General features: G+C 40.3%; 1 long non-coding RNA gene across 1 annotated transcript; it reads left to right on the top strand.

Annotated features, from left to right (window-relative positions):
- Positions 1-14,717: 14,717 nt before the first annotated feature.
- LOC122639580 lies at positions 14,718-37,304 on the top strand. The gene is made up of 3 exons (XR_006329539.1): positions 14,718-14,943; positions 28,631-28,635; positions 37,234-37,304. It is a non-coding gene; the product is annotated as an uncharacterized LOC122639580 (long non-coding RNA).
- The last annotated feature ends 34,785 nt before the right edge of the window (positions 37,305-72,089 follow it).

Here is a 72,089-nt window from a genome sequence, read left to right as displayed (position 1 = left end):
CACGAAAGTCTCTTCTACCGCACACGAAATGACCTGTGTGTCCCCTGGAAAGGCAGAAAGGACCAGGGGTGCATTGGTCATTTTGCGCATGATTTTGTCTAGGTGTAGGTACACGCCACGCCCAATGACCAGTTAGTGTTCCTTTTCCCTAATATTTATGTCAAGTTGCAAATAATGTTATAACCCCAAGGAAATGGATGATGCGGTTCCCTTTATTGATTATTATTTTATGGTCAAATGTTCTCTGTGCCTGGGGCCCAAGCTGTGCCCAGACACATGATCGAGGGTGGGTGAAATGATAACCCTGTCCCCTGAAATGCAAAAATACCCACTCCATGAGTCTGAGCACAGCCTACGTTACGGCATAAAAAACATCAACCCTTTTATTTTTATTATCTACCATCTACATGTTGATTGTTGGCAATGGCAATGTCTTATTTATTAGTATTAATTTCAATTTTGGGGTAGGAATTTGGAGGGACGTGGTAAGGGGCAAAAGTGTTTGTGAAGCAGCAGCATACCCTATGCCCCCTTCATATGGAGACTTTTATTGAATTTTTTTCTCTCCAAAAAGATGAATAAAAATTCAATATGAGGGCCGTAAATCTTTACCTATTGTATAAATTATTATTAAAGCCACGAAACTTCAAAATTATGCATTCATTTCTGAATTTGGCTTGGGTACATTAGTTGTAATCTTCATTAAAATTTTGGAATTAAGAATTGTCAGTGCTGATTCTCGAAACTACTAGGTTTGAATGTGAATCTAAACACTTGGGTTGATTGTGAACTTGATAAAACAATTACGAAAATAAATGATATTGAAAAAATGATTGACAGAGGAAAGTGGAAGACTCATATCTCTTGGTAAGCAAGGTTGCCGAATCACTCTAAATTTATTGTGTTACTCAAGTGTCTCTTTATTTCCTTGAAACTTGTACTTCACACACTTATTTACAACCATTTGAATGCATAAAGTTTAATTTTTAATTGGTCATTATTCTCCCTACCCAATTCACCTCATCTTAGGTTGCCAACTATATAGCAATTGGAATTAGAGCAAGATTCTTTCTTATTGAACCTTATTGTTCAAAGGATGACAGTCAAGCTACTACCAAGCCAAAGATCTCTTTATCACTTGTCCATCAAATTTTAATTTGACGAATTACAATTATTGGATGACAAGGATGCACAGTTTCCTCTAAAATCTTGACTATGAGATTTGGAAGATGCTAGAGGACGGATGAACATTATTTCGTTATCCCTCATTCTTGGATTTCCTGCCATATAACAATTGGTATTAGAACAAGGTTCCTTCTTATAGAACCTTATAGTCCGAAGGATGACAATGTCAAGCTAAGATAAAACCTAAGATATGGGTGTCTGAGTGCTCCAGACCAACCTGGATGGCCTGGCCCAGCCCAATTCTAATTGGAACTAGCCTAATTCAAAAGTTACCAAAACGGCTAAATGTTGACACTCGATATACTACAATTGATCTATGTTTAGAAAGCCCGAGTCGCCATCGATAGATAATCAATTAAAAGGACTTGACCCCGATGGATTAGGGGTGTCAAAAACCCAACCAACCCGAATCCACCCTAACCCACTCTAAGCCCGAACAGGGCCGGGCCGGGCTGGTCTGGGTTTAGTTTTTATTGGCCCTGGCAGGGCAGGGTCGGGTCTGGTTTGAGGCCTCAACCCTGGCAGTGCCAGCCCGACCCTGTATTATATATATATATATATATATATATAAAATATGCAAAGAAAGGGTCTTGGTGTAATGGTTAAAATTCTTCTACCATGACCAATTGGTCAAAGGTTTGAGTCTAGAAACAACTTGTTTCTGAAAATTTATGTTTTTTTATAGCCTGGGCACTTTGTTAAGTAGGTAGACTGAGTGGGCTTTGTTATTTCTACAAGCTCATGGGCAAAGATGTTAGATATTCAGGGCCAACAGGGCCGGGCTGGGCTTGGGAAAACCCTACCAGGGTCGAGCTGGGCTTGGGAAAACCCTCCTAGGGTCGGGCTGTGTTGAGGGTATGATTGGCCCTGGCAGGGCCGGGCTGGGTTGGGTTTAGGTTAAGGCTCCTAAAATTGGATTAGGGTTTAGTGCCAGCCCAGCTCAGCCCGGCCCGTTGATACCCCTTCGACGAACCTCTCCAAAACATCGAGTAGAATCTGATCGATAATTCAAGGCCTCAACTCGATTCTAAAGACTATTCTTCGATGGCCTATCGTTGTCGAGCCGACCACTTTTTTATGTCTTTTTTTTTGTAGAACACTTTTTGATGTTGAATTCTGTAAATTTTATTCTACCAAAAAAAAAATCTGTAAATTTTAGAATATTATGGTTTCCCACTTTCTCCTACTCCATATATGTCCAATCCTTTACCCAATGAATGAATTGGATGGGGGCTTCTAATCCTAAAACGTGTAAGGAGCGTGTGCTCTTCCTATAAGTCTACAAGTATGAAGCCTCTCACGTTGGGATTGAGCTTCTATCCAGGGAGCCCAGCACACCCAGGGGGTATCCAGCCATTGGACTGTGCCGCACACATCCCTAGGTGTGCATCAAGATGTGTGCGGCACAGCCCAACCCATGGATGCCCCTTGGGCACTCCCTGGGCACTGAGCTCCCTGGAGAGGAGCCTGATCCCACACGTTGAGGGGAGGGTTTTTGAATTTTTCTTTAAATTATTGTAAGTGATGAAACCAAAGTTAAGTTCAGAGAGAGAAAGTGTTAAAAAAAAACCCCTAATTGGTGGGTGCATTGAATCTGAGTTTTGGCTTCTATCCTGAGTTAAGACCGGCCTCTAACCATTCTTTTTCAAGCTTTCTTTTGAGCCCGAAAGCATATAGTTCCAATGTTGTTCGTTTGCATCTCCTTCTTTAATTATTTTATGTGAATAATATATATTTGTGCATGAAATGTTAAAACCCTAAACCTACGTTAAAATCTCTCTCTCTCTCTCTCTCTCTCTCTCTCTCTCTCTCTCTCAGGCAGCAGCGGAGCAGGTTGGGGTGTCCATGGTGGACTGCAGCAGTGGCAGGGTATGGTTTTGGTTAGGGGTGTTGTGATGGGTGTGGGTGGGGGTGGGGACGCATGGTGGTGGCATTGATGGTATTTATTGTATTATAAATAGTTTTATAAATGAAAATGTGGTCTATGGCCTTAGTTTAGAAAGTTGCCGCGAAAAAAGAATAAAAAACTCATAAAAGGGAAAAGGTAAATAGCAAATATTTAAATTAAAATATACCTTACACACTATGGCCGCAAATTTAAAAAATGCCACAAAAAATGGTTACACTGTCAAATTATTAAACTACAATTGTATATCAATTTGTATTGCGTCATTGTATCCACGGCAGATTGCCGGTACTTTTTAAAACCATCATAGTAAGTCCAGAGAAATGGTTTTTAGGTCTATGACATCGCTTTAAAACCATTGCTAAAAGTTAATTTCCTTGTAGTGCAAACAAAGCTCCTACTTCCCATTTAGAGTAATGCACCACAGCCCCATTGTTTTTGGTCTGGCAAAAACAGCAACAGCAGTATACACAAGGAAGGTCTCAAAGGGGTCGGCAAAGGAAGAAGGAGATCACTCAGTAGTGCTATGAGCAGGAGATGAATACGTGATCAAAGAGAAGGATTCCTCCATGTTTCTATTAACAATATATCTAAGAGCTAAAAGGAGGTATATATGGAGACTCTAAAGCATATTGAATTCCTCAACCTCCAAATCTCTAAAACAACAATCACATGTGAAGAAACCTCTATTACTCCTATGTCAAGCAGGGGACTTTTCCCCATTTAAGAATACATTTGAAGAAAGGCATTGGGGGACGAGATGGGGACCTCAAACTCACACAAGAAGCAAAATAGACTTGTTGAGCTAAGGGCCGGGGCATTCAAGAAGAGCATGCTCCACTAGCTCAACCTCATGTTCACACTCTAGGCACAACCTAGATGCTACAATATTGTTTCTCTTGAGGTTCACCAATACTCAGACAGCATTCAAGCAAGCCTTCCAAAGAAAAGACTAGACTATAAGGGGTCTTACAGTTTCAAATAAAGTTCAATACCAGTTTAGGGATGCAAGTAATCCTTTTAACAAGACTTGATTGAGGGGGAGACAAAGATGGCCCCAATCTATAAGTACATCTGACTGAGAATGAGCCCTTAGGATTTGAGGCCCCAACATAAATGCTCCTACCTTCCTTCAAAACTAAGAAATATCTTGAGGATAGCCTCCCCCTCAAAAGGGTCAATGATCCTCGTCAATTTTTATCCACCCACCATTGAGCAGAAAGAGAAATAAGGCAGCCACCCACCAATCTACACAATCCATGGGTTTGGGGGAATGAATGTTATACCTTTTCATATCAGACACCCATGGGTCATTCCAGATCTGAATGGGATTATTATTTTCCACCACCCATAGGATCCCTTTCGCCGGTACATTCCTACACCTCCAAATACTTCTCTATGCCCATAAAAGTTGTGCCCCTAACTGTGCAAAGAGAAACTCACCATGGGGAAAACAAATGCTTCCAATCATCAATCTTGTCATAGGAGGTTTGGCTTGTTCAAAAGATATCATCCCAACTTAGCCAACAATGCTTCATTTTGAATAACGAGGTCATGGACTCCAAGCCCTCCATAGAGCTTAGGGATGCTAACGACATCCCACCTAACCTAGTGAATCTTCCTCTCTTGCAGCTTTTACACCCAGAAAAATCTACAATAGGTCTTGTTCAAATCTGAAAACAAGCCAATCAGCAAAGAGAAGTGGGTCATAGTATATGAGGAAATTTCTAAAGCCACCGACTTGAAGAGAACTTCTCTCTTTGTTGGAGAGAGAAGTTTCTCCTTCCATCCTGATATCCTGTTAAGTGTTATATCCTTTATTTCTTTGAAGGCTTTCTTCTAGTCTATTAGAAAAGGAAGCCTCAGGTACTTTCCTTTTTGGGATCCCACAAACACTCACTATTCTTGTGAAAATATGTCCCAGTCTAATAGGGTTATTTGGGATGAATGTGGCACAGGATTTAAAGTTATTCACATATTGGGCCAATGCACCAGAATACAAATCAAAAGATTTTGTGAGACATTTCAGGGAGCCATGTTTAGACTTTAGAAAAATGAGGCAATCATCAGCAAAAAAAGATGAGTGGTTTGAGGACTTTGTCATTGCACCTGAATGCCATGTGACTCCAAAAAGACACAACATCGACAAGTAGAGATGTGAAGCATTACGTACAAATAATAGAGAGACTAGTAGACAGTGGATCACCCTAACAAAGTCCCTTGATTGTTTTAACTACCCCTTTTTTGAACTAAATTTAGAAGGAATGAGTAGGAAATTGCGTTGACACGCTAAGATATGAGATGCACCCATTTGTCATACAGCCCAACGAAGTTAACATTGTAAAAAGGAAGCCCCACTTAATACGGTCATATGATTTCCTCATATCAAGCTTGAAAGGTACAAGGTATTCACACCTGATGCCCTCCTTTTCTTTGTTTTATGTGATGGAATAATAACTCATTAGCAATCAAAACATTTTCAGAAATGCTTCTTCCCTCAACAAATGCATTCTACTTAGGCATCACAATCAGATTCAAGCATTTCTTCAAGCTCTTGGAAAAGACCTTTGCAAAAATTATGTATATCGTATTGCATAAACTAATAGGTCTAAATTGATCCACATTTTCAGATTCCTTGACTTTGGGGATAATGCTTGTTGTTGTTGCCCATTCGGCCCCTGTGGAGATATTCACAATTATTGAGGATATAAAGTTCCTCCAACCTAGGTTTGTTTCATGTAGCTTCTATCATGTATATAGGGAGAAAATGGTTTGGCCCATTCTATTTCTAAATGGGCATTTGGTTATCCTTGTAAGTGTCTTTGGGTCTCCTTGCTCCCTGAGAAGTTGTTTAATATTGTACAACAATGGTTGCCCTCTAGGGCTTAATAAATTATACTCCTTAGGGGGCATTGGAAAGAAAATAATTGTTGACTCTATAAAAAGAGTGAAAATATCGGTGCAATGGTGGCCTTCCAGACTCTTAAACGTTACCTATTTTTATGTAGGGATTGACTTTGGGTAAGGTAGACATGGTTGACTTAATTACTTCTTAGAATACGTTTATTTTAATTATTTTGCTCTAAATAGATCTGTAGATGAAAATGTGCTCCATGGTCTCAGTTAGAAAATCACCGTGAAAGATGAATAAATAATTCATAAAAGGGAAAATGTAATTAACAAATATTTAAATTAAAATATACCTTACACAATATGGCAGAAAATTTAAAAAATGCCTCAAAAAATGGACACCTGTCAAATTATTAAACTGCAACTGTACATCAAATTGTATCGCATCATTTTATCGATGACAAATTCCAGATAATTTTTTAAACCGCCATTGCAGGTCTATTGAAATGTTTTTTACGTCTACGACACCGGTTTAAAACCGATGCTAAAAGTTAATTTCCTTGTAGTAAAAACAAAGATCCTACTTCCCATTTAGAATAATGCTCCCAACCACATTGCTTTTGGTCTGGCAAAAACAACAACATCAGTATACACAAGGAAGGTCTCCAAGGGGTCGTCAAAGGAAAAAGGAGATAGCTCAGTAGTGCTATGAGCAGGAGATGAATATGTGATCAAAGAGAGGGATTCCTCCATGTTTCTATTAACAATAGATTCGAGAGCTGAAAGGAGGTATATATGGAGACTCTAAAGCATCTTCAATTCCTCAACCTCCAAATCTCTAAAACAACAATCACACGTGAAGTAAGGAACCTCTATTACTCCTTTGTCAAGCAAGGGACTTTACCCCATTTAAGAATACATTCAAAGAAAGGCATTGGGGGACTAGATTGGGACCTCATACTCACACAAGAAACAAAACAAGCTTGTTGAGCTAAGGGGCATTCAAGAAGAGCATGCTCCACTGTTTCAACCTCATGCCCACACTCTAGGCACAACCTAGATGGTACAATATTGTTTCTCTTGAGGTTCACCAAAACTCCTATAGCATTAAAGTAAGCCTTCCAAAGAAAAAACTAGACTATAAGGGGTCTTAGAGTTTCAAATAATGTCCAATACTAGCTTAGGGATGCAAGTAATCCTTCTAACAGAACTTGCTTAAGGGGGAGCCAAAGATGATCCCAATCTGTGAGTAGATCTAACTGAGAATGTGCCCTTAGGATTTGAGGCCCCAACATACACGCTCCTGTCCTCCTTCAAAACTAAGAAAGATCTTGAGGATACCTTCCACCTCAAAAGGCTCAAAGAGCCTCATCAATTTATTCACCCTCCATTGAGCAGAATGAGAAATAAGGCAGCCACCACCAATCTATACAATCCAAGGGTTTGGGGGAATGAATGTTATACCCTTCAAGATAAGGCACCCATGGGTCATTCCAAACCTAGATGGGATTATTTTTTTGACCATCCATAGGATCCCTATCACCGGTACATTCCTACTGCTCCAAATACTTCTCCATGCCCGTAGAGGTTGCTCCCCTAACTGTGCAGAGAGAAACTCACCATGGGGAAAACTAATACTTCCAATCAACCTTGTCATAGGAGCTTTGGCTTGTTCAAAAGTTGTCATCCTAACTTAGCCAACAATGCTTCATTTTGAATAACAAAGTCATGCATCCCAAGCCCTCCATGGATCTTAGGGAAAACTTCCTCTCTTGTAGCTTTTACACCTACAAAAATCTACAATAGGTCTTGTTCAATATGATGACAAGCCAATAGGCAAAGAGAAGTGGGCCATAGTATATGAGGGAATTTCTGAAGCAACCGACTTGATCAGAACTTCACTTCTTGTCAGAGAGAGAAGTTTCTCCTTCCATCCTGAAAAAGCCCCCTGGTTGTTTTAACTGCTCCTTTTCTGAACTACATTTAGAAGGAATGAGTAAGAAATTGTGTTGACACGCTGAGATATGAGATGCAACCATTTTTCATACAGCCCAATGAAGTTTAATTTGTAAAAAGGAAGCCCCACTTAATACAGTCATACACTTTCCTCATATCAAGCTTGAAAGTTGCAAGGTATTCACATCTGATGCCTCCCTTTTCTCTGTTTAATGTGATGGAATAACTCATTAGCAATCAAAACAATTATAGAAATCCTTCTTCCCTCAACAAATGCATTCTACTTATGCATCACAATCAGATTCAAGCATTTCTTCACCTCTTGGATAAGACCTTTGCAAAAATTATGTATATCGTATTTCACAAACTAATAGGTCTAAACTGATCCATATTTTCAGCTTCCAGACTCCTAAACGTAACCTATTTCTTCTTGGGATTGACTTTGGGTAAGGGAGATGTGGTTGACTTAATTCCTTCTTAGAATACATTAATTTTAATTGTTTAATTGGAGAAAGATCTCTACCTGGGCACGTGTGATATGCTGTCTTTGTGCCTATACATAGGCACACGCAAAATAACTGCCATGCCCCCATGGAAAAGTGGAATTTCCAAAGGACACGGTGACCATTTCGCATGCCACTATGTCTGGCACAGGGGTAGCGCACGTTCCCATGTAGCATTCAAGCATTTCTTCAACCTCTTGGATAAGACCTTTGCAAAAAATTTTGTATATTGTATTGCACAAACTAATAGGTCTAAATTGATCCACATTTTCAGCTTCCTTGACTTTGGGGTTAGTGCTTGCTGTTGGTGCCTACTCGACCCCTGTGGCCGGAGATATTCACAGTTGTTGAGGATATAAGGTTCCTCCAGTCTAGGTTTGTTTCATGTTACATCTATCATGTATATAAGGAGAAAATGATTTGACCCATTCTATTTCTAAATGAGCATTTGATTATCCTTGTATGTCTCTTTGGGTCTCCTTGCTCCATGAGAAGTTGTTTAATATTGTACAACAATTGCTGCCCTCTAGGGCTTAATAAATTATCCTCCTTAGGGGGCATTGAAAAAATAAATAATCATTGACTCTATAAAAAGAGTGAAAATATTGGTGCTTTGGTGGCCTTCCAGACTCTTAAACGTTACATAGGTATTTCTACGTTGGGATTGACTTTGGTTAAGGGAGACATGGTGGACTTAATTCTTTCTTAGAATACATTTATTTTAATTGTTTTATGGGAGAAAGAATGCTATATGGACGTGTGTGGTGTGCTGTCCCTGTGCCCAGACACAGGGACACGTAAAATAACCTCCATGCCCCCATGGAAAGGTGGAATTTCCAAGGGACACGGTGATCAGTTCACATGCCACTATGTTTGGCACAAGCGCAACGCACGTGCCCATGTAGCATTATCTTTTGTTTGTTTTATAATTTTAAAAAAGGGAAACAGTTTTCTATCCCAAAGTGTGGCCTATGCCAACACTCCCATGTGTCTATCTCTCTCCTCCTTAAAACAAGGGGGCAGAACTGTTTTTTCTTATGGGGAGGAGAGAGATAGACTCATGGGAGTGTTGGCATTGACCACACTCCTGGACAGACAGAGTTCTTGTTCCCTTTAAAGAAATATATAATACTTAAGGAGGAAGAGAAATTAGTTTAAGGTCTCCCACTACTTTGGATGATTGACTAAGAAAGTGGAGACAATCCCACTCTCACCTTGAGGCTGGATCAGGATCTTGTACGGCATCTGCCTCACAGATGGTATCCACTCACTCTCTTGGATTCCATCTGTGCGGCAGACATACGAGAACTTGAACCATTCTCCACTCCCCTCCCCTCTCCATACAAAATATAACCTACCCATTAAGAATGTGTGTGCCATTTAGAGAAGGTCCACAACCCCTCTCTCTCTCTCTCTCTCGCTCTCATGTGTTTTATATTCACTTGGATCCAGATCGTCTATGGCGTGCTACCCATAGCAGCCTGAGCGGTGCACAAATAGGGCGCAGTGCAATGACCGCCTTACCCCCGCTCGGACAAGGCGCTTGGGTACGGGTAAGGCGGTCATTGCAACGCACCCTGTTTGTGTGCGGCTCAGGCCGCTACAGGCACCGTGCCGTAGAGGATCTGAATTGTATTCACATTTGTAGGAGTCCATCAATTGCAATGAAGAAGCAACTTTTACAAGCTTTTCTCAACATTGCTCACCTGTATTCTCCAACACCGCGTAATATTGTAATTGGTTTTAACTGCTCACAAGTCACAAGCTCTTTATTTTTTTATTGGGAAGCAGTTCTCTGCCTAGGAGTGTGGCCTACGCCAGTACTCCCATGTGTCTATCTCACTCCTCCTTAAAACAAGGGAACAGAGGTATCTTTTCACATGGGGAGGAGAGAGATAGACTCATGGGAGTGCTGGTGTAGGCCACACTCCCGGACAGAGAACTTTTTCCCTTTTTTATTTTAAAAAATAGATAATACACGCTTCCTTCTCTCTATTTAATACCATACTACTTCAAAGTTTTGAAGATCACATCTCCCAGTGAAGTCTTTTCATTGGAAAAAATTCTCTTTCCATCTTTAGTTCTCTTCCCAAAAAGAGAAGGAATTCTCATTTCAGAGGAAAGGGCGTCGAAGAAAAAGGAGATCACCCACAAAAAGAGATGGCAAGAGATTTGCAGCCATGGATGGAAGAAGTTGCACCAGCACTCTACATCTCTCCCCGTCAGAAATCATCTAATTCTCCGAGAAAGCTAGAGACGATCACAGAGGAAGACATATCGAATGGGTTCCAACCTCCTCCAAGAAGATTCACGATTGTTATTTCATCTTTTCTTTTTATTTCTCTCCTCTGTTTCCATATACAGAGAACCAGTTTTGGTGTCGAAAATTTCCATTGATATTTGAGGTCCAAACTTCTCCAAGAAGATTCACAATAGCCTTTTCATCTTTTTGTTTTTTATTTATTATTATTTCTCTCCTCCTTTGCTTCATATACAGAGAGCCAGTTTCCATTGAGATTTGAGGGTTGCTAGACTCAGATGAGAAAGCACCCTGACCCTGTAAAAGAAAGTAGATTTTGTAAATTAAAGTTTTAACAGGAATGGAAAATGGCAGATCTGTTTTCTATGAATTGAAGACTAGAAACAACTTATAAATGGATCTCATCATTAATGTCCATCATATCTGCAATTCCCCATATTAGGTTGTGGTCCTGCACCTGTTGGATTATGGAATTTGAAATGCAGGAGCTAGCACAGATTGACTGACAACAGATTCTCCTGTTGCTCCACAAATTCTTTTTTTTTTTTTTTTTTTTTTACGCGACGGGTTGGGAACGTTGAAACTAGACAAATACTGTGGGTCCTTTAACAGAAAGAAAAGAGAGGTACCTGTGAAGTTATTTATAAAGAAAAGGAAAAAACAAAAAAAAAAAAAAATGAGTGGAGGGTCCCACCTTCTCAACCCCCTAAAAATAAATAAATAGATAAACAAATGAGATGACTTTTCTTTAATGCAAAACCCGAAAAAAAAATGACAAGGACTAAATTTCCCTCCACCCATACAGGTCACACATCATCCTAGGGTTCACAAATCTATCCTAGGGTTTTTGTATATTCCAAAATAACCGTTCGATACTCTTTCCTACCCTCTCCCATCCTGCGGTGAATGGGATCCTATTTACCATGGTTGGAGGGCAACTTGATCGTTAACTTAAAACTGCAGAAATAACATCTAGAGTAATACTACCTTCAACATAGTTAGTCTCTCTAGTTTTGATAGTTTATAGACAAGATACAGATCGATGTTGTTACTTACATTTTATATTTATAATCTTAAAGGGATTTGCCTTTTCTATTGATTCCTACGGATTGTATCCAAAAAAATTCTTGAATGAGGGCGGCTATTAGGCTGCCAGGGATGAATCGAAAAAGAAAGATTTATTGGTTCTACCTCCTATATTTTATGAAGAAAATGAATCTTTTTATCGAAGAATCAGAAAAAAATCGGCCCGGATCTCCTGCGGGAATGATTTGAAAGGTCCAAAACCAAAAAGAGTGGTATTTGCTAACAACAACATAATGGAGGCAGTCATTCAATATAGATTGATCCAATGAGACATATTATTGTTAATTGTGATTAAGAAAGGTATTATCTCCAAAGTCCAACATAGAGGATGTCGCCTATCAAACCACGCATGATATCTTCAATATCGGTCCATACGTCTAGCTCTTCAAGCTCTATTTCCAAAGTCCCTTGCAAGGGCGTCTAAGCTCCAACCTTTTACCCCTAATCAAAGGACGTACAGTTTATTTCGCTAAATTAAAAGAGAAACAATCCAACCCTAGTTATGAACTACAACTACAAAATGCCTTCATCTTCAAAAGAAATTTTGGAGAAGACAAAGTAATAAAATGAAAATGATTATAGGCACAATTAATCAGACTATTGAAACTGATGTAACATAGAGAACAATTTCATAAATGGTGGTGTGCTCTACACCTGCACGTACATCTGAAAGATATAATCACATGTCCCATTTGTTTTCATAAATACCCCTCCTCCCCTACAGATGACAATAAGTGAACAAATGATTACTTTTCACATGTGTGTGTACCTGCACGTACATGTAGGGAAACTAAACTCAAAATGATTTTATTGCCACTTGGAATGCAATGACCCCATTTATGCACAAGGCCATGCTTAGAGAATGGAATTATCTACGGGAGAAATGGAACCAATATATGCATAATTTGGGACCAGTTGGAGGACCCATCCCGACTATTTCAGTTGTTGATTTGATAGATCACCTCCTTGATTAAACACAACTCAAATTTGGCAATTGAGGTCCATATTCTATTGAAATTTTTCCAAAATATTGCTCACCATTATTTGACCATAACTTCTATTATTGTAAGAATCCTTTTCAACTGAAATTTAACAACTAAATAAGATTCATTTAAAAGAAATAGAGGTTAATGGACTCTAGATTTATTTTTTTTTTGGGTAAATTAAAATGCATTCATTTGAACATGGAGAATGCACAGTTGTAATGCCAACTGGATCTTCCAATCATGGAGTGGTAATTGGTCAAACTATTGTACACATCACCAATAGGTCCTTCCTTGCTAAGGAATACTCGACAACATAATTGATCTCCCTAAGAATACAATGAAAGAACATGCTCTAAAATACAATGACAAATGTAAAATGTCTTCCACAACTGGTTGGGTCACTAAAAGAATGGTTGAATGCTTCTGACAGGTATTGAACGAGCTCACAACAGTCCAATTCTACTACAAGGTCCTCAATACATTCAGAAATTGCTTCCAACAAACCACTTTTGATCGTCATTGCTTCTCCCACCAGGTTGGAGCTGAATGTGTTCTTCTCAAACTTCGCAAAACGATCTTCATCCTGAGAGGTTTGAATAATAATTCTAGACTCCTGTTGTGATGGTAATTTCCCCAAGAGGCCTTAGTGTTGAACTTACAAAATGAGGGATGAGGACACCATCCCTGCATAAGAGTTTACTTCCCACATCTTATTGAATGACTTCCATCGGGATCCATTTATTGGTACCAAATATTACTATATCATTGGGGTTTCGCCAAAGATTCCACATAATAAAGCTATTGAGGATGGCACATTCCCTACTAACTCTCTTCCAATGGCAATCGATCTGCCGTTACTCTTGAATCCAAGTTTGCATTATAATACTCTCCCGATCAACGATCCAATGATAAAAAAAATTTTATTTTTTTTTTGATGAGTCTGTATCTCTTTTTCTGTTTTTTTGCATTTCAAACATAACCTTAAGTGCAAAATTTTCACCAATGTGACCGTTAATATTAGACGCACACACACACTCTCTCTCATCCTACTTATATTTTGTTTTGGTTGAAAATGGATCCCTTTTCCTTTTTCATTTTTATTTTCAGATCTAGATAAAATAAAATCCATAGAGGGGTAATTCCATAGACGGCAAATTTGTCCAGGCTAAGTTAGGCAATTGATGAGTTTTGGCTGAGTCCAACGTCAGTCCAAGTGCAATTCAAATTAAAGACCAAACCTTTCATGGACCGGGCCGAGAATAGAAGTAGAGCACCAATCTATGTAACACATTTTAGTCTTTCTTTGTTTCCTAAACATCGTTGACTAGGTATAGAGAGAGAGAGTAAAAATAGTGTTTTAAAGCAGCGTTTGGTATGCATTCTTTGTATGTTGGGACTCCTCTATTTCTTCTAGAACACATCTATATTTTAATTGTTTTAGACAAAAGTTTTCCTTCATGAGTGGGGAAAAAGAATACTTGTGGAAGAAGAGAAATTAAACCTACCCATTACTAATGTGTGGGCCTTTTAGAGAAGGCCCCACATACCCATTCTCTCTCTCTCTCTCTCTCTCTCTCTCTCTCTCAATCAGGCTCAAGCACTTCTCAACGTTGCTCACGTGGATTTATCAACACCGCGTTAGTAACGGAAAAAATTTTACTGCTACATCCATAGAAGGAATGTTCCTACTACAAGGCTAGCAGCCAAGGAAATGGAATAATTTACTTCCCCTTTGGTTCATAAATACCCTTCTAGGTTTTAGTATTTTCTAAAACACCCCTTAAGATCCTATTTCCTTGGCTGCCAACCTTGTAGCAGGAACATTTCTGCTACTAGTATAGCAGCAAAATTTCGTTCGTTAGTAACTTAGTACCATAATTGGTTTTCACTGTTCACCAATCAGAAGCTCTTTTTTATTCTTTTTTATTTCTCACACGCTTGCTTCCCTTCCTCCTCTCTAATATAATACCATTGAAGTACCTCAACGTTTTCAAGATCATAGTACTCCGGAATACTTTTCACTGGAAATACTTCTCTCTCTCTCTCTTTATTCTCTTCCTGGAAAGGAAAAAAAGGAGGGAAAAAGGAGAAAGAATTCTCATTTCTGAAGAAGGGCTTAGAAGAAATTAAAAGGGATCACCCACATAGAGATGGCAAGAGTTGCGCAGGCATGGATGGAAGAAGTTGCACCAGCCCTCTACATCTCTCCCCGTCAGAGATCGTCTAATTCTCCAAGGAGGCTAGAGACGATCACCGAGGAAGACATACTTCCGAATAGGTTCAAAGCTCCTCCAAGAAGATTAACGATAGCCTTTTCATCTTTTCTTTTTGTTTCTCTCCTTCTTTGCTTTCATATACGGAACCACTACTTTTGATCCCCAAAATTTCCATTGAGAAAGTGGATTTTGTTAATTAAAAAAGTTTTAACAGGAATGGAAAATGGCAGATCTGTTTTCTGTGTAAATCTCTCTTTTTTGTTTTTCTCTCTCTCTATTGGTATCAGTGAATAAAGAGTAGGAACAACTAATAACTGGATCTGTTTTGGTGGATTATTTTTTATATATTTTATGGGGAAGGTATTTGTACAACTCAATCAAATAAGGTGTAGGGGCTTTTATGTCATTTCGGATTGGCTTTTATGTCAATTTGACCGTATTTAATGCAGGTCGTGCATATGTACGATGTGCTTGAAAACTTTTGCGTTATTTTATTATTTATTATTTTTTTTATTAAAGGTCTGCAAAGGTATATTAAAATAATAAAAAACAGTATAAGAATTTTATCGTCCAGTAAAGCCTAGAGGAGTACTAAAAACAATATTGGAAGAAGTGGTCTACCTTTGATCGGCATGGCCATCAGTAGACAGCCAGACACACTCAATCTATCTCAAAAATATCAAAACTGATAATTATCCAGAAAATCGGTATCTAAGGCCTTCCTTGAATATTCCATGATCTTTCATCCTAAATATGATATAGAAAGTCCAAAACCATAGACTCTGAACTATGTATCTCTTTTCGCTACCAATTTGCCAAATAATCTATAATAGGATTTGTTTTCCTAAAGCAATGAATAATTTTCTGTGATTCCTCCAAATATGGATTTAAGGAAAACCAATGTTACTTTAAAAACCACCAAATTGAATTGGAATGTATTGAACAAATCACTGCCTCAAAATCACATTCTATCCACACCTTTCTCAACCCTAGCTCCTTAGCTCATTGAATTCCTTTAATAAGTCATTCAAAGTCAGTCACAAAATTTGTTTCAATACTCATAAAGATTAATGGAAGACACCACCCGGGGGGGGGGGGGAATGTTCACGTACGTGAGTGTATGTGAATGATTCACAATCGTTCAGATAGAATATTCCCACAGAATAGATTCTATCTGAACGACTGTGAGTTGTTCACGTATGCTCACGTACATTAACCTTCCCTACACACCACCGAACCCCTACCATCTTTGAGAATACTTATTGCTCCAGCTTTGTTGAGATTTCCATGTGAACATCCATCCACATTTAACTTAGTCCATTCTTCTAGGTTTGCCCCAATACACCTCTCTAATAATCTGATTTGACCGAGGAGCCTAAGGAATTTGCAGATGTATAACAATCTTTAAATCACTAATATTTTTTTATTGTGTCATGAAATTAGGTGCCAAGTCCTTGAGATTCTTCAAAATACACCTTCATACCTTCTCTAATTATACGTTCATTCCATAGATCAAAAGGAATCACAATTATACATGCCACGCATCATGGCATTCTAGAGCTCCCTTTTTTTTTTTTTTAAAAAAAAAAAAACCTTTCAAAGTTGGATCCGAATCCTCTACTGTGCACTGCCCCAACTGCACCGTGCTACACAGACATTGGCTATGCACAATGACCAGCCTATACCCACTCGGGCAGGGGGTAAAGCAATCATTGTGGTCAGCTCTGTATCTGCGCAGCAGGGAAGTTGGGGCAGCCCGTGCCGTAGAGGGATCCTATCCACTAAACTTAAGAATACAAAAAGAAAGAAAAATAAAAAACGCTATATCTTGTAGAACACGTCTATTTTAATTGTTTTAGACAGAAGTTTCCTCCACGACCAACAACTGCATAGCTTGGTTGGTGAGCCGTGGTATGCTTCATGTCCATGCTCACCAAGAGGTCTGGAGTTCAAGTCTCTTGACTGGTATCTTATCCCCTCCCCGGTTCGATCTCCCACCCCACCCCTTCTATCACCTATATATGTAAAGCTCCCAATTACCCAAAAAAAAACGAAGTTTCCTTCACGAGTGAGTGGGTGGAGAAGAAGAAAAATTACTTTAAGGGCTCACACAATTAACATGGAAGACTGAATAAGACGTGGAGCCAATCCCTCTCTCCCCTCCATAAAAAATTATAACCTACCCCATTATTATGTATGAGCCATTTATATAGAGAGCCCACAAACCCTCTCTCTCTCTCTCTCTCAAATGCTCAAGCTCAAGCTCTTCCCAACGTTGGTCACGTGGATTTATCAACACCGCGTTAGTACCATTATTGGTTTTCCCTTTTCACTGCTCACCAGTCACAAGCTCTTTTGGTATTTTGCTTTTCTATTTCACACGCTTGCTTCTCCCCATTCCTTCTCTCTATATAATACCAGTGAAGTAGCTCAACGTTTTCAAGATCAGGAAAAAAGGAGAAAGAATTCTCATTTCTGAGGAAGGGCTTCGAAGAAATTAAAAAGGATCACCCACACAAAGAGATGGCAAGAGTTTCGCAGACATGGATGGAAGAAGTTGCACCAGCCCTCTACATCTCTTCCCGTCAGAAATCATCTAATTCTCCGAGCAGAAGGCTAGAGACGATCACCGAGGAGGACATACCGAATGGGTTCAAAGCTCCTCCAACAAGATTAACGATAGCCTTTTCATCTCTTCTTTTTGTTTCTCTACTTCTTTGCTTTCATATACAGAGAATCAGTACTTTTGGTCCCCAAAATTTCCATTGAGAAAGTGGATTTTGTAAATTAAAAGTTTTAATTTAGGAATGGAAAATGGCAGATCTGTTTTCTTTTCTATTGGCATCAGTAGTACTGAGTAAAGAGTAGGAACAACTACTAATAAATGGATCTCCTCATTTGTTACATGTAAGAATCCTTTTCAACTGAAGTTTTACAGACTGATTGAATAGCTTTTTTGAAAGCTGAATAGAGTTCAGTAGTGTTAAAAAGAAGTCACTCCTGTCTAGTGTGTGTGGGTTGTATCACTAAACAAACAGTTTCACATGTTACTTCACATCTCCATTTGTGTTTTTTTAATCCTGCAATCTTCAATTCATGGTCCAAACTCATACCAAGAAGTCATCTCTTTATCTTTCTTTTTTTGGTAAAAGTAATTAAGAATCCTTTTCAACTTAAATTTTACAGACTGAATATATATTTTTTTTTTTATAAAGTTGAATAGAGTACGGTGAGTGTTAAACAGAACAATTTGTCTGCTCTACTTCCGCCTGCCCACTGCCCCTACTGTCATGTGCGCCCCACACACAAACAAGGCAGAATATACCACTTTACCCCTACCCGAATGAAACCTATTTATATTTTGTTTTGGATTGAAAATTGATATTTTTTTTTTTTAACTTTTTAGGTTTAATGTTTGCCATGATGTCCATTTAAAATTGAAATTACACGTCTCCACACAAAATACTGTTGGACCCCCAACAAAATGTCCTAAATATCCATATTTGATGGGTTTTCCCTAAATATCCTCTCCTTTGCCCAATACTGCACACAACAATTGAAAGGATCCCTCCCTTTTCTTTTTTATTTTCAGATCTAACTAATTTGAAATCCAAATCTGGCCAAGCTAAGTTAGTTAACCCATAGAATTTACTCCGATCAGTACATGTAAGATTTCCATAAGGTGGGTTGGCATAGTCCCACTTTTGTTTTTAATAAAACCAGTTTAGTTGTGTTGATGGGAGCTACCTTAATGGTATGAATCCAGTTACTATGTGTGGACCTAAAGTGTTGTTTCCTTAATGGGAATGAAACCCTAGTTTCTATGTTGGTCTCCACCCTCACCACTATAAATAATTGTCATTGGCTCATTAAGTGACCAACTAATGATAAAATCTAAAGTTGACTGGAAGAGGGCAGACCACACCATTGGATCCAGGTATGCCAAGAACACCTTTGGATTTATTTTGTATGCTCATTGATCTCCATGAATATTCCGCATGAGTTTTTCTATCAAATGTATCAGAGCCTGATCATGGTTGATCAATGCAGCTGCATTTTTTTTAATTCTTGGTTGTGTGTGAAAATATCTGATAGATCAAGAAGAAGAAGAAAAAAAAAAAAAAAAAAAATCTTGCCGAAACAACAGCCATAGCCTCTTTGATGGGAAAACCGCAAGCAAGGTTTTTATTCTGGATTTTCTATGATAATCCGGATACTAGGTTTTATTTTCTGGTGTTTGAGGCTAGAATATTGATCGTAGTCGTAGTTCAAAAAAAAAAATTCAGTTTTTCTCGTTTTGGCAATCGAGTTTTCTTTAATGGGTTTTTAAAAGTTTTTTTTTTTCGGCCGTTTGACGCCGGAGTTGAGGTCGCCAGGAGGAAGGGCTCCTTCGCCAGTGTCATTGGTGGCCACCGGTTGCTGGTCCGGCCACCATCAGAGGCGGCTTTGAAGTTTTTCTGGGTTTTGAAACCCTTACTGGACTTTCACCTATTTCACGGTGATCGTTAAGTTTTCCAGCCATCTGAGGCCGGGGTTATCATCGCCAGTGCCCAGCGGATGTTCGCCGGTGATTGCCCTGGTCACTGGCAAGTTGATTTGGCCGCTGCAACAGGCGGCAAACTATTAAAAAAAAAACTCTGTTTTTCCGTTCGATCTCTCCCGCCGTTAGTTTTTTTACCTGCCATTGAGGCCGGGGTTATGGTCGCAAGAGTAAAGGGGTCCTTCGCCGGTGTTCTGTGTAGCCGTCGATCTCTGGTTGGCCGCCGGTGGAGGTTGCAATCGTTTTTCCCAAAAAGTAAAAGTTTTTTGTTTGTTTTTTATTTCACGGTTTGGGAAAGAAGATGGGGGAATATTCCCCATCTGATTCTCCTATCTAATAAAAAATAAAAAATAAAAAAAAGAAGTTCAAAAAGTCAAAAGTTAAATGTAAAATGGATTCCGCCAACTTGCGCCTGACAGGGTCTGCTAACGTGCACCGCTTCGGGTCGACCCGACAACCCAACCCAATAACCCAGAATTTTGACCTGTTGACTGACCTGGCCGGGTGTTGGCCGATCAATGGGTTGGCCGTTGATCGGACCGGTTTTGGATTGGTTGTTTTGGCCGGTTGGGTTGCTTTTGGTTCACCCGGTTTGATTTGATTCATAAAATCAGGATCTTAAAAAAAAAGAACAGAAATTAAACCAAAATGGAAGTAGAAACAGTTTGGCTTTGTTTTAGAAACAGAAACAAAAAAAACAGGTGAAACGTTTTTTTGTAAACAGAAACAAACAAAAAAAAAAAGGATTTTGGTTGACTTTTCTGTTTTAATTCTGATTTTTATTTATATTCTGTGCTGTTCTGAACTGTCACAATAGAGAGCATATAGGCACCACTTGATAACCTTATCTGGTGTTTCTGTTCTGGAAGTGTGATGTGCAACAAGAAAACATTTTTTTATTGCGCATCACATTTTTTTTCATTTTCTTTGCTAAGAAACTGTTTTTTACCTGCTTGGTAAACTTGTTCTGAAAACATTTCCAGAAGACAAATAATCAACAAGAGGATTGGTTGATTAATACATGGATTTGCATCCATAAAAAATCTATAAATTAAGCACAACTCCTGGCCATCTGTTCATCAAACCCTTCAGTCCCAGTATACATCTGTTCCTTCTTCTCTTAAATCTTTGATCAAACCCCCTCCCTCAACCCTGTTCTCTCTTTTTTTCTTTCCGGCCAATGGAATCACCAGTAAGCAAGAAAGGAGAGACTCCTCCTGCTCCTCAAGCAAGCCTTCTCCTTCAACAACAACTTAAAGATCTCCTGAAGAAACCAGAAGAAGGGTTCTCTGTGGGTCTAGTGAATGAAAACAATATATACGAATGGAGTGTTAATATAATAGGACCTCTTGACACTCTTTACGAATGAAGTTCCTTTGATGCCATCATGAGTTTTCCAAAGGATTACCCATTCCATCCTTCATCGGTGAAGTTTGTTTTAGAGATGTGGCATCCAAACGTTTATCTAGATGGAAGGGAATTTTATAAGAAAAAAGACATTTACAGTAAAAAGAACTGAATTTTATAACCCTGAACCCAACTAGTTCCCTGCTCAAACAACTTCCATTAAATAAAGGGGCCAAAGACATTTTTGAACTAGTTATAGCAACCAAGCACAGCAACACCGATTTACAGTAAATTGGAATTCATGAAAACAAAATATGGTAAACAAAATGCCATGGCAGAAGATACAAGTTTTAAAAAAAAAAGGGATTTACAGTAATACAAAGCCAGAGAGAGCGAGAGACATGGATTAAAAAGATTTAAACAAGAAAAAAAAAACAACGCATACCTTCCCCTTTCTTGCCCTTTTCGATTCTACGATTGGAATGGGTTTTCCATCTTCTTCTTCTTCTTCTAACCCCTTTCTCTTCTTCAATTCGTATTTCTTCTCCCATATGAAGCCTGAAACCATATGACCAAGACCCCAGTTTCCGCCATCATCTACATTCTCCCCCCTCTTCATCTTCGTTGAACAAAACCCCCAAATCCTGATCCCCTTTTTTTCATCAATTTATTAACCTATTTCAAAACCCTCCACCTCACAACACCACAAATCCCATCATCACTTTGACCATTCCCTCCACCGACCGAATCCCCTTTTCTGTCCATTAAAACCCAATTCTGGATGACGATGTTCAACAAACCCAGAAAGTAGAGGAGCCACTGGAAAGGGGTTTTGAAACGCCGTCAGAACCAACGGATGTCGCGTATCTCAAAGGCGGTGGAGAGGAGGATCCCGACGAAGATGACGACAGAGAGAACGGACATGGCGAGGCTGTGGATTACAGGGATGGGGCCAAGAGGCCCCGGACGGTGGCTGCGGCGGAAGAGAGCCAAGAAGAGGTGGAGGAAGACGGAGAAGGTGAAGTAGGTGGCTATGGAGGAGAATAGGGAAGACGATCTTTGTGAGAGTTTTGTGAGAGTTTTGGTAGAGTGAAGGTTGGTCCCTTATTTTATCGGCACACTTTTTCATCATTTTATGCTGAGCATGGGTTACATGTTCTGTAAAAAGTCTTCTGGAGAGTAGAAATAATGATTTATCCACCAGAGAACAATTTATAAAGAACAGTGGTTATCAAACACTTTTCTAGTGTTTTTGTGTTTCTCAGCATAAAAACACACCAGAAACTAATTCTAGGAAGGTTATCAAGCGGTGCCATAACTTCTAATACTTAGAAATTTTTGATATGTTTTCAATTTTCACATAATAAGATTTTGTGATTGCCATTATGATAGAAAATTATTTACTTGTTGAATCTAGTAATGGCATGATGGAACACCTTATATAGATATTAATTGTTTCATACTCTTGTGTTCCATAATACAGTACGAATCATTGATGATATACATTGTAATAATAGGACATATGTGATGTATATCTCTTGACTCCTTGTTATTGTCACCATGAGACAATGCTTGTACATTGTGGTGTTCCAATAGGAACGCGTTTATGTGTTTGATTTGTAGCTTGTTATGTTGCTAATTGGCACGATAGGGAACTAGTATGCATGGTAACACTTAGTTTTATTTCAGTTGTATTTGTTACATGCCTAAACAGGACTTTTGAATGAAAATAAAATGAGCTCATTCGGTGTTTTTTTTTTTCTTGGTGGCTTATTATTATTATAAAGTCCATTAAATTTTGAAAATGTGGATATAAGCCAGTGTTAATTTTCTTTGTTAAAGGTTTATCATCGTTTTCATGTCATGTTTATCATATTGTCATTTTGACTAGTCAAACCAGTGGGAGGATGGAATTATGTACTCCGAGCTGGTTATATGGTTCGACCAGTGAGACAATATAATTATGAACCTTGTTCAATTCAAGCTATGAAATATTCATAGAAATTGTTTTTTGGTTGATTCTATTTACAGAAGTAATTTCGGGTTGAGATAATTCATGGAAAAGTTTCAGAGAAATATTTTTGGTTCAGAATATCATTTATGCACTTCTATTTCAGGGAACAATTCCATTTTGGAAACAGTTTTGGTAAAAGTGATTTTTTAAATTATTTTAAAGCTATTTTTAAGCCATTTTTGGACCATTCTGCTCCTGAATTTAAAGAGTACCTTAAATCGGTGGGAGTATAAAATTTGAGTCAAGGGTAATTTAATGTTCCATACAGTGTTAGGAATGTGTTAAAGTATACTCTCAATTTTGAGAGACATTAGATTAAACTCTCACATAAGGGTCTGGTTGGCTGCAATATATATCCCTTTGGCTTTTTAAGGTGTTGATTGGATACATCATGTAAACTCTGGTGCATATTGATTGTTTAATTGGTTAATCATTTACGTTTTATTTTTCTTCATGTTATGTCACATACATGTACGATTCGCAACATCACATTTCAGATTATTCTATGTGTGGATTCAGTGCCATTAAGGTTGTGACATCTAAGTAAATCACAAGACGGTAAGTAAAACCACACATGTGTTATAATACATAAGGAACTCGTGACATTTTGTATTGTCATGAGGTATTATAATCAGTGATGCACGCTTTTGGTTATTTGTGACATTTAGGAAAACACAATCTTTAATGTCTGATATTTACAAGTTTGCCATTGAGGGGATATTGTTGCCACATGTTCCATCATTTTATATCTCATAAAGTTATTTTAGGCAATCCTATAAATATGTGAAGACATTGAAATTTTAATTTGTTGAAACTCCTGTACAAGATGGACATGATGATGCCCGCATATAATTGATGTTTTGGATCATTTAAGTAATAAGCTTGGGCTTATAAAGTTACGGATTAAATACTTCCATCATAGTTTTAATGAAAACTACTTGAAGAGTCTTATAAATGGATTAACCATAAATTGCTTATGGAAGTGAATCAGAAATCATACGGTTTTAAGTTTGTTCTATTGAAATAATTTCATATTTGACCTTATGATTATTGAGTTTGGCTTCTTTTCTAGAAACCATTTTTGTTGATTGGTTCCATATATCATTTCTGATATTGGAAATTATTTATCAATAAACATTTGTGGATTATTTTCGTGCTTGCAGTCATTATTTTGGAACCTCTACATGTCGTAATTATGAATCTATTGACTTGTTAGTCCTATTATTGTGCACTGGTATGTCTGTCATCGTATTCCACTAGATTGGGTCAACTTAATAATCTGGCCCGTCGGTTTATTTTTTGGGCCAGTAGACTCGTTGTCAGTATGGTCTTTTAATTTTGACCGATTGTGATCTTTTGGTTTATGACAGTTTTGAACAAGGTTGATTAGTTCAATAGTGAACAAGTTCTAGATCTTATATGAAGTTTTATTATGGTGTCACCATGGGAAGATAGAATTCTATCCTATTATATCCTACTATGGGTGATGGATGCATTACACATTGGTTTATATACATTACACTGGCCTTTCATGTTTTTTTTTTAGCCAATTTGATGTATTTTGACTTGCTCATCGGTGGTATACAGTCTGTGACATTCGGTCTCATCACGAGGGATTGCATGTAGCCTATTCATGATGTTGGCATCCTATGATAATTCTGAACGTCACGAAAAGATTAATTTGTGTGACATTTCTGTAAATATATTGATTATGTGTGTTTTATGATAAAAACAATATTGATGGACATTATTGAAATAAAATGGACATTCAGTAGCAATCCAAGTCTTTGGGGTTCATGATTTAAGTGATTACGCTTCCACTCAGTGAGCTAGTTACTTGGATTGTGAGATCATCGTTGACTATTCGGATGGATTGCAGTCAAGGAAACCATATGGCGAATGATGTGCTCTTGCCACCATAAGTGAGTCATCATTTGGTCGATTTCGCTTGATAGTGTGAGGGTGGCGTTTTGGGCTTCACTACTTTGGAGGTTCTTGTCTTGCCACCACAGGTGATGGAATCCTTAAAGTGGTGTTGTTGTAAGCATCTCGCCTCACATGTGAGAGATTCCACTGAGTGTTGGGCGATCTTATCACCACAAGTGTGACCCCGATGATGCCGAATCTTTCCCTAGTTTATGTTTTCCTACAATTACTGAAAATAAAACTGGGATAAATCTGATTAATAAGCCCTAATTAATCAGTTTCAGTTATATTATTGGGATATTGATATGCCTTCAATTATTGCATATTGTATGTTTTGATAAATTTTGTGTGATCATGTTTACCAGCTTTAAGTTCCCAATTATCTTCCATCAAAATCTTGAATGGTTCCAATTTAGGGAATGGAACGGATTCTTTAATATTTTCTGTAACTACAGTGAGTATGGATTTTACCATTTTAAAGTTGACAAACCTCCCCAGCCTTTGGCTGACAGCTCCATTGAAGATATAGGTCTTTATGAACAGTGGGAGGAGTCAAATCGGTTATATCTGATAGTCATAATATACATTATGGCTATGACCATCAAGGAAAACATCATTTTGATTAAGAGTGCTAAGGAACAGAAACTCATTACATCTGTACACAGAAGATTCATTGTTCATGATGAGCTTTAAAGAACACTTACATGGATTTTGTGTTGTTTACACCCAGTTCTTATAATAGTGTGAGTGTGTATGTGAATATATTATAAATTACTAATTATGCCATACAAGTTGGGTTAAATGGAGATAAAATATTTATTACGTTTTCTTGCATGGTATATTATTAAGTTATTCTTATCCTTGCTTGACAACATTTATTTGAGGATCAGTGGGAGTCAGATAATATTTTCTTGTATTTTATAGTGATGATATTCTTGCTGCAAGTAATAATATTATCATTTTACTTGAGAGAAAACAGTAGTAACATATTTTGATAAGAAAATCTTGGTGAACCCTCTTATGTTTAGGCATTAAGATTCACAGTAACAGAATTATGTGCATGTTTGGTTTGTCTCAAAAAGACTTTTATGAAAGAAAATAGATTTACCAACACTCAGTGAACTTAGGTCAATAATACTCTTTGTGCATCTAATGTTGGTAGTTTAATATAACCTCAAGAATACATATGGATTGATATTTGAATGATTTTGGAGTAGCACATTAGGTAACTGCCAAGATGACCTAAAAGGCCATATGTGGATATCTGTTTGTGATGACAGATGGTGCTATATATTAAGAGAGTGTCTCACAGACACTAACTGCTTTTCTCTATGCAAGCAGAGTTTTGTGTCTTATTGTGATATCACTGTTTAGACTCTATGGCTGAGGAATCTTTTAACTCAGGGAGTTTAATATTTATGCTTTCTTGTTAGAGAGAAAGTATGTAAGTCACAAAACTCAGTATAGTGCACTACTACAGATAGTATGCTTGTTGATTCTCTCATTAAGGATTTGACTCCAAAAGTTTTTAGGAGTATGTCAGTAATATGGAACTTGTTCGTTCTTTTTTATGCATTTTATTAGTGGGAGTTTTGTTTATGTATACAGTTGCAACTGATTTCAGATTCTTGTCCTTTTGTGACATTTTATTCTCGAAAATATACATGCATATTTTATTATGGCCATTTGTTTATGTGTATATACTTGATTAACTGCCTCATAGAGAATTAATTGAGGTCATATGTGGTGTATTTACCTCATTCAGTATACGAGGTTCCAGTCAATACACGCACTTCCAGTTATTAAGTAAAGGCATACAGATTCTATTGTGTACACTTATTTTTTTGCCTCCTTCAGATATTTGAGGCTATGTGGTGTATTTGTCTCCTATGGTATTTGAGGTCTTCAGTAAATACACACACATTTTGTTCACTAGAAGAGCCTCATTCAGTCTCAAGGACGTGAACTAGTATGTTGGGACATGCGGACCACGGACCTAGTCCTAACGAGCTTCCTTATATGAAGTGTTTGCGTTTGGGCGATGCTTATGATAAATGAGACCTCCAGTATTTGTCTCATGGGGCTCATTCGGTTACCGAGCCTGGACCAATTTGAAAATTGGCATGTTGATCATTATATCATGTATTTTCCATACCACACTCTCATACTGTACATCCCAAGTCGGTGAGGCCATAAGCATTTTAACGTGTTAGGTCCCATATCTCTTCAGATGTGATGATCTGCACTGTTGGGTGTTTGGAGTTTCATTCGGACCAAGGCATCAGGTTTAAGGTGTACTCCAGTCAACACTATTTTTTGTGGCCATAATCAGTTTGTCTAGATCGGAGAGGCATTGTAAAAGGTTTTCAAAATCAAAACTTGTGACATATGCAGCTCAAGTGAGAGATTATAAGATTTCCATAAGGTGGGCTAGCATAGTCCCACTTTTGTTTTTAATAAAACTGGTTTAGTTGTGTTGATGGGAGCTACTTTAATGCTATGAGTCCAGTTACTATACGTGGACCTAAAGTGTTGTTTCCTTAATGGAAAGGAAACCCTAGTTTCTATACAGGGTTGGTCCCTACCCTCACCACTATAAATAGTTGTCATTGGCCCATTAAGTGACCAACTAATGAGAAAATCTAAAATTGAGTGGAAAAGGGCAGACTAGACTAACACAGTCCGTGTGCGACAGGGATCGTCAAGAGTTCGGCTTCCATAACCATGGATCCAGGTACGCTAAGAACACCTCCGGATTTATTTTGTATGCTCATTGATCTCCATGGATGTTCCGTATGAGTTTTTCTATCAATCCAGTGCAGTTAAAATTAAAGACCGAACTTTTCATGAACCGGTCCAAGAATTGAAGTAGCACCAATTTGTATAGTGTTAGAATAATGTACACCAGAATATCGTGGGGGTATTCTGGTCCTTTTGGAGTTAATTTTACGTTATTAAGTGTTATTAGCTTATGTTGGCTGTGTGGGTTTAGTCCCACATCGCCTAGCTTCTATTATTTGTAACTTCCCATCTATTATAAATAGAGGGGCTTACCTATCAATACAACAAGCCATTCAGTTATTTTATTTCCTCTCTCTGACCCATGGTTCAACCAACATGGTATCAGAGCTGGTCTGATCTAAGTTAGAGAGAAAGGAAAAAAAACCCTATTTCTCCCTTCTTCTCTAATCGATCTCTCCCCTCTTTTCCCTTTTCTTGGTTCTTCTCCTGCTCCTGTTCTTCTTCTTTTCAGCCCAAAAAAAGGGGCAGTACTAATGAGGTAAACATAATATCGATGATTTAGTTGCTGCCCCCCTTCTCTTCTATCTTTTTTTACTAAAAAACAAAAAAAAAAACCTACTGGAGCCTCATCTGCGATTTGGAGTTTCCCTTCTTTGAGATCAGATCTCTATGAACCTAACTTCCATTTTTCTTTCTTTCCATCTTTTATTATTTGTTTTCTAGCCTAAATCCCCAGATCGATTTCACCTTGTCAGGGTCTTTCAAAACCCTGACTCTAATTGATTTCGGGGTTTCCCTTTGTCAGATGCCGCTAATTTCATGGACGATTCCCAACTAATCCAAGCCCTAATCAACCTCAATATTTGTCTCTTTCCAAGTGTTTGAAGACCCATAACCCCAATCGATCCTCCTTTTCAGGGTTTTTTTCAAAACCCTGACCCATATCGATTTTAGGGTTATGGTTGTTTGCTACTAGTAGAGTTTTTTTGTTGGTGTTTCTACAATTAAGAAGGACATTCTACTTCAACTATTTATGGCTTGAAGAAGGTGTACTGCACAAGATAGCTGCTGCCCTACTTTTCTGTGATTTTTTGGTATTTCTCCCACATGAAGACCAAGTCTCAATAACCAAGGAGATTGGTCATTCGAACTGGAGATCCATTTCAGCAGTTGTAGTCAGCATGTATTCCAATAAGCCAACACCTTTGACAAGTCATCCTCCCTTTTGTTGAAGCCCCCTTCCCTACAATCGATATTTACTTTCAGGGTTTTTTACAAAACCCTGGCAATAATCGATCTAAGGATTAGGGCAGTCCACTATTGCTAATTCTTTGAGCAGAGTTTTATAAACATCAGAGGATTATTCAGCCCATTATTCAGCATCTTACATCAGGTTTTTTGTAAAAATTATAGTTCATTCTATTGGCTTGGTTTCTTCAATTATCAACCTATTTCTCTCACGTATTCCTCTATGGCTGACTACTTCAACTACCTATGGATTTGTCTGGTTATTTATCTTATTTTGTTGGTTATTTTGAGCTTCACTACCTACCTGGCTGGTATTATTAATTGGCTTCTGTAAGCATGACTGGTTGATGTGTTATTGCTGCCTTCATGTGAAATACTGTTGCCCTATGATTGTCACTGAGTTTCCTTTTATTGGAGATCGAATTTATTTCGTTATGAAAGACTTGCATCTGCTACCTTGGAGATCAGCTTATTTGGGCTTCCTATAGTGTGTTCCACGATTATTGGTTGCACCGACGAACCTATTCAGTCATGTGGAGCTTTTCTGATTTATATCCGACTCACTCTGGCACTTGAATCCTAGCATTGTTATTAATACAGATCTGATCCAGTTTTTTGTTGAAGCTCTTCAATCCATTGCTGTCCAGATTCGTTAGTACTGTTTAGCATGTGGGAGTTTCTACCTTGGAGTTTTTCGCACAATTGTTCCTCCTTGGTTGAAGATTGATCAAGCCTTGAAAAATGGAACCTTTCCTTTCATCAAATCAGATCTGTATCCTTATCCGATCTGAATCTTGGAGTTGGGAGTTTCTCCCCTGCAGGAGTTATCATTAAAAGTGTTTGTTTGATCGATGGAAGATGATTGGAACTTTATATGTTGCATAATTACTCCTACTTCATTATCCCACTGTTGTTTTTCCTTCACCACCTCCCAAAAGATACCTTTGGCATTCCCCATAACCACCTTGGAAGTTAATGGTATTCTCTTCTTTACCATTTCTTCTTTTTCCATTACACTTGGCAGCCATTGAAATATCCTGGAATGTTATGTTTTGCCCTATCTCTAAAATTATCTCTCTTATGTCCACGTGCACTATACGAGAGGGGGGGTTATATACAGTATACCTGCAACTATTACAGAGAGCAGAACATGCAGGGACACTTGGTGCAAAACATAGAAGGTCAGAAGTTTCACCATTGCCAATGGGTATCTACTTTGGTATTGGGTTAAAGTTCGTCATAAGGGGGAGGTTGGCCTTAAAGTTTTGAAGCTATTTGGATATTGCCTGCCCATATGAGATCCTACAATTTGGTTGGTTTTTCCGCTGCTTGACTCATCTGTCGGCTACCCTAGTTACTTACCTTCAAGGTTATAATTTAAAGATTCATTATTGGACAAAGATTGGTGAGAGATGCCTTTTTGCTGATCAAGTCTGTCCAAGTTTGAAGGTCTACTTTTTCAAGTTCTTGAAGATCCATTTCGGAGCTGCATTCATTTTGGAGCTGGATTTTGCTATAACTTATTTTTTCCATTTTATTCAAGTTGGACATTAGTACCTTGTATGTGCCAACTTGAGGGGGAGTGTTAGCACTATTATGGAGAGAGGTTTTTTCTTTAGTCCAAGTTGGATCTTCTTTCTTTAGTATTTGTATAATCCAACTTGAAGGGGAGTGTTAGAATAATGTACACCAGAATATCGTGGGGGTATTCTGGTCCTTTTGAAATTAATTTTATGTTATTAAGTGTTATTAGCTTATGTCGGCTGTGTGGGTTTAGTTCCACATCGCCTAGCTTCTATTATTTGTAACTTCCCCTCTATTATAAATAGAGAGACTTACCTATCAATACAACAAGCCATTCAGTTATTTTATTTCCTCTCTCTGACCCATGGTTCAACCAACAACAATTTAAGCTGCTTTTGGTATGTACTCTTCAAATGCATACTAAGTCAATTTTGTATTTTTGGATGATAAAAACAACTATTTTTATCATTTAAGAATACAAAAATTAACTTAGAATGCATTCCAAGAATACATACCAAATGCTGCCTTAGTCTTTCTTTGTTTCCTAAACATCGTTGACTAAGAAAAAAACAAAACGAAGAGATAAAGCAGTGATGTGCTCATGGCCTTCTAGACATTTTTTTCTTGGAAAACCCAGCTGCTATACTTTTAAGAGAAGCTATTCTTAAGCTGGATTCGACTTAGGGTCGAGAGACGCGAGGACTGACTCTATTTCTTCCAGAACACATTTATTTTTATTGTTTTGGCCTAAACTTTTCCTTCACCAGTAAGGAAAAAAGAGAAATTATTTTAAGAACTCCCTCGCCTAACATGGAAGATTAAATAAGATTTTTTCGTCAATCCCACACTCCTCTCCATACAAAATTTCAACCTACCCATTACTAATAGAACTTTGGTCAGGTTCACGTACGAGAATGTTCTCTGCAAATCATCCAGATGGAATTCACTCTTCTTCGGCTCCTTTGGATTCCATTGGATGGCTTGCAGACGTATGAGAGAATGTTTACGTACGTTAACTTCTGCAGGCCTCTTATTAATATCTGTGGGTCATTTAGAGAACGCCCACAACCCTATACGTACTCTCTCTCTCTCTCTCTCTCTCTCTCTCTCATGATGAGAAAAGTTTGGGTATGCTAGTGGTATACCATAAGCTAGCACAGTATGTGTCTATCTCTCTCTTCTACCCTTTGAGGGTAAGAGAGTCATTTCAACGGAGGGAAAGAAACAGATAGACACATAGGGTGCTAACTCACGATATATGGCTAGCATACCCATCCCTCTCCCATGTAGGAGTCCATTTTTTTTTTTGGATAAGATATAGGAATCCATCAGTTGCATTAATGGAAAGCAACTTTTACAAGCTCTTCTCACGTGGATATTTCAAGAATCTAACTCCTCTCAGGTTCCCTGCTCGATCAGGTTCGTAGGTTCCTCTCATAGGGGGTTGGAAATGATCGATGACGTCACCCCCTGCCAGAACATATTGCCCGGGTGGGATGAGGTTATCATTTTCGCCCTTCCTATGAGAGGAACCTACGAACCTGACCGGGCAGAGAACCTGACAGCAGGAAATTCATACTTCAATACCACGTCAAAAGCTTTTTTTGTTTTTTTTGTTTTTTAAGGTATCGCACGCTTCCTTCTCTGTTCTTTCTCTCTATATGATACCATTCAATTGCCTCAACGTTGTCAAGATCAGACTACTCTTGAATACTTTTTCATTAGAAATACCTCTCTTTCCATCCCTAGTTTTCTCTCCGAAAAGGGTGAAAAAAAAGAGAAGAATTCTTATATCATATCTAAAGAAAGGCTTAGAAGAAAAGGAGATCACCCACACAAAAGAGATGGCAAGAGTTTCGCAGGAATGGATGAAAGAAGTTGCTCCAGCCCTCTACACCTCTCCCCGTCAGAAATCATCTAATTCTCTGAGGAGGCTAGAGACAATCACCGAGGAAGACATACTTCCAAATAGGTTCAAAGCTCCTCCAAGAAGATTAACGATAGCCTTTTCGTCTTTTCTTTTAATTTCTCTTATTTGCTTTCAAGTACAGGGAACCAGTTTTGGTGTCGAAAATTTCCATTGAGATTTGAGGGTGGGTAGACTCAGATGACAAAGCACTCTGTAAAAGAAAATGGATTTTGTAAATTAAAGTTTGGTAAAATTTCACGGACACCCCCTAAAAGTATCCAATATCTCAAAAACTTATCGTACTTGATCAAAATGTGAGAGACACCCCAAACGTTAAGCACAGTTAGTACTCAAAGTGAAATATCCATTTTACTCCTTAGTTATTTAAATAAAATGACAAAATTGTCATTTCATCTTTTTCCCTCTATGGCTGCTGCTACGACGACCATCACCTGCTCCGGCTACGACAACCATTATCAGCGGCAAGGAGAAAAAAGTCTGAAACATTAACCTGGTTTAAGTGTTCTAATGTTTCCTAATTCCTAGCTAAATTATCAGGTTGGGTCGGATCGGGTCACCTATGAACTAACCTCAGGCTTATTGCTCGCTTAATGTTCCCTGTATCGTTTGCCTTTCTCTTTCTTCGTAGATGAACTACGTTTCCAATCATCTCCATAGATCTGCAACCAAATTCGAGCTTTGATTTCCGCATTTCCCCCTCAGTATGTATCTCAATGGTTTCCAAAACACGACCACCCCGGTTCAATAGCCTGTATACAACTTTATAAATTCCCGAGACATATACAACTTTTCGCCTTTTTCCTGTTTCACAGAGAGAGAGAGAAAGAAACCCACAGATACAGCAGAGAGACGACGAGCCGAGCCGACGAGTTAGGGTTAGGGTTTTAATTTGTAGAGTTAGGGTATTTATGGGGTTTGTTTGCTGAGAGCATGGTCGGGCGGGGGAGACTGGAGAGGGTGGTGGCGGGGTTGCAGGGGAGCAAGAGAAGGAGGGCTGGAAGGGGTGGCGGTGGTGGTGGCGGAAGAAACAGCAGAAGGAGAAGAAGGAGAAGGGGAGAAAAAAGGAATAAAAAAAAAGTATTGAATAAGGGCAAAATTGTCTTTTTATTAAAACTATTCTACCATCATTAATTCATCATTAAGGGTATTATAGGGATTTCACTGTGGTAAAGGTAATTTCATCATTTAAAAAGAGTTAATAGACACTTAACTACATAAACTAACAGAGTGGATTAAATTGAAATACATTCATAAAAATAGGGGATGTCCGTGAAATTTTTCCTTAAAGTTTTAACAGTAGTAATGAAAAAGGACAGATCCGTTTCTTTTACAGAGTGCAGAATAGGAACAACCAATAAATAGATCTCATCATTAATGTCCACCATATCTTCAATACCCACATGTAAAGTGTGGGTCCAGCATTTGGTGGATTATGCACTATCGTTGAATATTTACGCTCCCCCCCCTCCCCCCCAAAAAAAAAATATTTAAACTAAGTTTGTTTTTTTTTTTAGGAGCAATTGATCATGAATTTGACCTGTGGCAGCTGAAATCGCATCACTAATAATAGATCCACATGTTGCTTCACATTAGGGATGTAAATGAATCGGATTTGGCTCGGATAGTGTTATATTCACATCCGCATCCGATTAGCTTTCGGACGGATTCAGATAGTGCTAAACGGATGTGGACACGGATACAGATCAGATATTTTATCCGTTTACAAATAAATATAGTTTTTCAGATAACTACAACCTATCCGTATCTGCATCCATTTAGCTTTCGGACGGATTCAGATAGTGCTAAATGGATACGGACACGAATACAGAAACAGATTTCAGCTATTCATTTACACCCCTACTTCACATCTCTATGTTTTGTTTGACTACAATCTTCAGTTCATGACCCAAAGTGGTGTCAAGAAGTCATCTCTTTGCTTGGCTAGACATTTCTATAGATTTTTTGTTTTTAAGGCTGAAAATTGACAAATGGTGTGGGTTTTTTTAAAAAGAAAAATAAGTTGATTGTAGAGTTATTTAACAAGAGAACGACGAAAAAAAAAAAAAAGGAAAAAAGATAAACGTACAGAGTCCTATGTAACAAATCTTTTTCACCTTTTAACAACCCCAACCTAGAAAAAAAAATTAAATGAATGGTATTTTTTTTGGTAAAATTAGATGAGTGGTTGATGCTTGATAATACGTGGGGTCATATTCCGACTTGATACCTAAATTTGGTACATGGATTGGTCATCACTTTTATTTTTTTCAAGGGTAAAGCTGTTTGTAAGGACTCTTTTATACCCTTTGTCAAAAAGATATCAATTTCAAGGTGTGGGGTGTCATTTCAATTGGAATGTACAGTTATCTGTGCTGTTACATTCACTTGATCATGAGACTTTCAATTTAGTTTTGGGCTCTTGGGTTGCACAGAAACTAACATCAATATAGAGGGATATCGACATCAATGAGATGTTGATGAATAGGCCTCGATGTCTACTTGGGGTTTGTTATTGTCGGTGAACAATTTTATACTTTCGGTTGCATATCGACATTCAGAAGGTTTTGTTCGACAATGTCAAAAGGACTCATCAATGTTGATTCTGAGTCTGATACTGATCGATGTCAGCTCGGGCCATTTGACTGTTGGCGTTTTGTTTGGGTGTCGACATTGTATTTTTTGCTGCTTTGGTTGATTATATTTTGGACCGGATTGGTTCCAAACTGGGATAGGTCTAGCCCATCTAGGGTTGGTTTGGAACATTTAGAAGCTCATAACTTTGGATCTGTGACTGAATCAAGCAATTAAAGAGCAAATTTTCTTCTTATTTCACATACTGTATCTTGATATAGGATTGGGGACAATTCTACCAATTCCAACCTCAGGACAAGGGTCGTCGCACTAAACCACAAGATCGCAATATGGTTGATAAATGGACCAAATTCTAAACTATAGTCATTTAAATCCATTTAATCTCATCACATCATCTACTCACGCAGCGGAAGACTTTTGAATAACAATTATCATAAATCAAGTGTGTGCTTCTGTGTTGAATACTGTTACTGTTCTGTGCTCCTATCTTTGAATACTGTCAATGTTTCCTTCGTAACTCTGTTCTTCTTTTCTTTGTATATCAGTGTTTCAGTGTACTTGAAACTAATATTCGGAGTCTATTGTACCAGTCTTCTGAGTCAGTATATTGAGTACAGCATCCAGGCTCTCTATGTAATCATACTTAGAGCTGCATCTTATGTGATTAGGGAGTTGTTTTATCTTTAGAAGTATAAAAGCATTGTCAACTCGGTTTACACATTTTTGGCCATTTAAAACCCTTAAGGAGAGTATTATTCTGATACAACTCAATTTAACTGTCATCAATCATCTTCAACACAATAAGAGAATAGATTTTTGGTACAGTGTATTTCTACATCAACAAGTACAAGAAAATTTCAACTATATACTACTACAACTCTACAACAGATAAATCTTATATAGATCTATTGTTGTTGTACTAATTCACAATAGATTGAAAACGGATCCCTTTTTCTTATTCTTTTCAGGGAGAAAGAATGCTACCTGAGCGCATGGGCAATGAAATCTTATTCTTTCTTTTTAGGGAGAAAGAATGCTACCCAATGCAGACACAGGGGCGGACAAAATGACTATCATGCCCCCATAGAAAGGAGGAATTTCTCAGAGACGTGTTGGTCATTTCATCCAACCTTGTGTTTGGGTGCAAGGGCAGCGTATCACACGACCCCAAGTAGTGTTCTTTGTCCCTTCTTTTTTTTTGGTAAAAGTTAGTCACCTCTCTTGGTGTTATATACTCTTGGTTATATTTCTTCTATCAGCATTTCATTTAATTGTGGCTTTTTCAATTTACTTGGTGTATACTGGTGTACATTAGGGTATAATAATTATTGAAATTTGGGTTCTATACAAACATTAGGGTATGTATGAGATCTCTTGAGTATGTTTGACATGAGGCAAATGGAAAAACAGGGTCAGGGTCAAAGCCAATCAGGGCAGGCCTGGGTTGCATTGAGCCCAGTGGGGTTGGGCTTGGATTGAGATATATAGACCCCCTAAGTCATGGCTGAGTCGGGCTTGGGCCCAAAAAAAGGGACTCAGGATTGGATTGGGGTTTTAAAATACCCAGCCCAACCCAACCCCTGTTGTAGCCCTAGTTTACACCTAATCCAATTTAAAAATAAATTAGTATTTCTTCCTTTTCTAAACATTATTGACTAAGTAAAATAGTGCTGCAGTCATGGCCTTCTAGACTTTTTATTTTTATTGTTTCAAAAGCCTTCTACATTCTTAAGAGTTAAGAAATGGTTTAGGGAGACATGAAGAATCCTCTATTTCTTCTAGAACAAGTTTATTTTGCCTAATTCTTTTTAGAAAAAGTTTTCCTTCACGAGTGAGTGGGGGAAAGAAGAAAACTTGAGGAAGAAGATAAATTATTTTAAGGGCTCCCACAACTAACATGGAAGATTGAATAAGACGTGGAGCCAATCCCATACATACATACAACCTTCCCATTACTTAATATGTGGGCCATTTAAGAATAGGCCCACAAACCCATACTCTCTCTCACTGCCCTTTCCCAAGCATTTCTCAACGTTGCTCACGTGGATTTTTCAACACCGCGTAGTGCCATTATTGGATTTCACTGCTCCACCCATCAGAAGCATTTTTTTTTTTTTTTCTCTTTTTTTATATCACACGCTTGCTTCTCCCTTCCTTCTCTGTATATAATACCATTGAAGTACCCCAAAGTTTTCAAGATCAGAGTACTCCTGAGTCCTGAATACTTTTCATTGGAAATACCTCTCCTTCCATCTTTGGTTCTCTTCTTCTCCAAAAGGAAAAAACCAGGAAAAAAAAGAGAGAATTCTCATTTCTGAAGAAGGGGTTAGAAGAAAAAGGGAGCACCCACACATAAATGGCAAGAGTTTCTCAAGCATGGATGGAAGAAGTTGCACCAGCCCTCTACACCTCTCCCCGTCAGAGATCATCTAATTCTCTGAAGAGGCTAGAGACGATCGCCGAGGAGGACATACCGAATGGGTTCAAAGCTCCTCCAAAAAGATTAACGATCGCCTTTTCATCTTTTCTGTTTATTTCTCTCCTCCTCTGTTTTCATATTCAGAGAACCAGTTTTGGAGCCGAAAATTTCCATTGAGATTTGAGGGCTGCTAGACTCAGATGACAAAGCATCCTGTAAGAGATCGAAAGTGAATTTTGTAAATTAAAGTTTAACAGTAATGGAAAATGCCAGATTCTTTCCTCCCTAAATCTCTTTTCTTTTCTATTGGTATCATTTAAAGAATAAGAACAACTACTAATAAGCTTCAGGAAGTATCTCTTACTTCCAAAGGGCACCACTGGCGTGTATTAGTTTGCATTCCACCATTAATGTGCAATTCCTTTGTTTTGGTGGCCATTTGGATTGGTTAATTAAAAATGTTTTTTTAGATACAGAAGCTTCAAGAAGGCCTCAACAGAAAGTCTGAAAGAGAACTGGGCAGGGTTTGTTTCAAGCATTCTGAGCTTCAATGGCCCAGAAACTGTAAGGGTCTGTTAGTATACCTTGGTTCTGACGACACAGGAGGCTTGGAAGCAGAGAGACACTGCAAGAGATTCGGATTTCTGTGAAACCCATCGAATGAGATAGTTTCGAATTTGACTGCCATTACCAGGCTTGCTCTTCCTCTTCCTGTTTCCATCAAATCAACCATCCTTTTACTCGGGCAAGCTCCACCATCAGAAATCGCCGGAGAATTAACGGTTGACCCACTTAGATTTTCAACTCCGCCAGCAAATTCAGATTTGGCCATTTGTCTCAAAAAGATACAATTTCGTATTTTCCTCAAAATAAAATCATATCAGATAATAGCTACAAGAGAACATGAAAATGGGGAGAATGAGAGATGGACGAAGATGTACGAAATTTCGCGAGAAATGTTTCTGCTACAAGTCTGGCAGCCAAGGAAATGTGATCTTAAGGGGTATATTAGAAAATATAAAAATCTAGGAGGGTATTTATGAACCCAAAGGAGGAAGTGAATTATCCCATTTTCTTGGCTGCTAGCCTTGTAATAGGAACATTCCTGCTTTAAGTGTAGGAGCAAAAATTTTTCCATGAGAGAGCTTGTTGACAGAAGTTGTATTGCTAGTGAACAATTACCTTAATTAGATGATTTTGGGGAAGATGGACCGTGCTCGCCAAAAACAAGAGAGAATGACCTTTAAGTAGTATTTTAGGGATAACTTTTTATTGGAATATGGAATTAGCATGTTTGTAGTTGAGTTGTACTAAAACATATCTTGAATCTAATACGAGCCATAAAATGAAGATCCTAAGTTTCCATTTGAGCCCGGTGGAGTACATGCAATTTCAGGTTATACGAGAATTAGAGGACAAATTATTATTCAACAAAAGGAAAATGATGCAAGCCAAGCCCACACATGTATGGCAAATCAGATTTATAATTACTTGGACTACCCAAAACCTCTAAGGAGCTCAGCTTGTATCAAGGCCCAAGCCCACTTAGTTAAGTCTAAGACCACGTACTGGACTAAAAAAGAACCAATCTAAGATCAACAAAAGCCTTGCTAGTGGAGAATCTCTACAAGCCTCTTGAACTTCTTTGTGCTTGATGATGTGGCGCTCACTTTCAAATTCTATTTAGCTAAGTTCTTCTCTTCTTAAGTCTTCCCTTGAAGATAATATCAAAGTTTCTCAAAACACGAACCAACACCTTGAAACAAGAATCAAGATATTGTACTTATTGTCTAGAACCACAAACAAGAAAGTGGAGAAGAAGTTCTAGAGTTCTCCCAAGTCAAGATGTAATCTCAACCCTTGAAACTCAATGTAATTCAATGACTGAGATGTCGTAGGAACTTTTAGATTTTCTTTTCATTTGCTTATAAAAGGCTACTTATCTTATATTTAAGGGAGTTTGAGTTTGAATGAATTTTGCTTTGAGCATGTTAGAACCATGATGAGTTCTTTTTTGCGAACCTTGAAGAGTTCATCCAAGAAATTCTTGAAGAAGTTTCTCTCCTTCCTAGAAGAATAGGAGTTTTGTTCTTTCACCTACATCTTAAAAGAGTTCTAAGCCACCATTAAACTTGATTTGCATCCTAGAAGAGAAGTCACTCTACCTTCATCCCATCCAAGATACTTTTATGTCCTTACAATTATTGTCCCTTATAGCATAATTTTGGATATCTTCCATTAAGAATCTAAAGAAACTTTCTTCATAAAAGTTGTACCCAATTCTGCTATCTCGAATCTCCAATTTTAAGCACCCCAAACCAAGTTGTGAGTTGAGATTTATCACCATTTTACTGAAAGAGTGTGAATCTATCCAGATTAGCGTGTTTGTAGTTGAGTTGTGCTCACTCTTCTGATCCTCTGTTCAAACAGCCTAGGTGAGGGTTACATCAGAGGTTGGGTTGGTTCGTCGGAGTAGACAAGAGATTTTGGGTAGATGAATCTGGGGAAGATGGGCACTGCACAATTACGTTTCAACCCTTTTGTTACAAAATTTAGTTAAAATTCTTGGTTTCTTCGACTTTCTAGCATTGAATGTGATTTCACTCAACTGTGCTTACAAATTTATTTCCAACTGCGTCCTTAATTATAGTTTTAAGAGGGTAGTAGGTGTCTTGTTATGTTTGGATAAATAACAGACCCATGTTACGTTAATAATTCCTCATATTATTTAATAAAAAGATTCCATTTTCCAATTTTTTTCTTTCTCTCATATTGTGTCTAGACTCTAAACTCCAGATGCAGTTACCCAAAACTAAGGGAATGGGTGCCTACCATTGTCGAACCTAAAGTTAGCAAGAATATTCAAGCTACAAGGCTGGCAGCCAAGGAGATTAATGGGTTCTTAAAGGGTATTTTAGAAAATATCAAAACCTAGGGTATATTAGAGATGTAAACAGATCGGATTTGGCTCGGATAGTACTATATCCACATCCGCATCCAATTAGCTTTCGGACGGATTCAGATAGTGTTAAACGGATATGTACACGGATACAGATCAGAAATTTTAACTTTTCGGATAGCTATAACCTATCCGTATCCGTTTAGCTTTCGAATGGATTCAAATAGTGCTAAATGGATACAGACACGAATACGGAAACGGATTTCAGCTATTCGATCATTTACATCCCTAGTATTTATGAACCCAAAGGGAAAATGAATTATTCCATTTCCTTGGCACCCAATGGGCAATCTGCCAAAATCACAATTTTTAGATTATCTATTACAAAAAAATATATATACATTATTAATTGTCCAACAATATTAATGGAAGTTTTAATCATTCTCCACATGCTTTTAATCTCGACCACTAAATCAGAGTAGCGCGAATCACCACCATAGGTTAAGGCATAATCTATTAATGGGCAGTCTGGCTGGAGCCTGGAGATGTTGGAGTTCTTTTTCTATTTAAGGAAAAGAATAAGCCAATAGAAACTCAAGATCTCAAATCTTTTAAATGCAATGTAAATCCTCCCTTGAGATTCATTTCTTCAAACTCCACTGTCAATGAAATCCGAAGGGATAAATCATAACATCACCAAAGCCTTCAATGTTAACTTCAATGTCTCTCATTTTGTTACCAAAAAAAAAAAATGTCTCTCGCTTGATTTGTTCATGACTGTTAGCTCTGAATTTCATTTTGTTTTTCGTTGATTTCGCTTTGGTTTGTTTGGGTTTTTGTTCAGTGAAAGGGAATTTAATTCATTTGGTGTTGGAGTTGCATGTTATTTTGTCTAAGTGGCAGAATAGATGGCTTGTGACATTTAAAAAAAATAACAGATCTTTGTATAATAATAATTTGCCTAATTATTATTACAAGAAAGATCTTATAAATTTTGGAAACACATTCTCTGTCTAGGAGCGTGGCCTTTACGCCTAAGACTGGGGTCAATGGGAGGGCATTTGGAAGCATCAACTTGTGTGGGATTTTCGCCTTTCATGGGAACAAGGCAATCATTTCACATCCCTATGTGTCTGAGCACAAGATCTTGGACAGGCTCATTTTTCCCTAAAATTTTAAACTCCCACCCCTTAACCCTCCCAAAAGTTCTCCTCCCTTGCAGGAGGGTCGATCCCATGATCTCTTGTGACCCCTATTACCTATTGGAATAGAAACAAATAAATGGGATGGTGAAGGATACATGGGAAGATGAGAATACATGAAAAGGTATAAGATGGAATTTATGTTTAAAATTGGATAATTATCAGATTAGTCAAAAAATGTGTTGCGGTCTACTATATTACTCAAAATAAAGATATGTATTACTTAAATGCCCTAAATGATACCCTTGTGCGCTATGGAATCCCCATATCCATGTACATTTTTTTGCTCCTTACTATCGCAGCAAAAGTAGTCGATGAAGTTGTTAATCGTGTGTGCCACCTTCGTGCTACAATTCTCACTCCTACCTCGGACTTATTATGGCAATCCGTCACTCTTGTACTCACATGCATGATTAAAGCTTTTAGGCTTTTTATGGCGATGGTTGAGGGAAAAAAAAAGGTACAAAAATGTACACAGGTGAGTAGCTACCATAAAGCGAGCACTATTTAGGGAGTTTTAGTAATCCGCATCTTTACTTCCAGTAATTTAGTTAAGCAAAATACTGGATGAGTAATTTGGAAAAAGAGAAAAGTTCTATGGGGGAGTATACCCCCCCATGCCTAGACTCTCATGGGGAGGGGGCGAAATGACCGCCCTACAACCCATGAAAGGCGGACAAGGTCCACGCGTGTGTAGGGTCCACACTCCCCCACAGAGAACGTTGGCCTTTTGGAAAATTATTTTTGGGTTATCTAGTAATTTTGCCTTTAAAATTTTCTCATTTAGCCATTTGAGACCGTTTCCTAGGTATTCAAGAGGCAAAGTCACTACATCACCCTTCCCCCCTTCCATATGGTAGGACTAATTACCCATTGATGCAATGAATCTTTTTCAATTTTACTTGTCTAGAAAAACTTTGACCAACAAATTTTATACATTACAATTTAATCCGATGTCTCCAAAGAAACAAAGATCTAGGTTTTGTGAGTTGCATGGTGCCTCTTATTAGATTTGATGAAGACAATCATAAATTGGTTGATTATTTATTTGATTTGACTAGCAAGATATCAATTGACTTAACTTGTCGTTTTTTTCCCCCAAATGCTTACCAATTTTATTGCATTGCTTTTGAAATTTCTCATTGAAGATATGTAATTAGCTCAAGTAGTTTCCCTTTGTCTTCTAGTTCTCTTGGATCATAGAAATTTTTTGTTGTTTTGCTAGAATTTTACAGTCTTCTTCACATGGCAATCTACATGTGTAGGTATATGAATTCAAAAAATTAAATGTTTAAATATTGCCAATAAATATATAGTGTACTTAATGATTTAAGGGTGTACCAGTGTAGGAGCCTCCTGCGTCGGTAGGATCTGGATAGGGATATTTGTATGCATCCTTACCCCCCCGGCTTTGCAAAAAGGTTGTTCTTAATTCGAAATCGCGACCATCAGGTTACAATGGAGAAACATTACTATTGTGCCATGGCCCGCCCTCTTTTTGTACTTCAAAATTTAGTAGCGGTAGTAATACAACCACTAAATGATATTCTACAGATATTTTTGACACTTTATACACAGGGGAGTAGCTATTTCCATTTACATGGTCTATTGCTCTAGACCATAGACTCCCCTAACTAGTCGACAGACCAATAGACTTTTGAAAGAAATATCTTAATGAAACATAACCATGGAAAAGGTTCACGATTAATTTAATCAATATGAAAAAGATGCAAATTTCCCAGCAGCTTGAATGAAATATTTGGTGCTTCCAAAACAATAACACTAATATTTCTATTCGATCTCAATAATACATAGTAAGCATGAATCTTTATCAATATATATATATATATATATATATATATATATATATATATTGTACAAGCCATACAAATACTTATGAATGGAATGAATCATATTTGGGCCGGGTTTCAAAAGTACTGCATTAGGGGTTGTGTTTTTTTTTTTGGTAGAACATTAGGGATTGTGTTTGGTACAGTGCACGTTTTGTCCGAGCTTCATGGTTTTATTTTTAACTGGTTTTTTCAAGTGCAAAGATATTATGCCAAAATAAAAATTGAGGAACAGATTTTGCAAAGACATAACCCCAGCAAGGTAAACAAATTTGAAGCATAGATTTCACGGAAACAAGAAGAAGCTAAAGTTTCCACATATCTACGTTTTTTTTTTCAAAAGTCTTGTAGATCTTGCTATATGAGGCATGGTTCATTGATTTTCTGCTATTTTACTAACTAAAATAAGGAAAAATGACCAAAAAATGAAATCTGAATATATTCATAGCCAAATCAAAAGAGGGTCTTCAAAATCAGGCATAATAGACACTGAATCCTATTCAAGTGGCCAATTCAACCGATTCCGATCTGATTCTTTGAACTATGATAATCGGTTGAGCTGATCAAACAATAATAATCTAAACTATTGAATCCTTTTGGATGCTATTTAGGGGGGATTGCGTGTGGTTGGAATTTTCAATATTTAGCGGATGCAAAGGAATTTAAGTTCATCAGATTTGGCCAAGGAGTTGTGACCGAAAATAGAGTTCTCTGATAGATCATAAATGTAGTAATTGTCACTCTGCAGTTAACTAAAAATAAGTTGGCAGCCATCTCTCCTAAGAAGAATTAAAAGGAAGGAAGGGGCTTTTCAAAAGATGTCAAGGAAAGTAATGTGCCTCTGTTAGATCAAATGGGCCCAAGAAGCTCAATTCTCCCTTACTTTATTTCGTTCTCCCTTGTGAAATTAAAAATTTCATCCATGTTGATGCTCCTGCGTATGCTCTAATTGGTCCTCACACTGGTGCAAGTGCCATTCAACGAGGCAGTGATCTCTTGCCTTAATAATAATAATTAATAGAACCTAACATGATCTCTACACTTATTTTCCTCTAAGAACTTTGATAAGATGATGTGCACTCTCATTTCATGTTAGTTGACATCTTGTATGATCATAATCCTCTTTGTCACATAGGTTATCTTTGTTAAATAATATGTCGTCTCTAACCACATATCCCTCACAAACATACATGTTTAGGACCCATTTGTTTAGAGGGGATAGTGGGGTGGGAGAATTGCATGAACCCAATCCCATGTGATTGATGGCTGGTGGGGGCATTTCAAAATGTGGCATCTGGTTCTCTTAGGATTCTTTTATTAGGGAGTGTTTGGTTTCGTTGCTTTTATTAGGTAAAGGTGATATAGCTTTGTTTCGCACGGTGAGTCCCAAGGCTTGCCGGATTCCGACGACTCGCCCAATGAAGTTGGAAAATTAGCCCCAACAAGCAATGGTAGATATGGGTTAGCCCATGTTACAGAGGATTGCTCAATCGTCTAACCCATGTAAATTTAAATTTTATTACAAGTACCTAATATTAAATTTGTTCAAAGTAATGCAAAACTATCAAAATGCCATAACCTCCAAAGTCAAAATATGTAATGGGTCAAGCTTTACAAGAATTTTATGGGTCTTATTACTACTTTGGATGTTCTTTTGACCTATGTAGCATAATCTCACCAAATGTCTACTATACAATAGTTTATTATGAACTTATAAATTTCATTAACTACTGGTAACACCAGGACGGACCCAGGTAAAAGGCTGAAAATTTTTGTTAGCATTTCCCGAAAGAATAGGTTTGCCCATGTATTAAGCTAATAATGTGAAATGGAAATATTGATTTGAATTTGAATAGATGGTATGTTTCCATTGATATGAGTAGAGATATATATACACAAAGATACAAGGGTCAATCACCCAAAGTTAGTGATTAATTGACTAAATTAGCTCCTAAGATTAGATAAAGAATCAATTATCCTAGTCAGCCAATTATCCTAGTCATTATGAAAACTCATATGGTAAGACTCCCCCTCAAGTTGGAGCGTGAAGGTTACAAACGCCCAACTTGGAACTGAGATGATGGAATTGTTCGCTGCCAAGTGACTTAGTGAACAGGTCGGCCAGCTGATCAGTGGTCAAGATCTTTGTTTGTTGGAGTAGACCTTGCTGCAGTTTTTCACGGACAACATGGCAATCGATCTCGATGTGCTTTGTTTGTTCATGGAAAACTGGGTTTGATACTATATGTATGGCAGCCTGGTTATCATAGAATAGTGGGACTGGGGTTGGTAGCTATAGGCTCAGATCTCTGAAGAGATAGGATAACCAGGTGATTTCACACGTGGCAACCATCATAGCCCTGTATTTGGCCTCAGCTGAGGAGCGTGATACAGTGGTTTGTTTCTTCGTCTTCCATGAGATTGGACTGGAGCCAAGCAAACTGCAATAACCTATCATGGAACGCTAGGTGTAGACACTGATTTTTGTCACCCCCTAATTGGCGATGATGACAACGAGACATGGACAATGGACAACGCACTCTCCCTCTTTCTAGACCCAAGATACCTGACCCATAAGACCAAGAACCATGCTGAGTTCAAAATGGCCCAATTTAGGCCCAAAAACAAGGAAAGATGGCACTACGCCCCCACGGCGCCGCGGGCGCCTTCCCACGACACCGTGGGGATGTGTACCGGATTTCCACGGCGCCATGAGGGGGTGTGACATCAGCTTGCTGACGTCACCCACGGCGCCATGGAAAAGTCCCCCACGGCACCATGGACATCTCCACGGTGCCGTGGAGGACTTATCTAGCCAGGAGAGAGAGGGGGTCCCTCCCTATAAATAGGAGGGTCCTCTCCCACATTTTCCAAGGAATTTTTGGGTGGAGAGACCCTCCCCAAGTAATTCCTACCCTCTTTTTCTCCCTTTTCACCCTCATTTCTCCTCCTTCTCTCATAAGAGTGTGAGTGAGTGAAGTTTTCTTGGTTACGGATAGATCCTTCGATTATCCCTCTGAGTATAGAGCGCTTTTGCTCCTAGGCATTATTATCCAGGCAGTGTGCGGCTAACAATCAAAACCCTTTTATTACAGACATTATTCTGTCTATTTACTCCTCTCCAAATCACTTGAAAGAGCCGTTACTTTGTCCAGAAAGGAATCGGTGTCAGTCCATTCGTCTATCTCCCCTGAGCCAGGGGAATACAACCATACAGGTATAATAACTGCATTCTTGTTGATACGATGTAGTCCTTTCGTATTCCATCATTTTAGTCCGTATTTTTCATATATGTAATGTAGTTTATTATGTTTTTTATTTGATTCATAGCATCTGAATGTAGTTCATAATATCCCTCATCCCCGTAATAAAAGAGAGAGAACATTCGTCCTTATGTAGCATCTAATACAGAGAGACCGGACGAGGTGGGTGCCTAACACCTTCCCATACTCGTAACCTGACCCCTTACCCAAACCTCTGGTAAGATCATATGGAGTTATGTAGCCCGATTTCGTTCACAACGGATAGGGCTACACTTAATGGGTCTTAGGCCCTAACCCTAGATGGCGACTTCACATTATATTAGCATATTTTAATGCATGATCCCAATCCCCTATTTATCAATATTATACATTGACAATATTATCCATATCCATATACATATATATATATATATATATATATATATATATATATATATATATATATATATATATATATATATATCAAACCCATGTCACCATATATAAGGGCTGAGGAACCCTCGTCCCGAGGACCACGGTACTTATAGTGGCGACTTCACTGGGGAATAGGTGGACAAACGTCCACCCGAGGTCAAACTTTCTAAATAGGTGCTATCAATAAATGACAGAATGTTCTCTCTAAACTTTTATGTAAAAAAAAAATAATATTTATATATATATATATATATATAAAAATAAAATTAAAAAAAGAAAAAAAAAATGTACAAAAAAAAATACAAAAAAAAGAAATACCATAATATGTTTGTCTGGCTAACCCTTGTGTGTACTAACCGCATCATGCATAGTGCTTGAAGTGAAATCAAACGGCGAGGGTACTCCCTGTTGTGCCTTTACCCTCGGGGAGGTGAGGCACGTCATACTAAGTACTCTGAGATCGGATGATAGCTGCTTCCTGTACCACTTTCTTGCACACATATACTGCATGGGAACCCCTCTTACCCCCGTAGTTAGTCGTTGGACCCCATGAGTAGTCATGGGTAATTCGCGGCGAAGCTACAACCCTTGATATTTACTATACGAATTTAGAATCACCAGCGAGGGTATTCACTAGTGTGCTGTGGAGTGCTTTGCCACTCAAAAAAGGCACTAGCTTGATTACTCTGAGTTTGTGTGACCTATTCTCCAGGTATATCAAAGAACCACGTGCCTACAATTCGCGATCACGAGCGATAGGTATATCGGTTCTATCAAGGGTGACCTTGTTCTGTCCTATGAAAGCCTACCCATTACATGCATCATGTAGGAAAATAGACCATATATGACTAGGGTACGACACAAACTAACCTTTGTTAGCTGTAAAAGAGAGACCGAGTTTTAGGGTCATTTGACGATTAACCTGGCTTTGACATAAGATGCCACCGAAGGTAAGGAATTCCATAGTCCCGCGATGGTCCCTCGAAGAAGAATGGAAGCTCACTTCCATATGATGGAACCTTACATGTCCCTCAAAATAAGGGCATCTCATTTTGACTCCAGACATAATCGTCAATAACTCGGTAACTAGGATCTTTCTTTTGTTTGTTTTCTTTATTGTGTTCAAACATGCTTAGGCAATGACGGCATTTGAAGCCCGCATTCAGAGAAGCCCAACCGAAACTCTGATGATGGTTTCAATTACTTGAGCCAAACAAAATAAAAAAAAAAGTCATAAAAAAAAATGATGAAATACAAAAAATAATAACAAAAAAAAAAGGGGAATTAAAATAAGAAAAAAAAAAGGGATTGTCGAATAAGATTTATTCCTTCTTAGGACCTGAACTAGACTATTCTTCTCTTTTTCATAGAAGTACAATTCCGTCCTTGCCCATCTGGATCCGACGCGGTGGAAGACTGACTCGAGCCAGCCCACCATTCTTCTCAAGATCCCTGATTCCTTCTCATTCTTCTAGTTCATCTTCTGAGATATCACTTATGAGTAACATGAATCCTCCGGAGGATCACTTGTCTGAAAGTCACGTCGAAGATCGAGTGGATAGGCTGCAAGTAGACATGGTTGAAATGCGGCAACTCATGGCACAACTAGTTCAGTCGGTCAATGAACTATCTAAGGGTGGATCCATAGCTGGACTAACAGAGCAGGAAGTCCGGGGAACTAACCCCGCAACCCGCAAGACTCCAATCATCATACCAGTAGAAGAAGCAAAAGATGGACACCCTATGGACCATCTTGAGACTGAAAGGGAGAAGAAAATGAGAGAAAAAGTAGCCGAGTTGGAAGTGGTTGTCAAGGGAAAAGTCAAAGAAAAAGATGAAGAAGACCTAGTGTTCTTTCTTGAAGGAAAAATCCCCGAAGATTTCAAGTGGAAATTGGATAAGTTCGACGGATCGGGAGATCCTAGAGCTCATCTTAAGATTTTTACCACCATTGCCAGATCATGGGGACTTTCTGAAAACCAAATGGGACAGGCGTTCTTGTATTCTTTGGCAGGATCTGCTTTGAGGTGGTTAACCCAGCTTGATCACACTCAAACCCAGTCATGGGCCTCTGTGGTTAAAGCCTTCACTAAGCAATATTCATACAACACCGAGATGGATATTACTCGAAGAGAATTGGAAACCTTGAGGCAAGAACCAAGTGAAGAATTCTCAAACTACATCATGCGGTTCAGGGAGAAGGCCACAAAAATGTGGAACCGCCCTACTGAGGAGGAGCAGGTCGAGATATTGTTAGAAAATCTATACGGGGAGTACTGTGAGAAGATATACTACCAACATATCAAGACATTTGATGCTCTTATGACGATTGGGAAGAAGATTGAAGACAAGATCTTTAAAGAAAGGCAGAATCAGGGTATGACCCGTGAAGCATCAAGAAGCTATTCGGCGAGAAAAAACCCAAGAGCCAAAGGAGGAAATACTGCAGGGACAAGTAGCCAGGCGGCAGAAGTCCAGGTGGTAGCCACAGGATCCACCCCTCTTATGATCCAAACTGAATCTGAAACATCCAAGAAGAATTTCAACTTTGAAGGAATGACACCCTCGTTGTTATTCACCAAGCTTAAGAAGCAGGGAATAATCAATTCAGTTCCTCCTAGGCTTGTGGATTTGAACAATCCACCCACCTGGTATAAGCCCAATCTGTACTGTCATTATCATGACCAACAAGGCCATCATACCGATAGATGCCTAGCTCTTAAGCATGTGATCCAGGACTTGATTGACGAGGGCAAAATTAAACTTCAGAAGAAGCAGCCGCCAAATGTCACCATAAATCCTCTGCCTAACCATGGAGTAAACATGCTTCAAGAGGATGCCAAGCAAGCAGATCCTACTACTTTGATTCATCCAGTCGGGAAGAGGAAGCTAATGAAGGCACACGTTTATATAGCAATGTTGACCAGGAAACTTAAAGAGGAAAAAGAACCACAGATTCAACAAGAGGAGTCTCAGGAAGTGGATTGGCCCGATTCTCCTTTCTATCATCCAAAGTCAGAAGGTGCCACCTGGGTAGAGTACCAGATACCTGCATGGAAAATCTCCCAACCACTGATGAAGGGGACCTATTCTCCAGAGTCATCTACAGGGTCAGTAAACATGTTGCAGGAAGAGACACCATTCCAAGATCCTACTACATTGATCCAGCCCATCCCGTGGTATTTAGGAATAGATGAGTAGTCATGGCAAGCACGGGCAGAAAGGATGCAGGTTTGCATTTACTGCACCCGAACCAACTGTGACGGGAATATCCGAACAGGCAGGCAACCATGTGATCAAGGCAGAGGTATAGCATCCATCAACCGGCTTTGAAAGTTGGATTTCTTGGAGTATGGATTAGAAGGTCCTGAGACAATGACACCATTGTGCAAGTATGGTTTCTCATCATCCGAAATATGTCACCTGGTTCTTGAAGAAGAAGAAGGGAATGAAATCACCAGAGTCACACCTCAGCTCCTTAAAGCAGTCTCAGCACTAGCTATTGGTCAAGCTTTGACAGAAGAAGTCTCTCTTATCCATATAGGGGGGGATACTGACGACAACTCAGATGAGGTGGACGACTAAGAAATCCATGAAAGATGGATAGAGTATGCCGAGCAAAGTCTAACGATGGAGGACGAAGGAGTAGAAGCGATGGATTGGGTAAATAACATCGGAAGCGATGATAATAATGATCCTACCAGCCTTATTCAACCTATATCATCAGATGAGGATGAAAGCAGAGATGATGAGGTGATATCATCTCCAGAGGTCCCCAGAGGCGATTGGACGGTGTCAAGAGAAGATTTCGAGCGTTGGAGCATGAGTGCCTTCTACCAGGTCGTAGATATATTCGATGTTTCCACCAATACTCAAGAGATCCTGTACAAGGCTACTTCTCTATTTCCAGATCTGGTGTGTAGTAACTTCGCAGCACGTTGTGAGAGCTTGGTGATGCCAAATCAGAGCGATGTATTCGCTCGGATCCCTCCATGAGTTGAAAAACATGACTTGGTTAGCCAATGCTTTGGCTCGGGACCTATTTGGAACCCCTTCAGAAGACCTGGCCTTGTATTCGGATTCATTTTCCTATCCGGATCCACCCCGAAGAAGTGAAACATGGGACGCATGGATCAATGATATCGGCCTCGGGGAATTTCAGAATGACCCCACCAGAGGTATCTATCCTATGGACATCGATGATGAAGGGGAAGAGCCATTAGAAGAAAAACAATCATCCGAAGAAGATGAAAGTGAAGAAGAATCTACATCAGAAGAATCTGATGATGAAGGGTCCGAAGGGGAAGAAGAAACAGAGGATGGGGAACCTTGGCAACCAAGGACGCGTCTGGAGAAGTATGAGAACATTTGTGGACCTGCACCATGGGAATTATCATTCCAGATAAACAAGATCCACCAGGATGTGGATAAAATCCAGGAAATGCTTATGAGAATGGTGGTCTTGGATGATAAGTACCAATAAGAGCTTCAACAGCTGGAACCTGTTAAAGAACAATGGGCGCTCCCTCAAGCAATTCATCATTTGGAAAACTCTGTAAAGCTAACTTTAGCCTTAGCACAAGACCTATGTGGGACTCCTCCCCCATCTCCGTATCAGGGTAATAGAGAATACCGTTCGTGGGCAAGAGCACATGACGATTTCTATATGTGTCATGTCAATGAGGGAGGAGCAGTAAATGACCCAATAGGGAACATCCACCCAGTCATCTTAAGCCCTGAAGAGAGTTCCAAAAGCTCAGGTTCTCAAGGGGAAAGGAAGGATCGCAACTTCTACAAGTCATTGGCGGAAGCAAGAAAGATGTACCAAGCGGCTTTGGAAGCCTTTCATGCCATTAGCCAATTGATACCAGAAGAATCTCATACAGTCCAGCAGGTTACTGAAAGTAAGAAACCTTATCAGGAATCCTAAATCAGGCCCGGAAGTCTATTGTGGCCTTGTCTGATGAAGGAGGTAAAACCCAAATTTGTCCCAAGGGTCCTCTTGTCATCACTGATAGTAACGAAGAAGATGGAGACTTTTGCCCAGTCTAGTTGATCATCAAAGAAAGAGAGTCATAGGTTGCGGAAACTAGGAGTGGCCTACACTTCAAGAATAAGGAGTTGACAGTGGAAAAATATCGGTCTAGCCAATCAACGACGGTTGTTGAGCCAGAAAACCGAGTACTAGACCAATTGAAGAAGGCCCAAGCTAACATCTTAATCTGGGGATTATTAATGGCGTCACCAACCCACCAAGAAGCTGTTTTGAAAGCTCTTACCAAGGTTCAAGTGCCCATAGAAATGGGGCCTAAGGAATTATCTCACATAGTGGGGGCCACTTATGCCATTCAGTCACTCTTTTTCTCAGAAGAAGATTTACCCCCGGGAGAAATGAATCACAACCGGGCACTCTACATTACGGTGGAATGTAACAAGAATTAGGTCCCCCAGGTTCTGATAGACAATGGGTCCGCCCTCAATGTAATGCCCCTCAAAGTATCCAGATGCATGGGTTTATCTCTAGATAAGATGAAGTCATCCAGTCAGACCATCAGGGCATACGACAATTGCAGGAGGGAGGTAATTGGGATTCTTACCACCAGTGTCAAGATTGGACCAGCCTGCTTTACCATAGACTTCCAAGTCATCGACATTCAACCATCCTTCAATATGTTGCTTGGAAGACCATGGCTGCATTCAACAGGAGCCCTAGCAACAAGTCTTCATCAAAAGCTGAAGTTCATATGTGACCAAAAAGTAATTACCATCTTTGGAGACCCAGAAATGGTGCACACTTTGGCCAACATTGAAGTAGGTGGTTCATCCTTGCAGGAGGTGTAGCTGGGTGGGTTTGAAATCGGCCACATTTGTACTACCTCTGCAAGTGAAGAAGATCAGAGTCTAGGGAAATTCCCGACAATGTGGAGCAAGGCCTCTGTAAAGATTATGAAAAAGATGAAATATTTTCCTGGACTGGGATTGGGAAACAACCAACAGGGGATACCAGCATTCCCAGAGATACCAGCTAATGCCAACCGATGTGGATTAGGGTTTAATCTGAAGGACCCAAGGAAGAAAGCCGCAGGACAGAAGAATAATGCGGCAAATGGTGTGCCATACTTCAAGACTCTAAATGGGTACTTCGTGAAAGAGGGAGAAGACTTCCCTTACTGTGGAAATCAAGAACCATGGTTCGATCAAGAGCAGGGCAAACATCTGCCAGGGCTCAAATTATTCTTCGGAGATGATGTGGACTGGATAGCCATGAAATTAGATTAAGCTAGCAAGAAGGAAGTCACAGGGGATCAAGGGATCGGCAAGCTGTTCGAAGTGTCAGTGATCATTGAAGAAGAGGAAGAAGGACTGGCACCACATCTTCTTATACAACCCCTTCAAGGATCCATAGCGAATTGGGAAAGAATGATGGAAGATTTCCATATTGATGAATTTGAAGTTGTATCCAACTCTAGCATAATCCTGTCCAAGTCTGTATCTGAGTCCTATGGAAATGTCCAGTCCATTGGGTCTGTCTGTACTCTTCCCCTTATCATGAATGAAATTGTTGATTCCGAGTATGTTTCTTCTTCTTCTTCCTATTCTTTTGATGATGATAATGTCCTAGAACATCGTAATCTATTAGAACAATTGGAGCAAAGAAGAGCTCAACCCGTCCGAGAGGACACCCACCCCATAAATATAGGGACCGACCAATGCCCTCGAATGATCAAAATTGGTGCTTCTCTCAACAATGACAAAACATCCCAAACGATCTCTCTCCTCAAGGAATTTGAGGAAGTCTTCACCTATTCCTACAAGGATATGCCCGGCATCAATCCAAAGATTGTGCAACATGAACTACCAACATATCCAGAGGCTCGCTTAGTCAAGCAGAAGTTAAGAAGGATGAGGTCGGAATAGAGTGAGAAGATCAGGGAAGAAGTCCTCAAACAATAGAATGCAGGATTTCTCCAAGTAACCTAGTACCCTCAATGGTTATCCAATATTGTCCCAGTCCCTAAGAAAGACGGGAAGGTCAGAATGTGTGTGGATTTTTGTGACCTAAATAGGGTCAGCCCGAAGGATGATTTTTCGTTACCCCACATTGACATTTTGGTAGACAACACTACAGGCCATGCTCTACTGTCCTTCATGGATGGTTTCTCAGGATATAACCAAATTAGTATGTGCCCGAAGGACATAGAGAAAAATGCCTTCACCACACCCTGGGGCACATTTTGTTACAAAGTAATGCCTTTTGGGTTAAAAAATGCTGGGGCAACATATCAAAGAGCAGCCACGGCTATCCTACACGACATGATACACAAAGAAGTAGAGGTATATGTCGATGATATGATAGTCAAATCTGTTGATCAACAAGGCCATTTTGTAGCCCTCAGAAAGTTTTTTGAAAAAATCAAAGAATACAAGCTAAGGCTGAACCCTCAGAAGTGTGTGTTTGGGGCCAAAGTAGGAACATTACTGGGGTTTCTTATCAGCGAAAGAGGGATATAAGTGGACAGTAACAAAATAAAAGCCATCACGAAAATGCCACCACCCTGGACAGAAAAAGAGGTACGAGGGTTTTTGGGCTACATCCAGTACATCAGCAGATTCATATCCCAGTTGACATCCACTTGTGAACCTATCTTCAAACTCCTAAGGAAGAAAGAGCCGAAAGAATGGAATGAGAAATGCCAAGATGCCTTTATGAAAATCAAAGAGTATCTACTTTCTCCTCCTATACTTGTCCCTCCAGTGTTCGGTGAACCTTTGCTCCTATATTTGTCAGTCGGAGAAACAGCGGTCAGATCAATGATGGCCCAAGTTGGCAAGGCTGATGGAGAAGAGCACGCAATCTACTATGTAAGCAGGAAATTCCTCGAGTATGAAACTCGATATGCTCTGGTAGAGAAGACATGCACATCTCTGGTTTGGGTAACTAAGTGTCTGAGGCACTACATGGTGTCACATCTCGTCAGGTTGATCTCTCGAATGGATCCAATTAGGTACCTCTTCGCGAAACCCGCATTGACAGGGAGAATGGCTAGGTGGTTGTTGTTATTATCAGAATTTGACATAACTTATGTCAGTCAAAAGTCTGTGAAAGGGCGGGCAATCTCCGACCATCTACCAGCATTTCCCTCAGAGGATGATTCCCGAGCAATAAAGGACCTCTTCCCAGATGAAGATTTGCACTGCATAGAAGTCGAACCGACTAGAGAGTGGCAATTGTACTTTGATGGAGCCGCCAATCAAAAAGGATTTGGCGCAGGGGTATTATTGATAACCCCAGAGGATTTTTACTTGCCGATGGCCTTTAGATTAGAATTTAGTTCTACCAATAACATAGTAGAGTATGAAGCTTGTGGTATTGGGTTAGAAATGGCTCTGTCTGTAGGGGTTGACAAAATTAAAGTTTACGGAGATTCCTCCGTTGTGATCTGTCAAACACAAGGAAAGTGGAAGACTAAGGACGAGAAGCTGAAGTCCTACCAAGTTTATCTGGAACAATTGACTCAATACTTCAAGGAAGTTTCTTTTGAGTATCTACCCAGGGATAGCAACCGATTTGTCGATGCTTTAGCCACTTTGGGGTCCATGGTAGAATGTGATACCCGGGATAAGATCCAACCTTTCCTAATAGAAAGGAGGACTTGCCCAGCATATGGTGAGCCAGTCAATGCACTCATCGAGGATGGAAGACCTCGGTATGCTCTAGTGGTTGACTACATCAAGGAAAGGAGGTACCCTGAAGAGTTTTCAGAAAAAGAGAAGAGGCATTTGCAAAAATATGCTACTCAATTCATCCTCCAAGGAAACTTGTTGTATAAGAGGTCTTATGATGGTATCCAACTATTATGTGTAGATGAGGATCAGGCTCAAATTATTATGGAAGAAATCCATCAAGGAATATGTGGACCACACATGAATGCAAGGATGCTGGCCAAGAAAATTCTCAAGATGGGATACTGTTGGGTCATTATGGAAGCTGAGTATGCTACCTTCGTGAGGTGATGTCATAAATGCCAGATATTTGCCAATATCATTCATATTCCTCCGACAGAGTTGCACTCATTAAATGCCCCCTGGTCATTTTCTACCTGGGGAATTGATGTAGTTGGTAAAATAACTCCAAAAGCTTCAAATGGACATCAATTCGTGTTAATCGCTATCGACTATTTCACAAAATGGGTGGAGGCTCAATCTTATGCAGTTTTAACTTCTGCCAAGGTGGCAAAATTCATAAAAGAGAATCTCATCTGCAGATACGATGTGCCGCAGCAGTTGATTTCAGATCAAGGCTTGCATTTCAGGGGAAAAGTGGAAGAACTCTGTAACCAATTTGGCATTAAGAGGCATAAGTCTACTACTTACCGACCATAGACTAATGGAGCGGTGGAAGCAGCCAACAAAAATATGAAGGTCATATTGCAAAAGATGGCAGATACACACAATGACTGGGCAGAGAAACTTCCACTGGCCTTATGAGCATATCGGACGTCTATCCGAACGTCTACCGGAGCTACCCCGTATTCTCTGGTATACGGGACGAAAGCTGTATTGCCAATAGAAATTCAAATCCCTTCTCTTCGAGTCTTACTCGATAGTCAATTGCCAGAAGGGGAATGGGTAAGGGCCAGATATAAAGAGCTCAATCTCCTGGATGAGAAAAGGATGAAGGCCATGGACAATCTTAAGAAATATCAGCAAAGAATGGCCAGGGCATTCAATAAGGGTGTTCATACTTGAAGCATTGAAGAAGGAGATTTGGTCCTTAGAGAGCAGCGAGCTCCAATCTACGACCCAAAAGGAAAGTTCCGACCCAATTGGAGTGGACCCTACAAAGTCAAGACCATATTGCCAGGACAGGCGGTCCAACTCTCTGATCTTGACGGAGAAGATCTTCGGGGATTGGTCAATATGGACCAGTTAAAGAAGTATTTTGTCTGAGATATGTGAAGCAATTTGAACTATGTTCGACCTGATTCCTCTCAAAGGATACGTAAGAAACCCGATGTATTCGGGTACGGTCTCATAAAAAAAAAGAGAGGGCATTGTGTTGGTTTCCTCCCATAAATTCAGCCAGCTGGCGTCCCTTGCACATATGGGTAAATCTCATCATTTGGCCTTCTATTCCTTAACCTAGCTTAGCAATAGAGTCATCTAGAGCTAGTTATTAACGAAGGATTTATTCATTCTATGTTGCAAAATGCTAACCCAATCCTTGATGCAGGTAGAATGAGGGGACCAAAGAAAGAAGGACTCGACGAACAGTTGCGCTAGTGGACTCTTCGGATGAATGTGGATGAGCCTACACTTCTAGAGGATCACCATCTGACAGTATTGGGAAGAATCGGTTGCTTCAAGCTCCATCATGACTTGCTAAGGGAAGTGTCGAAGTGCTGGAACCCCCAATTGCATGCATTTCGCTTTGAAAAAGTCTGGCTGGCTCTGACCATTGAAGAATTCTGGGCTTGCATGATGTCACCCCCTTGAGGAAAGTTGTTCCTCCCAACTATGAAGAAAGAACAGCTTTTCAAAAATTTGGAAGATTTATTTGCCATGAATAAGAAGGAGTTAAAGCAAGTTCTCAATTATAACAAGGTGGATGTGTTGAAAGTTGTGAAGATCTTCAACAGCAATAGATTTGAAGAAGAAAGATAGATCCGACGTAGAAAGTGGGCGTACTTATTCTGTATGATTGGGAGGTACTTGTTAGCATCTCCAGGAAAAGGCATGTCTCCAATGATTGCAGAAATGGTTAAGCAGATTGAAGAAGGATGCGACATCGCTCCTACCATTTTGGCAGAGACATTTAAAGGGTTTGATACCATTAGTCAGTCTCAGAAATACGAAACAGATTTCCTTCATGGATCTCCGATGGTGTTCCAAATGTGGTTGATGGAAAAACTAAAATTGGTGACACCAATTCCGTGTCCTCACCTCCGACCTATGCATTGTCAAATAAAAAGGGAAAAGTCAGAATTCCACAAGGTCCAAGACTAGAAGAAATATTTGGAGGAGAGAAATGTCCAAGAAATCCGATGGAACTGCCTTTGGATGAAGGCCGAGATAGAAAAACCAGAAACATCAAGGTACAATTGTGTGAGATTCATGGGTCTAACTCACACCAGTTTTTATATCCCTTCATTAGTATCTTTGAGGTAGGAACAGCCTAAGGTGGAGAATTTCAGAATTCCAGAGATGTTGACACAAGAAGTGGTGATTCTGTTATCCGAAAAATGTTGTAAATAAGTGATATCAATCTGATGTTCCTATCTTTACTTGTTTGTCTGTCCTTTCTCATGTAATGAAATCATTTATCAATGGAACTTGTGCTTCTAAAGAAAGGGATGGAGTCTTGTGTGCATTCCAAAGAAGAAAATATCCAATGAATTCATAAACAATTCATTTATGTATACAAAAAAAAGAGAAGAAAAGTATACATAAAAATTGCACCAGTATCCATACAAAAAATATATAAACAAAAAAAAAAAAGGGAAGGAGAGTAAATGTACATAGTTGTAACAATATTTCCAAAAAAAAAAAGAGAAGAAGAGAAATAACAAAACAAAAAAAAGAAGAGGAGGGGTCACGACTCAAGGGAATAATCGTCAACATCCAAGCCTTCCCCCTCTCCGCTTTGGGATGCCATCAGGGCATCTCTCTTGACCTCAACCCGCGTGAGATTGAGCTGCAGCTGCTCATTTGCAAGCCTTAGTCTCTCAATCTCTCTCCTGCAATTGTCAAGCTCAACCCTCAAAAAAAAAAAGAAGAGAGAGGTAAATCAAAAGATAAGCATGAATAAAACAAAATAAAAAAAAATGGAAATAAAAAAAGAGAGGGGGGGGGGGGGGAAAGAGACGAAGCATTACCATCCTATGGCCCGCGTCCACACGCGAGATGATTGTCTCGTCCATACTTGCTATCATGCGCCTCATATCGGCGTATTGGCTCACATCCACCTAAACATGATATTCATCCAAGATGTCAAGAATTTGAAAAATAATGGATAAAGTTAGGAAAGTTGGATGTGCTTACCCCATCATAAGGAAGAGGGAGGCCTAGGTCCGTGTCTATAGCCCGAGGAGGTGGTAAGATGACCTCAACCATCCCAGGCTCGTAGTGGCGAATAAACCACGAACGATACCCTGGAATATGGTCATCTGGACCAGCAATCCGTAGGGCTGGAACCTCTCCAGAAGGCCCAACACCTGACTCCACCTCCCCTACTCGGGAGACGCGAGAAGAGCTCCCACCACCATAGACCCCTGGAATCATGGGACAAATGGAGGGGGACCAGGTGGGGTGTGTCCAGGGATAGTCTAGAAAGTAGGCTGAGAGGTAGGTGTGAACGAGGGGGTGAGGTAGGATGATGGTAAAGAAACGATAGGTGGTTGGGAGGTTGGAGCTGATGTTGTTTGGGGTTCTTGTGGCGGCCTAGACTTCTCTGTCTTTCCTGGACTTCTTTTAACATTGCAGTGGGAAAAGTGTGAGAAATATCCGGAGAAGGGTGAGGAACTTGAAAGGAATCAGGGAAAAAGGGGTAGCTGTATGAAGGGCTAGGTGGTGTTGGGGGGATTGGTGTCTGTGCATACCTCAACTGATCCTCAAGTTGTCTCTTCTCTTTTTCTCGGACAGAGAGAAGGGCAGACGCATAAGCGACGTCCTTAACTGTAGTTGCAATGTGCAGGAGTTTATGGTGAAGAGTTTCAATCCTTGTTTTAAGGTACCTCACATCAATTTCATTCTGTTGGAGTGCAAGGGTACTGTGCTCTTGGTAGCTGACCAGCTTTTGCAGGTATTGGTTTTGAACCAAGGCATTTTCTGCTTACCAGTTTAGCTAGGCTTCAACGGAAGAGTTAACTGGCATCTGACCAAGGTTATCAACAACATTAGGTGGAGTGGTTTTCCACCGATGACTAAGGTTGATAAAAGTTCCTTGAGCAAGGTGTGGGTTGCAGGCCTTGACCGCTATAAATCCCGGCACGCTCGGATTACCTTCGCCCTGAGCCCTAAGAGACGCTATCTCCTATTAGTTACATTTTCAGAACAAAACACCCATCTCTGGATGATTACGGCGAGCGACTCTTCTGGACAAGATACACTCTCTCTCACTCTCACTAAACAACGATGAGTTTACAACCTCCTTCTTCTTCTAGTGTTAGTCTCAAGACATCTCATGCATCCAAAGTGGATTATCTGTATGAACTCAGCTATACTCTGGCTAATCAACAGATCCATCCCACCAACTTCCCCATCATCAACCCTTATGATGTTTTCCCTAAGGCATCATCTTCCATTATAAAGAAGTTTCGGACTATCCTTTCTCCTAAAAAGACACCCAGTCTCAAGGAGTATGTCCAAGCTCTGCCCTTCTCCCAAAACCAGATTACTACGAGTGGCAAGGAATAGTATTTTTTGATAGAGATCAGTCCTGATCTCATCAGGCAGTGGATCGCTCTTGGCTACACTCACCTCCATCTTGGTGCTGTGAAGATTACAGCCACCTTTCATGGTCGCAATGGGCTCCCCGTGGCGATGCGTGTTAATCTTCTTGATACAAGATTCCGTAATTTCCCCCATGCCATTATCATGGACGTCCAAACCACATTGAACGATGGCACGGTCTTTTATACAGTGTATCCCAATAATTATGTCTCTCTGCAAGACCCCAACCTCCCGGATGCCTAGCAATTCCTTGTCCAGCTCACTGGTGCTCCTCAGAAAGAATCAGCTATTGCGGCTACTCTTCACTACCAAATCTGTTATAGGCTTTAGAATCATGCCATGAACCTTAATACTGGCTTCTCCAGTAATGATTCTACCCTATTTGTTCAAATCGGTGAAGATCGCATCCCTACGATCACTCATGTCCCCCGATAAATCAGTCGTGCTGAGCTGATCAAGCTGATCCCAGAATCATAGATCACGGCATATGAATCCACTCATAACGCCCCAGCAGCAACTCCTCCTCTCACGGCAACCAATCCTGTCTACAAGCCTCTTGATGATGGCCGAACTATGGTGACTTATCCCAGGCCAGCTGATCTCTGTACAGCTATCCCGATCTACCCCAAAGATCTACCAGAACGGCTGCCTCATATTCCCATCGGGGTTTTTGACAGTGACGATGCCACAGTCTATCAGTTCTCTAGCCCGACTGGCCATAAATGGTTCGATATCTGTGATTGCCCTGATTGTACTCATTCAGAAGCAGAAAATGAACCCGAGCCTCCTCCAAAGCCTAAGAAGAAGAAGAAAGGCCCTGACCCTCTCTGGCTCAGGCACCAGGCAGGCTGCCCTAATGTTGGCCCCCTTGGCGAAGATAGAGGCCGCTACCAGTTCATAGTAGACTACGGCTCTGGCAAACCCTGTTCTCTAAGCTGTTGCTCCCCTCAGCCTCCACAACCGCCTTTTCAGGAACCACCTACTCCTCAGTGCAAATCGGATCCTCATCTGGCACCACCATCTCCACTAGCTTCCCCACCATTGATGCTCTGGCAACAACAAATTCAGCAGGCCATCCCCTATTTTATGGCCTCTGGCGCCGACGGTATCAACAGGAATTTCCCTCCCACAGCTGATTTTGAAGACTCGGACCGTCGCCGCCATAAATGGAAAGTCACTCCTCCCAGTACTGTTGATAATCTGGGACAGATGTCGGTCAATTCCTCTGTTGAGGCTCAACTTAACTGGCAACCAGAGAATGCCCTGGTTCAGAATCAGTATCTGCACAAGCTGATTTCTTACCAGGAACATCATACCCTTGCCCTCCAACAGAACGAAACTAACATCAGGTATCTTAAGACCCGGATTGAGACTCTCCATCAGGAACTTATGCATATTGCTACCACTGTTAAGGACTCCTCTTATGCCTCCGTCCTTATCTCCGTTCGTGAAAAAGAAAAGAAGCATCTTGAAGACCAATTGAGGCATGCCCAGGCTCCCATGCCTTCCAGCCCCCCCTCATATAATTACCCATTATTCTTCGACTACTTTTCTTCTCCCATTCACCATACACAGCCCATTCCCCACTTTCCCCCACTGCTATGTTCAAAGAATTGCAAGAACAGCAGCAAAGCCTAGCAACCCAAAAGGCCAAATCTTCAAAGACAAAACGATTTCATCCTTCTCAACCTTCTGTTGTTTCTCTCCCGTCATACCCTTCTTACCTTACTCCTACGCCTACCCCAACAGCACAACCTACTTTCCAGCCAATCCCTGGTCATTCTCCACAAGGCCCTCCTGGTTTCGTCCCTTAGGTTCCTCCTCTGACTAAACCAACCACATCCGGCTCTGCCTATGCAATTGTCCCTTCAGCTCAAAACCAAAACACCCTGAGTACCTACCTCACCCAACTGTCCATGATCGACCCTATACCAGTTCTATCTCTTTCCAAAGCATCCTCCTCTATTACTCTCACTTCTAGTGATGAGTCTTATGATGAACCTCTCCTAGTCTTTCAGACCAATCCCAGGACTGAAGCCCCCAGGACTGAAGCCCCCAGGACTGACGCTCCAAGCGAAAACCCTACTGAAGGTGTTACAGAACCCCTTGTCCACAGTGACAGTGGCCATGGCTCTACTGGTCTGGCCCAGCAGCGCTAGCAATAGCCTCCCCGGGTTCCACAACCTTTTGTGAATCAGGATCCGAAATAGCTGTTCACCTTTGATGGACTTCCATTTCACAAATGGCCTGAAAGAATTTCTGAGTTCCATGCTTGGCTCACTGCAGAACTATTACAAGAAGGATCTACAGATAACACTGTGCTTACTAAATTCCTTGCCCGTACCCATGGTACCCTGCGAGAATGGTTCATGGCCCTTGGTGGTTACTGGCAACTTCAGTGGACACAAGCCCCGATCAATGTTTTCATTGCCCAGCTCTACAATGAGACGATTGGACCTATTGAAAAAAATCGTATCAAGGCCAGAGAGGAATATTTTCAAATGAAGTGTTGTTCCTTTCAAAAGGCTGACCTAGCAAAGCACTACACTAGAATGCTTGACCGTTTCTACATCCTTGGAGGACTGGATGATCCCAATATGAAGCAAGTCTTCCTTAATTCCTTCCCGGAGCCATTGGGCAAGCATACGCTGAAAGCCTTGCATCAGCTTGGTCTTCGCATTGACCAGGCACCAGTTGGCCGCCTCTATCAGGAAATTCTGAGTGTTCTCCAAAAATTGTGTGACCAACAGCAGTTCTTCAAACAATGGGAAAAGACTACTCACAAAATTACTGATGCTTGCGATACATCTTACCTCAAGATTAAATGCAAGGAGTCAAACTGCTCTTGTCCCTCAAAGAAGAAGTCACACTTCTCCAAGTTCCACTCTCATAAGCCTCCGTTCCAGTCCCATCGGTCCAAGTCATCCAACCATTTCAAGCAACGGCACAAGCAGCACAAGCAGCAAAATCCTCAAAAGTATAAGTACTTCAAAAGAAAGAAGTTTCGTAATAAAACTTCTACTAAGTGCTATGCTTGTGGCAAAACTGGTCATTTTGCTAAGGACTGCCCTGACAAGACAAAGAAAGCTAAGCTAATGCACATGCTCACCCAGTTCTCCATCCAAGATGAGCCAGATGCCGATATTGAATCTCTATACTCCATTGATGATGATTTCTCACCGGATCTGCTCTTTGCCTTGGAAAATTGGGATGATTTCTCTAATAGCTCTTCTGATGAGTCCGATGGATTTGACCCCATCTACCCAGTTGTCTCCCAGGATCCTCCTATCCTTCCTTTCTCCCAACCTCTCACCCAACCACTATTAGCAGTGACCAAAACACCCTTACCTCAGGCCCCTTTGTACATTTCTGCCACCACATAGGACCGCCCTGTCAAAGTGATTGGTTACTTTGACACCGAATGCTCAATGACAATTCTAGCCCCTCATGTCATACCTTCTTGGTATTGGAAACCCCACAAGCAGTACTTCACTGCAGCTGATGGAAAGACCTTTTTGGTGGACCTTATTTCTAAAGGCCCTGTCCGGTTTAAGATTTTTCCATCCCTTACCCTTAGCCATACCATCCTAGGTTCATCCCTCCCTGGTCATGATGCTCTAATTGGTTTCGACCTCCTGTGTCGTCTCCCCCATCTCTGATGGAGTATCCATGGTCTTAGCCATAAGAAACATTTTCTCCCCTGGACCAATGTCTCCAATTTGCTACTAATATCTCCTCTTGCAGATATCAAGCAACAGCTTCTCTCACAATGCAGTGCAGAGTCTCACACCGAGTTTCTCACTAAGTGTGACCATCCTCTATGGTAGAATCCCAAGTTCTTCATCCAGCTTCCATTTAAGAAAAATGAAGATGGTAATCTAACCAAGGCAAGCCATCCTAGCATGAAGCCCGAGCATCTTGCTAGTGCTCGTCAAGAAGTCACTCTCCTGCAAGCCCAAAATCTCATAGAGAAGACATCTTCTCCTTGGGCATGTGAAGCTTTCTACGTCAATAAGCGTGCTGAGCAAAAGCGAGGAAAACTTAGGTTGGTTGTCAATTATCAACCCCTCAACGTCTTCCTGGCTGATGATAAGTTTCCTCTGCCGACTCGTCCTGCTCTCCTACTCTAGCTCTCCAAAGCAACTATCTTTAGCAAGTTTGACTTAAAAGCTGGATTTTGGCAACTAGGCATCCATCCAGACGATCGTGCCAAAACAGGATTCTGCATCCCTGGTCACCATTTTCAATGGACTATTTTGTCTTTTGGTCTTAAGGTTGCTCCTTCATTGTTCAAATAGGCGATGCTTCAAGTCTATCAATCCATTCAAGATCAGGCTCTCATATATATTGATGACATCCTCCTCTTTTCTGAAAATGAAGAAGACCATTCCAAGCTCCTTCAGCTGTTCCTTTTGGCAACTGTGTAATACGACGTCATGCTCTCTCCTACTAAGATGGAAATTGCTGTTCAAACTGATAATTTCCTTGGTGTCACCATCACCAATGGTAGTTTCCAACTTCAGCCTCATATTGGACGGTCTCTTCTTGAGTTCTCTGATGGTCCTCTTACAAGACAACAGTTACAGCAGTTCCTTGGCATTGTCAATTACATGACAGAGTTTCTTCCCAAACAGATACAGTTCACTAGTCATCTCCACCACCTTCTCAAAAAGAATCCACCTCCGTGGTCTCAGGTTCACACCAGAGCAATTCAGGCTCTCAAACAGCTTGCCCAGGCTCTCCCTATCTTATAGATCCCTTCCACAGGACTCCGGATTCTATAGTCAGATGCCAGTGACACTCAATGGGGTACAGTTCTCCTCGAAGAAACCCCAGACAAGACTCGCAGAATTTATGGATACCGTAGTGGTGCATTCAAGCTCTCTGACCAACATTACCACTCCACATTCAAGGAAATTCTAACAGTTCATCGAGGTATTGAAAAGTTCTAGTTCTTCCTCATCGGCCATACTTTCCAGGTCGAGATAGATATGACCTCTTTCCCAAGGATGCTGCAGTTCAAACAGAAGATCCTTCCAGAGTCCCAACTCTTGCGATGGGCTCAATGGTTCTCTCAGGGGTCGTTCACAGTCAAACATACCCTTTCTTGGCAGATTTTCTCTCAAGAACCAATCCCCTATTTCTTCTTCCATTCCTGTCTTATGCATGCCTTTAAACCATGCAGCCTCTTCTTCCTCCTCAGAACCATCTTCTTCTGCACCACCACTAATTGACCCTCTGATCTCTTTAATCCCAGCCCTCCCTCCACCATTAATGTGTGAAATTTCCCTCAGAGCCTTACAAGCCAATAGCATCACCACTTACCAGTTGGTTCTCACTACCATCATTCACAAAAATGGTCTCCAATATGACTGGGTCACATGTCACCCTGACTATCCTTTTCTCACACCATTCACCCTCAGTTCTCCAGCTTTATTTGACAAAGATTGTGTTGTGTTCTTCTGGCACCTTCTAGTAGTCCACTGGATTGCTATTACTTTTAGCCGTCACACTCTTCTCCATTACCTCCGCTCAGTCTCTACCGTCTTCACCAATCCTATCGGAAATTATTATTTCCGTCTCCAACGTCCTCAATGCCTAGCCCATTTTCTCCGTCTCTTCGCCCCAATTACCCAATGGATTACCATGCTCCAGGATCTTCCTAGTGACGATCATCCATTCGTCACGTACATCTTTCACCGTCCCCCAGACTTCATCCATCATGACCTTGTTACTCCCCCTGTCCTTGAACATCATCCTGTGGCCTATGACCCCATCTTCTTTCTCCATGGCACCAGTCAAGAAGATCTCTTCACCCATTGTGATGACTCAGATACCACCAAAGAGAAGTGGTTTGCTTTCATGAATACCATGTGCGCCCATAATAATGTCGACCCCAGTTTGATGCCTGCCTGTCTCCTTCAGACCACCAATACTGCCTGGGAAGTCAACAATCAACTGCAACACCCTGTCATCCACCGTTTGATGCAGCAACACGTGGAATTCAAAGTCGATCATGCTCTTGATATGTTTATTCCCTACTCAAGTGACAGTGGGCCCGAGACAGATTGAAAGTCGTAAAGTAACCGTAGTTAGCTTACTTTCTGTACCATGGTTTACTTTTTGTAATCAAAGTTTGTTTTCTTTATTGTAACCATAGTTTGGTTTGTAACCATAGTTTGCTACATACCAACTATATGAATAGTGCTGACCAGCACACCAAAAGCCCGGACTTATGGGGAAGGCGCGACATTAATTACATATGCAGTACGTCCCTACATGGGTCCCACCATGCTTTCGCAATGCGGCGCAGTGCTACCATTCAGTCGCAGTGAAATACGCTGCTCTAGCGTTTCGATCTCACGACCTCCTGGCTCTGATACCAAATATCAGAGATGTAAATATCAGCGACGTAGTATTCATTTCAAGGATATCGATTACATAAGAGAAGAGCCATATTTATAGGCAATACAAACCACACTATAGCAAACTATGGTTACAAACCAAACTATGGTTACAATAAACAAAACAAACTTTGATTACAAAAAGTAAACCATGGTACAGAAAGTAAGCTAACTACAGTTACTTTACGACTTTCAATCTGTCTCGGGCCCACTGTCACTTGAGTAGGAAATAAACATATCAAGAGCATGATCGACTTCGAATTCCACGTGTTGCTGTATCAAACGGTGGATGACAGGGTGTTGCAGTTGATTGTTGACTTCCCAGGCAGTATTGGTGGTCTGAAGGAGACAGGCAGGCATCGAACTGGGGTCGACATTATTATCGGCGCACATGGTATTCATGAAAGCAAACCACTTCTCTTTGGTGGTATCTGAGTCATCACGATGGGTGAAGAGATCTTCTTGACTGGTGCCATGGAGAAAGAAGATGGGGTCATAGGACACAAGATGATGTTCGAGGACAGGGGGAGTGACAAGGTCATGATGGGTGAAGTTTGGGGGACGGTGAAAGATGTACGTGATGAATGGATGATCGCCACTAGGAAGATCCTAGAGCATGGTAATCCATTGGGTAACTGGGGCAAAGAGACGGAGAAAACAGGTTAGGCATTGAGGACGCTGGAGACAGAAATAATAATTTTTGATAGGATTGGAGAAGACGATAGAGACTGAGCAGAGGTAATGGAGAAGAGTGTGATGGCTAAAAGTAATAGCAATCCAGTGGACTGCTAGAAGGTGCCAGAAGAACACAACACAATCTTTGTCAAATAAAGCCGGAGAACTGAGGGTGAATGGTGTGAGAAAAGGATAGTCAGGGTGACATGTGACCCAGTCATATTGGAGACCATTTTTGTGAATGATGGTAGTGAGAACCGACTGGTAAGTGGTGATGCTATTGGCTTGTAAGGCTCTGAGGGAAATTTCACACATTAATGGTGGAGGGAGAGCTGGGAGTAAAGAGATCAGAGGGTCAATTGGTGGTGGTGCAGAAGAAGATGGTTCTGAGGAGGAAGAAGAGGCTGCATGGTTTAAAGGCCTGTATAAGATAGGAATGGAAGAAGAAACAGGGGATTTGGTTCTTGAGAGGAAATCTGCCAAGACATTATCTTTACCCTTGATATATTTGACTGTGATCGACCACTGAGAGAACCATTGAGCCCATCACAAGAGTTGGGACTCTGGAAGGATCTTCTGTTTGAACTGCAGCATCCTTGGGAAATAGGTCATATCCATCTCGACCTGGAAAGTATGGCCGATGAGGAAGAACTGGAACTTTTCAATACCTCGACGAATTGCTAGAATTTCCTTGAATGTGTAGTGGTAATGTTGCTCAGAGGGCTTGAATGCACCACTACGGTATCCACAAATTCTGTGAGTCTTGTCTGGGGTTTCTTCAAGGAGAACTACACCCCATTGAGTTTCACTGGCATCTGACTATAGAATCCGGAGTCCTGTGGAAGGGATTTGCAAGGTAGGGAGAGCCTGGGCAAGCTGTTTGAGAGCCTGAATTGCTCTGGTGTGAACCTGAGACCACGGAGGTGGATCCTTTTTGAGAAAGCGGTGGAGATGACTAGTGAACTGTATCTGTTTGGGAAGAAACTCTGTCATGTAATTGACAATGCCAAGGAATTGTTGTAACTATTGTCCTGTAAGAGAACCATCAGAGAACTCAAGAAGAGACCGTCCAATATGAGGCTAAAGTTGGAAACTGCCATTGGTGATGGTGACACCAAGGAAATTAATAGTTGAAACAGCAATTTCCATCTTAGTAGGAGCGAGCATGACGCCGTATTGCATAGCTGTTGAAAGGAGCCGCTGAAGGAGCTTGGAATGGTCTTCTTCATTTTCAGAAAAGAGGAGGATGTCATCAATATATATGAGAGCCTGATCTTGAATGGATTCATAGACTTGAAGCATCGCCTGTTGGAATAATAAAGGAGTAACCTTAAGACCAAAAGGCAAAACAGTCCATTGAAAATGGTGACCAAGGATGTAGAATCCTGTTTTGGCATGTTCGTCTGGATGGATGCCAAGTTGCCAAAATCCAACTTTTAAGTCAAACTTGCTAAAGATAGTTGCTTTGGAGAGCTGGAGCAGGAGAGCAGGACGAGTCGGCAGAGGGAACTTGTCATCAGCCAGGAAGGCGTTGAGGGGTTGATAATTGATAACCAACCTAAGTTTTCCTCGCTTTTGCTTAGCACGCTTATTGACGTAGAAAGCTTCACATGCCCAAGGAGAAGATGTCTTCTCTATGAGATTTTGGGCTTGCGAGAGAGTGACTTCTTGATGAGCACTAGCAAGATGCTCGGGCTTCATGCCAGGATGGCTTGCCATGGTTGGATTAGCATCTTCATTTTTCTTAAATGGAAGCCGGATGAAGAACTTGGGATTCTGCCATAGAGGATGGTCACATTTAGTGAGAAACTCAGTGTGAGACTCAGCACTGCATTGTGAGAGAAGCTGTTGCTTGATATTTGCAAGAGGAGATATTAGTAGCAAATTGGAGACATTGGTCCAGGGGATAAAATGTTTCTTATGGCTAAGACCATGGATACTCCATCGAAGATGGGGGAGACGACACAGGAGGTCGAAACCAATTAGAGCATCACGACCAGGGAGGGATGAACCTAGGATGGTATGGCTAAGGGTAAGGGATGGAAAAATCTTAAACCGGACAGGGCCTTTAGAAATAAGGTCCACCGAAAAGGTCTTTTCGTCAACTGCAGTGAAGTACTGCTTGTGGGGTTTTCAATACCAAGAAGGTATGACATGAGGGGCTAGAATTGTCATTGAGCATCCGGTGTCAAAGTAACCAATCACTTTTACAGGACGGTCCCATGTGGTGGCAGAAATGTACAAAGGGGCCTGAGGTAAGGGTGTTTTGGTCACTGCTAACAATGGCTGGGTGAGAGGTTGGGAGAAAGGAAGGATAGGAGGATCCTGGGAGACAACTGGGTAGATGGGGTCAAATCCATCGGACTCATCAGAAGAGCTATCGAAGAAATCATCCCAATTTTCCAAGGCAAAGAGCAGATCCGGTGAGAAATCATCATCAATGGAGTATAGAGATTCAATATCGACATCTGGCTCATCTTGGATGGAGAACTGGGTGAGCATGTGCATTAGCTTAGCTTTCTTTGTCTTGTCAGGGCAGTCCTTAGCAAAATGACCAGTTTTGCCACAAGCATAGCACTTAGTAGAAGTTTTATTACGAAACTTCTTTCTTTTGAAGTACTTATACTTTTGAGGATTTTGCTGCTTGTGCCGTTGCTTGAAAAGGTTGGACGACTTAGACCGGTGGGACTGGAACAGAGGCTTATGAGAGTGGAACTTGGAGAAGTGTGACTTCTTCTTTGAGGGACAAGAGCAGTTTGACTCCTTGCATTTAATCTTGAGGTAAGATGTATCGCAAGCATCAGTAATTTTGTGAGTAGTCTTTTCCCATTGTTTGAAGAACTGCTGTTGGTCACACAATTTTTGGAGAGCACTCAGAATTTCCTGATAGAGGCGGCCAACTGGTGCCTGATCAATGTGAAGACCAAGCTGATGCAAGGCTTTCAGCGCATCCTTGCCCAATGGTTCCGGGAAGGAATTAAGGAAGACTTGCTTCATATTGGGATCATCCAGTCCTCCAAGGATGTAGAAACGGTTAAGCATTCTAGTGTAGTGCTTTGCTAGGTCAGCCTTTTGAAAGGAACAACACTTCATCTGAAAATATTCCTCTCTGGCCTTGATATGATTATTTTCAATAGGTCCAATCATCTCATTGTAGAGCTGGGCAATGAAAACATCGATCGGGACTTGTGTCCACTGAAGTTGCCGGTAACCACCAAGGGCCATGAACCATTCTCGCAGGGTACCATGGGTACGGGCAAGGAATTTAGTAAGCACAGTGTTATCTGTAGATCCTTTTTGTAACAGTTCTGCAGTGAGCCAAGCATGGAACTCATAAATTCTTTCAGGCCATTTGTGAAATGGAAGTCCATCAAAGGTGAACAGCTGTTTCGGATCCTGATTCACAAAAGGTTGCGGAACCCGGGGAGGCTGTTGCTGGCACTGCTGGGCTGCACCAGTAGAGCCATGGTCACTGTCACTGTGGACAAGGGGTTCTGTAACACCTTCAGTAGGGTTTTCGCTTGGAGTGTTAGTCCTGGGGGCTTCAGTCCTGGGATTGATCTGAAAGACTAGGAGAGGTTCATCATAAGACTCATCACTAGAAGTGAGAGTAACAGAGGAGGATGCTTTGGAAAGAGATAGAACTGGTATATGGTCGGTCATGGACAGTTGGGTGAGGTAGGTACTCAGGGTGTTTAGATTTTGAGCTGAAGGGACAATTGCATAGGCAGAGCTGGATGTGGTTGGTTTAGTCAGAGGAGGAACCCAAGGGACGAAACCAGAAGGGCCTTGTGGAGAATGACCAGGGATTCACTAGAAAGTAGGCTGTGCTGTTGGGGTAGGCGTAGGAGTAAGGTAAGAAGGGTATGATGGGAGAGAAACAACAGGAGGTTGAGAAGGATGAAATCGTTTTATCTTTGAAGATTTGGCCTTTTGGGTTGCTAGGCTTCGCTGCTGTTCTTGCAATTCTTTAAACATAGCAGTGGGGAAAGAGTGGGGAACGGGCTGTGTATGGTGAATGGGAGAAGAAAAGGAGTCGGAGAATAATGGGTAATTATATAAGGGGGGGCTGGTAGGCATGGGAGCCTGGGCATGCCTCAATTGGTCTTTAAGATGCTTCTTTTCTTTTTCACGAACGGAGATAAGGACGGAGGCATAAGAGGAGTCCTTAACAGTGGTAGCAATATGCTTAAGTTCCTGATGGAGAGTCTCAATCTGGGTCTTAAGATACCTTATGTCAACTTCGTTCTGTTGGAGGGCAAGGGTATGATGTTCCTGGTAAGAAATCAGCTTGTGCAAATACTGATTCTGAACCAGGGCATTCTCTGCTTGCCAGTTAAGTTGAGCCTCAACAGAGAAATTGACCAGCATCTGTCCCAGATTATCAACAATACTGGGAGGAGTGACTTTCCATTTATGGCGGCGACGGTCCGAGTCTTCAAAATCAGCTGTGGGAGGGAAATTCCTACTGATACCGTCGGAGCCAGAGGCCATAAAACAGGGGATGGCCAGCTGAATTTGTTGTTGCCAGAGCATCAATGGTGGGGAAGCTGGTGGAGATGGTGGTGCCGAATGAGGATCCGGTTTGCACTAAGGAGTAGGTGGTTCCTAAAAAGGCAGCTGTGGAGGCTGAGGGGAGCAACAGCTTAGAGAACAGGGTTTGCCAGAGCCGTAGTCTACTATGAACTGGTAGCGGCCTC

Source organism: Telopea speciosissima, chromosome 9, assembly GCF_018873765.1.
Source record: "Telopea speciosissima isolate NSW1024214 ecotype Mountain lineage chromosome 9, Tspe_v1, whole genome shotgun sequence".
Classification (NCBI taxonomy): domain Eukaryota; kingdom Viridiplantae; phylum Streptophyta; class Magnoliopsida; order Proteales; family Proteaceae; genus Telopea; species Telopea speciosissima.
The sequence above is the reverse complement of the archived record's forward strand: the minus strand, read 5'-3'. Positions and strand labels throughout refer to the sequence as shown.